Below are 60,948 nucleotides of genomic sequence, written 5' to 3'. Positions count from 1 at the left end.
GTGAGACAGGCCCTCATGGGAGCTGTTGTGTGATTAACCCTCCCATCCCCATGGACAGCTTGTGCCCAGCATGATTTTTAAGCTCTCCCACACCCGAGGCTGCCTTTTGCAGCCCCACAGCAGCTCCCCTCACTCACATTTCCCTACCTGCTCCCAGGCATCATCTGGGTCCCTTCCTCACATGGTTTAGCTCTAGAGCTGGTCCAGCAGATCCAGGGGATTGGCTCCTTTGGGCAGCTGAAAACCTGGTGCCAGGCCAACCATGAAATGTGAAACACTGGCTGTGCATAAGGGGCTTGTAGCACTGCCTGTCTCCTGGGCTGTGTCGTGCCAAATCCTCCTGAAAGGTGGGAACGTTTTGCAAAATTTTGACTAGCAGTGCTAGATGCTGTAGTCCCTTCCAGAAGAGCCTGTGAGATTAAGAAGCCCAAAGTCCACTAAGAATTGTCCATGCCTCTGTTGATTTTGGAAGTGGGGCACAAGGTTCATAACTGCTATTAAACATCACCTGTAATCACCTGTTCAGAGTCCAGAGTTTGCTGGAGAAATAATTGTTTTGGCTTTGTTAACAAATGCTGCCAGCACCATTCCTCTCCCAGGGAGAGTCTCCCTGGGGAAAGTGGTGATTTTTGGATGCTGGGTGCCCATGTGCTGCATGGTGTCCTACTGAAATGAGGAGAGCATGAAAAATCACCCAACAGGCCCAGGGATGCTGCTGGCTGCAGCAAAGGTGGGGCTGTGAAGAGAGCTGAGCTTCTGCTGATCATGTTAGCTGAAAATAGGTGAGATTGCAATAAAGACAAGTTTAATCACATTGAGAAAAGTGGTAATAACCTAGTTTTGGGCTGGCTTTGGGATCCTTTTCTGTTTTTTTCTTGCAGTTACTGCCTTATGAGAAAGAGGATGGGGGAGAGAAAAACAGATGTCCCAGATACAGCAGGCATTTCTGATAACTTGACTCCTAAAATAATCTTGCTTTATAGAAATTGATTTTGTTCTTTTTCTTTTACAAAGAACAACAGAGAGAAGGAATTCATGTTTCCACAAACCTTCTCTAAAGGAACAGTACTACATAAATCAAACTCTGGTTCAGGAGGTTTGGTTTTTTTTTTTTTTAATCTTTAATATTTAATTTAAGCCATCAGTTTGGACTGACATCTATTCATCTTGAAAGGGCATAGGTTTTTTACTTTCTATGAGAGAGTGGTATTTTCCCTTTTAATAGACCCTTTATATCATGCTAGGGAAAGGGGAAGAAGCTACACTATTCCCCCAAGAAGAATCACACTCATGACACCTTGTTTTCTCTGTAATGGATTCAGACTAAAACAAGGTCCTTCGAGTTTTTTTCTACTCCTAAAGCCCTGGCATGTTAGCAGGATTTAGAGTCCACCAGAATAAAAGCAAGGGCTGGGATGTGTGCAGCTGGCTTTGCTGCCATACTTCCCAACTCCTGATGATCACTGCATCAGTTGGAGCCACCACTGACCCCTGCCCCATTTGGGGTTTCTGAGTTGATGTTTGGAAAAGGGAGGAGGGAGGATGTGGGTCCTGAGCTCCTCGGATCCCCTGTGCCCTGTCACGAAGCATCCATCAGTTTCAGAGAGAAAGTTCCTAGACCCAGAAGTGCTTCTGAGCAGATAGTCTATTATTATTGTTTTTCCTGAAGGCTTTCTTTATGTAAAAGAAAACATGCTTTAAGATCCAGCAGTAGGCATTAAAATGAATGTGTTTCTCTTGCAGGAGTTTGTTCAGTGTGCAAATAAAATCAACCTTTGTGCACAAAAAATCTGGAAAGTTTCAATTTAAAATTCATTGGGTTTTCTAGAAAAGAGAGTGGGGGTTTTTCTGCATGTGTAGTAATGTATTGAAAAAGATCCTCATCTGCATAAAACATCAGAGAGCAAATGCCAATTATGGATTCATAGACTAGCAAAAAATGCTATTCTTGATTTATCCTTGTGATAAGATTTATAAAGCGCAGTGATAGTCTATGCTAAAAAGAATGACTCCAGTTGGTATAAATAAAACCAATAAACTTGATGGTACAAGTGATAATATCAGCTCCAAACATGATCTGACCAGTGTGAGGCAGCACACAAACTGCTAGTCGATGTCCAGAGGAAAGGACTGCATTTCCTATTTGCACTTGAGGGATAGATGAGCTCATTTGGGCCTGCAGGAGAGTGTTCGTGTGTGACTCAGAGGAAGAGCAATGAGAATTATTGCCCCACTCACTGAAGTGCCAGTTTATTCTGAAGTCTCCGCTTCTGAATTTGACTTGTTCATTGCAAGATGGGTTGGCACATTCCAGTGTGATATGGAAGGACTCAAAATGTACATCTCAGGAGCTCTCCATCTAACTTTATTGCAAACTGCAACAAAATGTAAAAGCAAAGTCCCACATTAGTCGTGTGCCATCAGAGCAGCTCTGCTGTGATAATGTGAAAACACTCCAGAAGATGATGTGTTTGCCCTGAGAAAAAGCTGCTTGGAGGAGATGCTAAAAATGTATTACCTGGTGGAGGAGGGCCATCCAAGCAGTGTGAATGTGCTGCACTGAAAGCTTCAGCCTGACAAAATGCCTTCCTGGGGTGCTGTGCCTCTGCACAGGGAGGGGGGCCATGGCCAGGGTGTGAGCAAGGTGCTACAGAGCTGGGAAAAGCTACCCCGGTGTCTGTGGAGATCTCCTGCCAGTGGCAGCCATGGTTTTTGCACTTCTTGTAAGGCTAGAGCAGGATAATTTAGCTGGAAATGAATGATCAAAGTATTATTGAGTTGTGACATCGACTTTCTGTGCCTCAGTTTCCCACATACTGTTTAGTGTCATGGTATGTGATGATTAGGGATGGTATTTTGTGAGTCTGTTAGTAATGTTACGGATAAGTATGGATAATGGTTATTTTCTGTGATTTAAAAGCCTGCTTTGCCACCAGCAAAAGGACTGAGTCCAGCATTATGGTTTCTGATCCCCATTAATGTTAAAAATCCCATTTTTCGGAGCTCTCCTGTGTATGAACCCTTCCTGCTGCCTGTCAGCAGAGGCACAGGGCAGCAATCAGGAGGCTGCTCCTGCAGGGGTGGAGGGCCCCAGGTGTTTGTGTGCCCATCAACAGGTTTTGGTTGCATCTGTGCCACTTCCCTGGTAGGGTACAGGGCAGGAGCTCCATGGTCCTCCTGGCCACTGGCCTGTGACCAGGGAATCACAGCTGTGGTAAAAACTCCACCATTTATAAAACTGGAAGTATTAAACTCTTGGAAACTCTGGATGGTATGGGCTGAGTGGGGGCTTGGAGATCTCTGTGGTATCAGAGATACCAGGTCTGGTGTCTGCTCAGTGTGAGAACCTAGATGGCTTGGGAGCAGTGTGCTGTCATCCCACCCAAATGGGCCATACAAACCTACTCAGCAGCAGAGAAAGGGTGTGGGAGAGAGGGAAAGCTTGTTCTCCCTGCCTCTGTGGCTGTTCAAAAAACTCACGTTTCTGAAGAAGTTTTTTTAGTCCATCAATTTACATCTATTTGTTCTTGTGCCAATACTCTTCCTCAGCTGAAATAGCTCTTCCCTCTCTCCTGTGTTTACCCCGTTGATGTATTTATAGAAAATAATCACAGCCCCTCTCAGGCTTCATTTTGCAAAGCTAAATGGAGCAGCTTGTCCACTTTCCTCTTACAGCACTGGCTCATCCCTGCTGCTTTTTGCTCCGAGTTGGGTGTTGCTGAGCACAGAGCACAGTGTGGGGCAGGGTGTTCCCAGCAAGATGCTCGTCCTTCCCAGTGATCTGTGCCCTGTAAATGTGTCAGCATCCTCCCCAGTAGCTGTGAGCAGAGCTACTCATCCCATTCCCTTTGATTTTGTATGGCCACAGCCTGACAAATGCTCATAAGCACCCTGTGCTAGACTAATGCTTTGCTTTTCCTCTTCCTCCCCACTGATAAGCTCCCAGGTGCTCACAGATATTCTTGCTGCTCCTTCAGTACAGAATCATAAATGATTTTTTTATGCTTGACCCATCTCTCAGCCTCTAGTTCTGTGCAATTTCTCTAAGAATGCTTCCCAGCTCTCTGTCTAATGCCACTGGAGGCATTAGTGCCTTTCTGCTCTGTCTACAGATAATTAATGAAAATAGTAATGGAAGTGGGTCCCAGACACAGAGGAATTCCTCTAATAATCTCCCCCAGCCTGCTCCTCCTCCTCTCAAAATGACATGTCAGCATCTCTCCTACTGGCTGGGTGGGGAAGTACTTAGTAGTTGTGAATTAATCCAAATAATTTTCAGTGAACTTAATTTTCCATGTCAGCTGTTTTGCTGAAGTCCTGATAGGTTATATGTGCTGCTTTAAAAAATGAGGATTTTTATCAGAGAAACATAATGGTGTCCCTGGGTGTGATTTATCTTGGTGCATTTTCTCCTGCCACCATTTGCTTCCAGAGCCCTTTTCTTCATCATGTATTAAACAGCCTCGCTTGCTTGTGAAATCAGACTGGAGAACCTGAAGCTGCTCAGATTGCTTGTCTGCACTTCTAAAAAATTGGAATATCATATTTTCTCATTCTATCTGATTGCACAGATTTATTAAATAAATCCTTGCCTTGTAGCTATCTTACATCCAGATTTTCAAACCTGTGCAGGGAGGATGATGGTTCTTTCTTTGATGAAATATATTGAAAACAGACCAGTAAATGAATCCCAGTCACCATGCATTTAATAACAAATGCAGACAAATAAAACATCCTTAGGGACTCTCATTTTTCAAGCTCTGTATAGGTAGCATGGCTTCAGGCTGCAGCACTGTGCCTCAGTGCATTTAAACACCCTGTCATCTGCAAAGAGCAGTAGTTCAGATACACAAAGAATTTGCCAAAGAATGGCTGCAGAAAGGTTTGCAATGAGCTCTGCTATCACTAACAGGTTTGTCATTAAAGTGGAATATCCTGTATGGACACTTCAAATTTTATCATTCCTCAGAAACAGCCAGCTAACATGGTATTAACAGAACTGGTATGATAGATGGCTGTGTTATAATCAAATTAGTTGGGAAGCATTGACCTTTTTGATGTATAATGTCTCTGAATGTGAACAACAAATACAAACTAATGCTTTTATGACTTTGCTGGGTGAGTTTAGTCATCAATTGGCTTGTGATAAATAAGACATTGTACACTCCAGTCAATGGAAAACATGTTTGCAGCTCCCGTGCTTGTGCTTCTGTACTCTGTGAAATCAGCTCTGCCAGCACATGTTACTCAAGTGTGGCTTTTGTATTATGAGCTGGACCCAAATGTGAATTCAAGTCCTCAGAGGACCTTGTACTGCTGGATAATGATAAGCCCAGCAGCTAGTGCTTGGTGTTAATTGTTTTCTCCCTTACTGTGTGGCCAGATTAGCTGACAATGACCTGAGGAGATTTCTGCTGTTTCTGCAGCACCTCTCCTTGTCAAAATAGTTGTAGATCAATAGCTGTTACCTCCACAAGCCATAGCGAAAGTGGAGTTAGATGGGAAATGCAATTAGAAGAGAGGAAGCTGTTTGCAAAGAATTCATGTGGTTTGTTCTTGTTCTGTTTCTACACCTTGGTCCTTCCAGGTTCAGAGCAGAAAATGAAATTTTTCTGCTTTTTATTCAGTTTGGGCTTGACAGAAAAATCACTATTGCTCTAACCTGGGACATTTTATTAGTGTTCATCTGACTGTGATGAATCCACATATTGCTGCTTGCCACTGGAGCCAGAATAAATGATCTCCAGTGGACAGAGTGCGTGGGGTACTGATGGATGTCTGATCTGTCTCTCCCAATGCTGCCTAGGTCAGGAAACCTTGTCTTGAAAACCACTTGTTCACTGTGCCATGCAAAGTGAGCTGATGGTCTCAGCCTACATTTTGACACCTCCAAAATGGCACGACCTTGGTGCAGGAAGATTGCCTCCTACCCCTCTATGTGCCTATGTGTAAGTGTACCTAATTCCTGGTGGCTTTGCTTTTCTTCACCTCACGCCCAGTTTTGTGCAGTTTTCAGGTACTTTCTTGCACACAAGGATTTCCAAACCCCTCTCCAGGTCTGAGATTCAGCCACAGCCTAAGAGCCTGCAGCTATAGCAGGTTTCTCATAGTTACTATTGATTTAGGTAAAAGTATGAATGTAGCATTCTTCCAGTTTGTGTGTCTGTTCTGTCTCTTGCCTCAGGCCCTTTCTTTTCCTCTGTGGGATCAATTACCTTTTTATCCTTGGATGCAGTCTGACATGCCATGCTGGAGCACAGAAGCACTGTTAGGACAGTTTGGATCAGAGGAGCCCCTCCAGTGCAAGACTTTGTCACCAGGAGGGTCAGCAGCAGGCATTTTGGGGAGCACTGCAGAAATGCATAGTCATGGATTAATTTTCACTGAAGAAAACAACATATATTAGTGCCTTCACAGTGAGGTCAGGGTAAGCCATGAAAAAGCAAAATGATACCAACCAGCTACCACAAGAAATTAAATTTGTCTTATGACTGTTTTTGTACATCTGTGCCCCACTCTATTTTTGGACATCCCTCAAAAATCATGTAGGGTTCTGATGCTTATCACTCCAAGTCTAGATAGTATCTTTATCTATAAGAGACTTTAAAAAGCTTTTTTAACTCTTAATATTTGGTAATACTTGGTGGTGGTGAAGTTTTACAGTACTGATACTTAAATATCTCCAACACCACCTTCTCTGGATCTCTGCATCAGTGTTGGATACAATGAAGATATTTTAAAATAATTTTGTCTTGTAAATTCAGGAGCAGGTTCTTGCTGGGCTTGATGCAAATGTTCAGTTGTGGCAAAGGGAGAAACCACCTCAAAAAGCATTTGAAGGGCAGCTCAGGGGTGAAAGTGCAAAGCAGGGTGAGCTCTGTTCCTTCTCTATGCATGGAGGTAGGAGGCAACAGCTGCATTTCCACCCTTCCCAGCTTCAGCTGGGAGCTGAAAACAGGGTGTATGGCATCAGTGCCTGTGAGTGTAGCTCACAGGCCACGTACATCCTTGACCTTGGCACTTACTGCCCAGAAGCTGGCACCAGGGGTCAGGCTGGACTGGTGCTTGGTACCTCCTTGCACTGAGCAAACCTGCTCAGCCCTAGCCCAGCTGTGAATAGATGCAGCTTCTTGGCACGAGGCATTCCCTGGGATGCTGCTGCTCCTTGGACTTGTCTCTGTACCTCCAGGCAAGACTTTCCTGAGTCCTCATGGATTTGATGCATACAAACAGGTCAGGTATGAGACACCTCATGGATCCTCTCTGGTACAGAGCAGAAGAGCAATTCCTTTTAGTATTTTATCTCTCCCATGAGCAAAACAAATTATGCCAAAAGTGCCACGTAAAATGTGGTTTTACATGGTCCCCACTGATAAAGCAATTATGGAAGAGCTGGGCTGCAGCGTGAGTATAATCCCCCAGACATCACAGGGGAAGAGTGAGGACTTAGAATAACTCACACAGGGAGCAAACCTTGCAAATATAATACAATGCAATTCAGACACAGAAGGAAGAGAGATTCTTTTTCTGTACAACCTGCCCATGGTCAATGGGAGAAAAGATTAAATGCTAGAGAGGTTTCAATCTATTTGTTGTGGTTCAAGAGCCTTGTACAGGATGTGTCACAAACAGTTCACTGTCTCCATAATGTAATTTAAGGTACTGTGATCCATATGGGTCATTCATCTGCTGTTTTTCCCAGCATGGAGAAACATAACTTCTTGGCTTATAAAGACATCTTGTTATGATGCATCTTATTATATCATGCAATCCCTCCTGTGAGTGAGCCAGTGACACAGGGGAGGAACACAAGGGAATGGGAATCATGTGGAGACACTGTTCCCTTGCTCTCCAGTGGCAGTCACATGGTGTCACACCACCTGCTCTGGTCTTAGCAGCTATTGGAGAAATCCCAGGGCTGCTGAGATCAATAAGATTTTGCTGACAATTTCAAATGAAGGGAGTGATTTAACCCTACCAAGCCCGGAGACACAACCTGATGTGTGCTGCTGTGTGGGTCTTTGGATTGCAGCCAGTAGATTCTGTACCACATTGAGGTACAAAGTGGCCTGGAGAAGGCAGCAAGGAATGACTTTTCCATAGATACACTCTGAACTATTCTTCACTCTAGGAGCACAAAAACAAACATCGTTTCAAAGAATTTTAAGGCAGACAAACTCAGGTCAGGGGCATGGATACTAGGAACAGGGAACAATTTAGAGATCTGAGCTCAAACATGTGAAAGAGCTCCTTTAGAACTCCTACAGATTCTCTCCCACCGGCCTTCCCCATATCCCCTCCCAGGGAAGCTGACCTTGGCCCCCACACAGCAGCTGTTGTTGTTGTTACAAAAGTTCGCTTTTGACTCTCCACTTTGCATGGGCTCAGCCAGAACATATTGCTCCATCCCTTGGAAGCCTTGGAGCATCTGGTTAATACATGATCCTTATTCCCCCAGTGAAGATCCAGGAAATGGTTATAAATAAAAGCAGGGCCAAAGAAGCCAAGGTTAAGTGGAGGTTCATTCCTGCCCACCATCATACATGAACAAACTGGACCTGTTCCCACAATGTGATATTGTTTCCTAGAGCAAAACTGACAGAGGAGATGGGAAACTGGAGCTTAGAACAAGCAAGACAGAAATACTGAGGGAGAAAAAGGTAAAGCAGTGCAACTTCTGATTCAGCTTGAGAAGGACTCAGAATTAAACCACTCCATCACAGCAATGGTTGCTTTCCTCCAACCCACCTGGAAGAAATGAGAACTTGTCCTTTTCCTCAACAATAATTTGCAAAGATTCTTCCTTCATTTTCCAGACTGCAGACTGGAATTAGGATGAATAGCTCAATCCACTACAACAATTCCAGGCATTTCTTGCAAGACACAGTCTGTCACACTGATGTGGGGGATACTAACCCGTGAGGATGCTGGGCTAGAGATGTTGGTGTTCCCCAGCCAAGTGTCCAGAGGTGTTCAAAGGTGGGGGGATATTCTGTGTTAAATACATTTCACTTTTAAACCCAAGAGGAGATGAAGCACCAGATAAACCACTGAAGGCAATGGTAGTTTCTTAATTTCTTTATTTCTTCAGTGGAGACTGCAGGTTTTTCTGGAAGATGCTTTTTAATCAAATGCTAACTGCTGAGCTAAACACAGTGGTGGTTATTGAGTGAAATGCTATGGGATATGTTATTTTGCAGACTGATGAGCTAATAGTCTCCACTGGCCTTAAAACCTGGATGGACATTTTAAGGAGATTCTATAAAAAGGCCATCCCAATAAATAATTACTCAGGCCAGTAAAAGCTAAGGCATTTGTGAATTCCTTGGTGACCACAAGAAATCTGAAGACTGTTTAGTGTATTACTAAGTGCCAGTGAGCACAATCAGACATCCATCGATACGACTGGAAAGTCTCCTCTGGCTTCAGTGGACATTTGGTCAGGTCACAGCTGTGGAAATTGTGCAAGGGCTGAAGCCAGCAGGGAGGCAGAGCTGTGCCACCCTCCATCACAGAGCATGACAGAGATCTTCCTTCAGGTTTTGACTCTCTTGGGAAGGTTATTTTGATTTTCCTTTAGAAAACCTTGATGGGCTTGGGGATGAGCCAGTAACCAACAGAGAGACAGATTGCAGAGAAAATTCACCTGAACGTGCAAGAAACCTGCACGTAGTTTGCACAGCTTGGGAGTACCTTCGGCTCTCTGGCACTCGCTATGGAAGGTAACACCTTCCCAAGAGCTCACACAGAACAAATATCTCTCCAGCCCTGACCTGAGATCCTACACAGCCTGTTGTGGGGCTGTGCTCCAGGGAGCCCTGCAAAGCAGCAGGTGGTTACCTGTCACACTTGCTGCTGCCCTCACCTGTGAGATCGAGAGGAAGCAGTGCCCAAAGAGCCGGGGTGATGGCTGGGCACGGATGAACGTGAGCCACAGTGACTCCATCTGCCCGGCCTTCAGCACTCGCTCCCTCCTGGCGGCTGCTCTTGAAAAGCAACCCCTTGATTATCTTTTCCTTCACTTTTGACCTAAAATCTGTTGCACCTGTGCTTTTGTGCATGCTCACTTCAGAAGGGAGCATGTCTGTGCCATGACCTGAGAAATGTCTGAATCTGAATCTTACCCTTTTTGCTCATGGTTAGCAATGCATTCACAAAGACCAAAACTGAGAAGTGAAGGCTCATTTAGAAAAGTATTGGTCATGAATATAAATAATAAAATTATTCTGGTTTTGAGTTTAAGTTGGCAAAACAAACCTAAATCTAACACTTCTTCTCTCTGATGGATTAGCCCATGGCCACTTTAATCATCAGTGTTTTTCTACATAGATTTAAAAGTGCACTTTCCAAACTCAAACATGCAGTATGGGAGGGTGTATATTTTTCATAGGTGTTTGTGCCAGCAGAAGCCAGTTGCTGCCACACCCACTGAAAAGAAATTCAATTTAGCAGAGGGCAACTCATTAAAAAACTTAGACCAATATTCACAAAAATATTTTATCTTATCCATCCTACTCTACAGTTACTGTTCTTTTTGTTTGTAAATACATTGGGGGAAAAATGTCACTTCTGCCCAGAACTGCTGTCAAGTTGTACTGCTTTGAGGAATTTGGCATATTCTCCAGTCAGCACATCTGGTATGGGTGGATGCTCTTCAACAGACTGATTTTTTACTTTTTTCCGGTTGTTGTTATATTTCAAGTGATCCTGTGCCAAAGCCCGTTTAGCTGAACAAGAAGTTTGCCCATTATCAATCACTCACTGATAACTGCTGCCAGCTCCAAGATGCATTTTTCCAGGCACAGCCTGTGTGCATGCTGGCTGCAGGAGTCAGCTTCAGCAATATTGAGACCCTGCTGAGATTTCAGAGGAAGTGCAAATACGGAGTACTTGATAAAAATAGCAATCTGCAGGCTCCGTATTGCTAAGTGCTATTTAACGATGCAGAAAGTTTTAGTATTTGTCTTTAAGCTAGGAAAGGATTTAATGTTTCACCCAGACTATGACAGAGAGGAAGAAAGCAGTGCCCTGGGTTGTCTGGCTCTTCCCCCAGAGGTTGCCTTGCTCTCCCAAATCCTGGTTAAAGACTTCAGGGAGCACAGCAGGCTCAGAGAGACTTGTCTGTTTGGAGTGTAGCTAACTGTACTCCCAGCACAGCCTATGCTTTGGGTTTTAGATATTCTATTTCTCTTAAAAGCAAACACAGAAGAGATTAAGGACTTGCTACTGGAACACTGGAAAATATAAACTAGTCTCTGCACTAAAGGTGATATTGGCAAAGCACTGTTTTTTTTTTTTTTTCTATAGTTTAATACCATTAGAATGCTGCTAGCTGTTTAAGAAATGTCTGTGCTGAAGAAGGTGCTAGGTAAAGACATGTCTGATTTAATGAAATTTGTTTTCTTTTACCTCTAAGTGAAAGAGATTCACCAGGAAATGGTTTGGGGGTTCCTGAAAGCAGCTAAAACAACAAGTTGACTGATGAGTTTTTGGTCTTGCTTTTCTAAAGGCACAAATTTGCCCAGAGGTCACAATAAAGAAGGTGACGAAAAGACTTTCTGCATGAAGACTTGTTAGTGCTTTTAGATGAGCCCTTGGGGCAGTCCCTTTGCTGTCAGTGGGACAATCAGTTTGGGTTGAAGTTATAAATACTTCTATGAGTCTCTGCAAGGAGGAGCACATAGCAGATCTGTGGTGCTGCAGCCACTGGCATGAGGAAAGGCAAAGCGAGAGCCCTGAGCCCAGGCTTGCTGATGTTGATGCTGGCTCCTTGGATGCACACTGCTCTAGAGGGGTTGCAACAGAGAGGAAATTTTGCAGGAGACTGTGAATAAGACATGAGTGGAAGAACTCTGCCCCTCCACAGGGAGTTGCTCACATGGAAAGGGAGCCAAAAAGTTTCAGAGAAATATCTAGTGAGTGTTGCAGTGATGAAAGGTAGATTTTCTTTCCTAGACCTTACCCTTAACATCAGTTTCCCCTTCTGCATCCATCAGTTTCAGTGTTTCCAGCCCTGTGGAACTATTCCTGTGCACAAATAAAAAGCACCATTGCTGCTGTGAGAGAGGACAAGTGGCAGTGTGTTCATTTTTGTGTAGCTGGAATTGGAATCACGTATGAATGAGGAATATGCTCTGACCCTGGCAACCTAATTGGGCTGAAATATCTTTATATTAGGGCTGTAATACATAGGGCAGAGATTGTGAGGAACTGGGCAGTATTTCTGCAGCACTGTGATGCCAATCAAACTGGGAAAGGTGGGTGTGCTCAGTCCTGGGCACCCCTGGCTCGAGGAGACATCTACATCAAACTGGGACTGGTGCCAATCAAACTGGGACTGGTGCCAATCAAACTGTGACTGGTGCTCAGTCCTGGGCACCCCTGGCTCGAGGAGACATCTGCATCCTGTGGGTCACCTGTTTAGTTCTGAAGGAGTTGTTGAAGCAGAGGGAAAGGAAGCTGGGAGGCCCGGAGGGAAGGTGGAAGCTATGGGGGAGCCAGACAAGGTAAATGTGCCAGCTGCTGAAGGAAAGAGATGATGAAAGGGAAAAGAAGAGTGAAGAACAAAGCAGAAATGTCAAGGAAAGGTGGTGAGGGGAGACAGGAGTTGATGGTGCTAAAATTAGATGGAGAATGGGGACAGGGAGAGCTGATCTGGTGCTCTCCTTTTGGACGAAATTCCCACTGAAGCTGCTGTCAAATCTGGCCTGGGGAAAGAGGAAAACTGGAATCCAGATTGGAAAGCAAGGGAAAGGGAGGGGGACAGGTGTCCCTGCAGCACACCATGTGCTCAGAGAGGATTTCCCTGGCCCCAAGGGGAGCCAGCCCTGCTTCCCTTGGGACACACCTCCCCGTGTAAAATCAACGTCCTGAGTATATGAGTCTGCACAGTGTTTAACTGTTTCAAACCAATCTTTGCAGGTGATTCCTAATTATATGCTGCTAGTCACAGCCCACAAAAAGATAATTAAGCCCTTGCCATCAATTAAGTGTAATTCCTGCGTGCTGAGGCGCAAGCAAGGAAGGCAAAAGATGAAGTCACCAAATTTTCCTCTGGCTGGCTATGGGAGCCAGCTCTGGAAACCTCTCAGAACCTGGGCAAAAACAAGTAAGATCAGCTAGACCTGAACTAGGGGTAAGAAATGTTTTCTGTTTATTCTCTGGTGTGTGCAGTTCTGAAGAGTACAGAGAGCTCTTCTGACTATTCTGATGACCTGAAGGCATGTGCTCTAGGAAGCGGTGTAGGGCTGAAATCATGCAGCCGTGAATTTTGCAAGAAAATGGATACTTATAGACTAAAAAAAAAATCTGACAAAAGCATGGAAAATGGGGCTCAAGGACACTCCCTCTTTTAGTGCTGTTAGGTAGTGGTAAGAATAATGTAGTATAAACCTGTTTTTTCTTCCATTTTCAAGGATGTATGTTTACCCTCTCCTCTTAGCTGCTGTGTGTGTTAAGTGTCTTTACAGATATTATGTATATACTGAATCACACACAATACTCCTCAAAGTCAGTGGAAGTACTTGAACATCAGTGGGTTTTAAACAAAAACCCCCTCCTGACCTCTTGTTTCCGTCAGGTAAGCAGAGAGCTCTGTTCCCAAGGTTGTCAGAATAAGTAAATCACATAGTTTTAGGCCAGTTTGTCCATAGGGGTCTGATGGCTGTGGTGTGCTTGTGATACAACCCCTGAAATTAGTTCATCTAGGAAAGGAAAGCTGATAGTCCGCTCCCCAAACAGTGCAAGAGAGAGGAGAAGTCGAGCCTTTGACATCTTACTGCTTTATTTCACCCAGCAACACCTCTATTAAAAACTCTCTGCAGTATTTCTGTGTGGCGTGGCGAGCCAGCCAGCAGCAGGGGAAGAGGCAGTGCCGTGACTGAGGTGAGACCTTGCCTGCCCAGACAGAGAGCGAGCGTGTCGTGGGCGCTGCACATGCACCACAGCACACCTGGGGTGGGGACTCCCACACCGTGCAGCCCCTTCCTACACCGCCAGACCCCATCCCTGCAAGGACCACCTGCCTGAGGGCAGCTGTGCAGTACAGGGATGGGCATTGGTGGCCTTGGTGCCCTGGGGGCGATGGGCATGCAGGGTGGGCACTGGGTGTGCGGGGTGGGCGCTGGATGCTGTCACAGAATCGCAGAATTGTTTAGGTTGGGAAAGACCTCTAAGATCATCAAGTCCAAGTGTTAGCTCACTATAGGCAAGTCCACCTTGAAACCGTGGTCCTAAGTGCCACATCTACACGTCTACAAGTACCACCAGGGATGGTGATTCCACCAATTCCCGGGGCAGTCTGTTCCAGCCTTCACTTCTCAGTGAAGAATTTCCTAATATCCAATCACAGCCTCCCCTGGTGCAACTTGGGGCCGCTTCCTCTTGTCGCTTGCTACCTGAGAGAAGAGACCGACCCCTACCTGGCTACCAGCTCCTTTCAGGGAGTTGTAAAGAGCGATAAAGTCACCCTTGCCTCGCCTTTTCCGCAGGCTGAACAGCCCCAGCTCCATCAGCCGCTCCTCCTCAGACTGCTGCTCTCCATGTCCCCGGCTGGGAAGAGTCGGGGGCTCCTTTCCCGCTGGGCACCCCCTTTCCTGCCCGCCTTTGCGCCAGGCGCTGTCCCCTGCCCGGACAGCGGGGCTGGCGGTGCGGGTGGAGCCGAGCGCTCTTCCCCGCCCCGAGGAGCGCCGGGACTCACCCTAATAATAAAAATAATAGGGATATAATGGTTTAGGGAAGCGGAGTCTCGGCCCCTCCGCCTCCCGCCGCGCCCCGTCCCTGCGGAGCCGGGGCCGCCGCTGCCGCAGCGCCCGGGGCCGGCCGGGGCAGCCCGGCCGCGGCTGCGGGACCGGGGGGCGGTGCGGGGAGGCTCGGCCTGTGCAGCCCCCTCCCTCCCGTCTCCCCTCCTTCTCTTTCCTCTCTCCTCCCCTCCCTCCCCTCTCTCCCTCCTCCCATGCCAACCTGCTGCCGCCTTTGTCAGCGCAGCCCGGCGCTATGGCATCCTGCTGGGGCTTCAGGCTCGGGCTCTTCCTCCTCCTCCTCCTCCTCCTCCTCCTGGCCGGGAAGCGGCTGCTGCAGCGGCAGATTCAGCCCTGACGGCCGCGCTCCCCGCGCCAGAGGCAGGCGGAGCCCGCAGGTGAGCCCCAGGTGCGGGAGGGGGCGCGGGGCGGTGGGCTGGGGGAAAGGGGCGCCGAGGACAAGAACCCCCCGCTCATCAGCCCCAGGGATGCGCTGAGCACCCGGGCGTGCCGGGGAGCGGCTTCAGCACCGGCTCCCCCCGCCGGGCTGGGAGGAGTAAGTGCAGGTAAGAGACCCCTGAGCCCCTGTGGTCCCCACCGGTGCCCCGGGGTCCTGCCTCTATGTTAAGCTCTCTAGGAAAGGGGGTACTCCAAAATCGTGAAACTCCGTCTAGGACTTTGGCAGCTCCACTTTAGTCCCGCACATCCGGATCTGCCCGGGAGGAGCAAGTGGGTGACCCTTGGGCTGAGCCCCAGGGAACCCAACCTCCAAACGGAGTCTGAAGGAATGGGGATCAGGGAAACTGGACCCACCAGGGCAAGGGAGCAGGATGGCAGTGAGATTGTTATAGACTTGCTGTGCAAAAATCCAGGTTGTCCACAGATGGGATAAATTGCTCACATTTAAATGAATTAGACTTTTTTTGTGTTTGTCTGTCAGTATTTTTAATGGTGTTTCCTTATACAAAAAATTCCGGTAAAAATGTGGCTTGGATGTGCTCTAATAATGTATTGGGAGGACAGTATTTGTGTGTGTCTGAATGGGCCAAGAGTTGGCAAAGAATAACCAAGAGTATATGATGCAGTAATAATTCAAGTAATTTATTTCACAGTTTTAGAATTATTTCACTTCCCCAGATCGTAGAGGTACCTTAACCTGGATTGCATAACTGAACCATGCAAATAATCAGCCTAATGTTACTGTGCAAGAAAAATCAATGGCAAACCCTGTTCGACTTGAGCTCTTGCACAGCTGTGAGGGTCCACTGCTTTTATCCACAAGTTCCCTATTAATTTAGGCACTCAGGTCCTTTAAAACCCGCTGAATTCTGGGCTGTTGGGGAAGCTGAAGTGTTGTGCAGAGTCCTTTTACAGCAGAGCCTGCCTCTGTTAAGGAGCTGCGTTTGTAAAGCGCGGTTTTCCAGGGCTCATTCACGCAAGGTGAGAGCCAGAAAACAGCAGCTTCTTCCAGTGCTGTGCCCAGCGAGCCCCGGTGACCCTCGGAGGAGGCTGGCAGCGGGATGCCCGGGAGGGTGCGGGGTGTGCATCGTTCCCGTGCACAGCAGCAGCGAGCCGGCACCGTGAGCTCCTGGAATGCAGGTGCTCCTTCCCTTCGGCTCTGAAGGAGTGAATAAAAACCACACCGGCGAGGCAGGGAGCCAGCACCCACCTCCAGCTGCCAGGGACTGAGCCCACCCTGCTCCTGCGCAGCCGAGGAGACGGTCCGGAGGAGACAGCCCGTGTCAGACTGGTCAGGAGGACTTTTCAATGAAAGGGGGAGAGGAGCAGTTGCCATTGCACGGGCAGGGCTCCAAAGTGTGTGTTTTAGTTTTCTTTTTAATGAGCAGCAGAAGGCTGGAGGGAGGAGGAGGAATAAGGTGTGTGGAAATGGGCATTGTTTCCCTGAGTGCCAGCTCCTGTGTCTGTGTGCAGTGGAAGCCAGATGGGGCTCAAGGTCCCCATTCCTTCATCAGAAATTTCTTCATGTTTTGACAGAGAAATGGATTTTTGAGTGTGGGAGAAAACAAGAACTGAATTCCGTCTTGATGGGCTACATTTCATGTGAGGCAACCGTTGCCTGCCTTGTTTTATAGTATCTGGTGTTGGGAAGGAAGGCAGGCTGAATGATTTATGAGCTCAAGTTAATAGTAAAACAGCGTATCACTGGCTCTGTATTAATGTTCTGCTGTGCTGAAGTAGCTGGCTCTTTCTGAGGGGATTTATGCAAGGATCACTCGCTGCCTGCCGTTGCGTTGCCGTAGTGGCATTCTAGGGTGGCCCGTTAGTCACCGTGGGGGGAACTAAACAAGGATGCTGTTTCCCTCTTGGCTGGCAAATCAAAGGGAGAAGGGAATTGATGACTCCAGCAGTCACATCTGTGTGCTAGCTGCACCTGCTGTGGGTATTGGGAAACGGGGAGAGCAAATGTCAGTGGCACAAAGAACAGGGAAGGAAATGAAGGAGGAAATAAGAGAGGAAGATAACGTGGTCTGTATGCCAGTGGCCATGATTCAGACTCGTGCAGGGCACCTTGCCACCCTGCAGCTGCTCAGGGAAGTCGAGTGGTGGGACTGTCTCTTGAATCCTGTGCTGGGGTTTATCTGCTCCAATGTGTGCTGCCCTTAGATCATTTGGCAGGGCAGGATTTGGGCTGAAGGAGTCACAGGAAAGCAGTGCTAATGTCATGAATTCCTTTGGATGGCAAATTTATAGGGCAGTCAGGAGATGAGGGGACCACCCCCACCCCACTGCTGATATAGGAGGTGGTGAGGATGGGAAGTGCATTCTGGTTTTCCTGCAAGGAAGCAAGATGCATGAAAGAGTGTGCAGATTCCCCTGGTCTGGAGAGCCACAGGGGAGAGGTTTCATGGAGGCTTGGTTCCTAAAGACACCAGAAAATAGAACAGTATATTCCCTTTGTGCAGCACAAAGCTCTGCTGGGGATGGAGCCTGCAATTGTAATATTCTTGGACTTCTCCTCCAGAGGCCGAGACAGTGGGTTAGTGGTAAGATGAGAGCTCAGTTCATTGCTCCTGGTGCAGGGCAAGAAGACATCGATTTGTGGTAAGTCTGGAGCTCATCTGCGTGCAAGGAGAGCCAGCCCCCATCGACTGGCTGTGCAATCTGATGCTCTACAAGCCCATGCTGGGATATAATTGTGCTATTAGAGCAGCAAATGTCAAATCTCGGGAAGCTGAGTCAAAGCGACCCTTCCAGTGTTAATATAACAAAATCATTAAGGATGAAATGTTAAGTGGCTCCTTTGGTCAGAGATGGTCTTGGTGAAGATAAATAAGCTAGATCCCATCCTTTTGTCTGGGGAGCTCCATGTGTCTGGAGACCCAAGTCAGTTTGAGGGGGGGTTTGGAGGGTGTGTGTGGCTGCTGGCAGTGAGGGTGAGGCACGAGGACCTTGGTGGAATTGAGGCCATCTGAGGAGACCCTGTGCTGCTGCTCTTGCTGTGGCTGCTTCCATTTGCTGCTTTTGATTGATTCGTGACCTGTACCCTATTTAAAAGGCCTTCCTGTGCGTATTTCAGAGCTCTGCATTTGTGTACAATGTCTAGCTCTATTCTGGTCCTGCTTTGAGAGACACTGAATGAACGTGGACATAATGGCTGAGATGGTGCATGGCCAAGTGCTTGGCACCCGGGATGTGGCAGCTCCTGGGGTGGCCTGCCAAGAAGCACCTGTCTTTGTCGCAGGCTGTTAGGAGGCTTGACAAGAGACAGAGGAGCTTAATGTGCCACTAAAAATTTTGGCACCAGGTTTTTACATCCCTGAACCAGGAAACAAGATTTCAAGGCCCTTATATATTATCCTTACGGGCTAGTACATCCTGTTCTCCACAGCCCAAATCTGTTGATGCTCCACCATCAGCAATGTTTTTGATGCTCTGGTGCAAGGGAGCACCAATTTCCATGGTCAGGCTGAAGCCCAGAGATATCTTTCACACCTGAAATTCTCTCACACCACAGAGCTGTTTATGAACAGCCAAGGGGTGAAGAAGAAATTATTCCAGCTCCTAGGTAGCTTTCTTTTCCTCAAGGCCTATATCTGAGTTTGCAACCTGCCTTTTCAGTTTCCACCTCCCATAGCTGAGTCTCAGTTGAATGAACTGGCTGAATTCCCACCTGAGCAGGTTCAGCTCTCTCCTGCTCAGCCTTGTCTCAGAGCCTCTGTCACCTCCCTGACCTCTCACTGCTTTATAGCTGTCACCTGCCAGGCTTGGGTCTGGGAGCACAGGGGCAGGTCTGAGCTAACCCAGCCTAGCTGAGCTCTCCTGCTTTGGGTCTGTGCTTCAGTGCCTCTGCCTTACTGCTTGTGTATGGATTGGGGTGCCCAAGACAAGGGTCCTTGTTGGTGCTAAGTACAAGCAACATGAGACTGGGGGTATGCAGCAGGGCTTTCACTCAGCTTACTGAACTTGTCATCACTGAGCAGCCTTGCAAATCAGGCTGCATCTGAGTTTTACCAGATTCATAGTGTTTAGAAACCTGAAGTTAAAACCTCTGATGACACAAAGAATGGCTTGGTGCAAAGCAAAGGTTTTCAAGAAGCTGTACCTAGGATATCCTCACTGGGATGAGAAAGTAAAGACAGAAGGGTGGGGAACAAAATGGATTGACAATTTTCAAAAATACAATTGCACAAACTGGCTACTTGGGTGTTTTACAGGAGTATGAGTGGGGAGAAGGCTGGCCAGGCCAGTGCAGGGTGTGCATCAGGCTGTGAAAATGTATATCCAGGTGAGGGGTTGGCAAGAAGCTGTGAATTTACAAATAGGAGGAGATAGTTGCTTTTGCTGGTGTTCATCCTGGAGGTGACAAAAAGACATATTTTCACTCCTGTCCCAAGTGGCAGATTTATAACATGCAGAAAATTGACTTGGAATGCCAGTCCCCTGTCAGTTGGGAATGTCTCTGAGCTCCACAGGTGAAGTTTATTCTGTGAGAACTTGGTAGCCTCGGTGGTAACTAGAAGAGTTTGGACCTAGCATGGAGCATCCTTTATGGTGACATGTCAGAGAAATACAAAGGCAGGCTGTGAAAGAGGCTGTGCCTCCAAGCACACACTGCTGAGAGAAAAAGGATATAAACACCCTGCTCCAGCCTTTTGCATTACTTCTTGGAGCTGAGCACAGAACAGTAAAACATTTTTTTTCTTTTGTCAGCTGGCAGAAGAGTTGTGCTGCTATGCATAATACAGGAGCTTTAAAAGAAAACATGCATGCAGCAGAGGTATTGGAAAATCCCTGTAGCCATTCCTTTCTGAGAGTTGTGTTTACAATCACAGAAATGCATTCACATTGCTGCTGCTCAGCTCCTGATCACACACTGTAGAAAGATGTTATTTAAATAAACAGCTGAGTTCATATGGAGACTTGTTGTGTGTTCTTTTGGGTAGCTATTTGTTATGACAACTGAAGTACTCTGGCTTCTGACACTGATAGCAATCACTGATGTGCAATGTCAGGGCAGGAGATGAAACAGGAGCCCTGGATTCTGGAGTGGTGCTCAGGAGTCCTGAGGTTTTTGACCAGAAGGTGCCTTTTAGAATGAGTAATAATAAACCTTGCAATGTTGACTTCAGTGCTTTGCCATTTGGGTGAATATTCTGCACTTGATGGAGGAGAGGCCAGTTCCAGAGGTCATCTAAGGGTGGGATTGAATGGGGGAAGATAACAGACCTTTTTGGGAAACTGAGAAGATTTTTTTCATTCCTGTCAGTAAGAATAACAAAGACAGAGTGACCAAACATAGCAATTGGCAGACTGCATCAGCCTGTTATCTGTCTTTCCTAGTAGCCAACAACAGAGACACCAACAAGATATTCACAATAGATGGATGAAAATTTTTCAACATCCTTTCCTAATCCATAGTAGCTAAAGGTTGGTCTCAATTCTGAAAGTGCAGGGGTTTTTATTCTCCCCAATATGTTTGCTAGTGTTAGCTGTGCTTGTTCAAGCTGTTCCTGTTATCCACATAAATGTGAAGCTTTTGCTCTTCACCTCTGCCCTGTCATTTCGGGATGGTGAATGGAAATGCACTCCTAGGCTTCACTGGGAGCACATCACTGAAGAGGATGTTCTCTGTCCTTGATATTTCTCTGTCTTCAAATCCATCCTGATTGGCAGCCAGCCCTCTAGCATCTGCTGGATTGGTTTCAAGGTTCAGTAAGGTATTTTTTTTAACTCCTTCTGTTCTTTGCTAAATTCTGGACTTTAGAGTCCAAATGGGGCCCACGCAGACTTTTATGTGGGAACTGGCAAATTTTCCATTCCTGAATCTTATACTTAAGAAAAGGTATTTCTGGAAAAAAAATTGCCACAGCATCCAAAGGAGATAATTCAGAGTAGAGGAAAAAAATAATGGTTTAAAGTAAGCAAGATGGCAATTATGTTCTCAGATAACTTCTAAAAATATGTCAGAAGTTTATTGACAGAAAATCTTCCTCAGAGCCATTTGCATTCAGATATGAAAACATGTCATGGTGCAGTAGATCAGCCCTGGTTAGGCTAGGACTGGAATTATTGCAGACAATTTGATGCTCAAACTGTGCTTTGAACCTCTCATAAATTGGTAAGAAATTCTATGCTGAAATTCTGTGCTGGCTGGGATTGTCCATCTGCCATTAGTTCAGCCTCTCCAAAGCTTCTGCTGTTTATTCACTTGGTTGCTTTAGTAGACATTGGCATAAAGGAGCCTTCTCGGATAAAACCCTGATTCCATTTAAGTATTGATTTATTGGATGCCAGGATTGCAGCCTGAAGTTCAGAACATGAGGATGGGTTATGAAAGCAAGCCCTGGGAGGCATGATTAGGGAGTCAGGCCCCATCTCTGGCTGAGCTGCAAGGCCCTGGGTATTACCTGTGGGTGACTTACAATCTTTTTTGTGTTGCTGTAGAAGTGGAACGCGATTTCCAGGCTAAACAGCAAAATACGCTTAAGCCATGGAGTCCAGCCAGGAATCCTCACTCTTCCTGGTGAAGATATTGGAGGAGCTGGACACGAAGCAGAATACTGTCTCTTACCAGGATCTCTGCAAGTCCCTGTGTGCAAGGTTTGATTTATCCCAGTTGGCCAAGCTCAGAAGCGTGCTGTTTTACACTGCTTGCCTGGATCCTAATTTCCCAGCGACTTTGTTCAAAGACAAAATGAGATGCACTGTAAACAATCAGCAATCAAAGAAAATCATGGTTGCAGCAGATATAGTAACAATATTCAACCTCATACAAATGAACGGGGGAGTGGCCAAGGAGAAGCTTCCAGTTGCAAGGCACAAAGTGAAGAAGAAGGAGTCCTTTGAGTCCTGCAGGTCTGACACAGAGATCTGCAATATGGCAGAGTGTGTGCCTGACTGTGTGCCCAACTGTGAGCTCAACGACCAGGACTTTAACCGGGGCTTTCCAGTCAGAAGGTCTTCGAAATGCAGAAAGATGGACTGCAAAGACTGCCAGCAGTTCGTCCCCTCATCAGAGCCCAACTTCTTGCTCGGTGTTAATAAGGACGTGAAGGGCCGGGCTGCCTCTCTGGACAGGCTGCAGGCACTGGCATCCTACTCCATCGCCACGTCCCCGCCATGTGAGATGCAGAGTACGTACTTCCCCATGAACATTGAAAATGAGTCTATTTCAGACCAGGATTCCTTGCCTATAAGTGCAGGCATAAAAGAAACTTTCATTTCAAATGACGAGCCGTTCATGATGCAGTCGTGTGTCCAGAAAAGAAATATATTCAAAGAAGATTTTCATAATCTGATTACAATATCTCCTAACTTAATACCATCCAGCAAAACACCAGAAGATGGACACAGAGAGCCTCAGAACAGGAAAGAAAGCTCTAAGCAGACTTTCTTCAACCACAGCTTTGAAATGCCATACAGCAGCCAGTACTTGAATCCAATTTATTCTCCTATACCGGACAAAAGGCGAGTGAAGCATGAAAGTTTAGATGATCTTCAAGCTTCAACATATTTTGGCCCTACTACTGTTCTTGGACCACAGGAAACCAAAAAGTGGACTGGAAAGCCAACCAAGCAAACTGCCTGGCCAGCTAAAAGCTGGAGTTTAAATACTGAGGAGGTCCCTGACTTTGAACGCTCATTTTTTAATAGGAAGCAGTCTGAAGAGAAACCACGATACCAGAGTTCAAGCAACCCGTCTCCAAACTTTCCTTCCGTTGACAGGCATCAGTCCTACCTAAATGCAAAGGATCAGCAACCAATTATGCAGGCAAACTATGCTGTGAAACCCAACGGGCATAAACCTAAGGAAATTCCTTCCATTCTAGATGTGGAGAAACATGAGCCAGTCAAAAAGTTTAAGGATAAAAGCATTAACTGTACTTCTGTCCAGATCTTAAGCATTGACAGGACCATGAGTGTTGGGACACAAACGGAGCAGCAGGTTCTGGAGCACAAGAAATGCAAGGATTTGTGTGCAGCAGGCCAAGGCAAGTACGGCGAGCGGCACTCTCTGAAGCAGTCGGATGACGACTCTGAAATCGTGAGTGATGACATCAGTGACATTTTCCGCTTTTTGGATGACATGAGTATCAGCGGGTCCACGGGAGTGATGCAGTCCTCATGCTACAACAGCACTGGTTCCTTGTCTCAGGTGCATAAATCAGACTGTGAGAGCTCACCTGAGCACAATTTGACTAAGATCTCCAATGGGAGTGCCTGTAACAAACTGGAGAAAGTGGTCAGGACAGATGTCAGTAACACAGATGATGAACTGAAAACGAGTGTCTGCAAATTAGTCTTGAGGATTGGTGAAATAGAGAAGAAACTGGAATCTCTCTCAGGTGTCCGAGAGGAAATCTCTCAAGTCCTGGGAAAATTAAGCAAGCTGGATCAAAAAATCCAGCAGCCAGAGAAGGTCAGCGTGCAAATAGATCTCAACTCTTTGACAAGCGATGCCGCGTCAGATGAGAGCAACTCCCCGCAGATATTTCAGTGCCACAATACTCCTCATGGAGGCAAACTGGAGAATAATCCAGAGTGGTGCTGCTCAGATGCCAGTGGAAGTAATAGCGAGAGTCTTCGAGTAAAAGCCTTAAAAAAAAGTTTGTTTACTAGGAGATCATCAAGATCACTAACAGAAGAAAACAGTGCAACCGAATCCAAAATAGCAAGTATTTCAAACTCTCCCCGAGACTGGAGAGCTATTACTTACACCAACCAAGTTGGCATTACAGAGGAGGAGGTGAAAGAGAGAGATGGAGGAGAAAATAAGGACTGGCACAGGAAATCTAAAGAGGTAATTTCAACTTTAACTCATATAATAAATGCTTAAAAATAATATGGTTATGAATGCCTTCCATAGTCATCACAAGCCTCAGGGTATGACAATGCTTTGCCCTGCCATGTTATGCCTGCCTTTATTGTTATCATAATTGAGTGATTTTGTACCTGTAGGTTCTTGCTTGGCAGCTGCAAAATGCCCAACTTGCTTCTCAAAAGCTTTGCTTTTTTGCAAAGAAAAGGTGGGTGACATCTTGGGAAGGTGATGGTATTCTTCATCATCTGCAGCAATATAAGGAGACCTGGCAGTTACTTTGGTGCAAAGGGTGTGGGGAAAATTGAAATTGTCTAGTGATTGTTTTAGAAGGGATATTTTCAAATTGAATTGTGATGGCTTTTATCAGAGAAGTATGTACATATTTAAAAGCCAACAAAAGAGATGGATTCAAATCCCTCAAGGAAAAAAACCCTTGTATGTGTGCTGTGAGATGCTCATTGTAGTTATGTTCTCTCTCTCTGACTTTTATGGTCATTTAAATGAGTCTTAAGCCTCCTGCTGTGGGACTGCAGCCTAGCTGTGCTCTTGGTTTGGCTGGGCAGAAAAACTCTGCCCATCCTCCCAGCAGCTTCCCTGTGCCCCCTTCACTGACCCCATGGATGTCCTGGCTGTCCTTGTGCAGGGCTCTGGGTGCTGCTCTGTGAAACTGCACGGGGTGGGTGCTTGTTTCTGTTTGGGGAGGGGGTCCTGCAGCCCCTTGTCAATTGTGAGCACACAACAGGCATGCTGTGCCTTCATACAACGGGGTGCGAGGGCAGAGAAGGGTTGAGAAAAGAGAGGAAGAGGTTTGATGGAAAGAAGTGTGCTTGGGTGAACAAGAAACCACAACCATGGGTTATTGCAAGACTGCAGAGGGGGAAGAAGGCCATCCTTAGTCAGCCCAAACCTTGGTTTTGTGTACGTGTCTTTGCTTAGGATGACATGCTGATTTTGAGAGTCCCTTCCAGACTCCTTCAGTGGCATAGTACTGATGGTACCATGGATGCTGCAGTGTCAGGCTGGGGGCATCCCTGAAGAATACTTCATGTTAGGATTTAATCTGGAAACAGAAACCTGGAAGCCAGCTTGTGTCTCTCAGCTTTTGCAGATCTGGGCTTCTCTGGATGTCAGGGCCATTCTCAGAATATATTTCTTATCTCTGAACAGCACAAACCCTAAATTTCTTCTGCTGCATCAGCATTGTGTTCCTGTTGGAGTTGTGTCTGTAAAATACCTCAATACCTCTTTGGTTTGTTTGTGAGAAGAAGGTGGGTAAATGGATGAAGGCCATCCAAAACCTTCATCCTAGCTGGTCTATTTTTTACCATATGGTGCTTCTGAAAGGAATATCTCTGTCTTTTGTGTTTAACTCCCTCATAGTCTTGTTTTTTCTCTCAAATTCTTTTAAACCCTATTGCAGGCAGACAGGCAATATGAAATCCCACAGCCACATAGACTCTCTAAACAGCCAAAAGACGCTTTCTTGGTTGAACAAGTCTTTAGTCCTCATCCCTACCCTGCATCACTCAAGTCACACATGAAAAGCAACCCCCTCTACACAGACATGAGGCTGACAGAGCTGGCTGAAGTGAAACGTGCCCAGCCATCATGGACCATAGAGGAATACACGAGGAATTCGGGGGATAAAGGCAAGATTGCAGCCTTGGATCTACAAGTGAGTCTCATTTGTTTAATTTGAATGGCTTGATTGCAAATGGATATTGCCAGAATATGCATTTAAGAAGGGATTTGGATAGCTCAGGAAAGAGCTGTGGATTGTTGAGCCTCTAATCTTGCTGATCCCTATCCATCCTGGCCAGGGACAATGAAGAATGTGAATGTTTCATTGCTGAATTGTGATCCTTGACAGGCTGGTGCTCCCAGCTTATTCTGCAATGGAGAGATGTCTTCTAAGTCATCATGGCTTTAGTAGCTCTAAAGGAGAGTTGGGAATAAGGGAGTGCAGAGGTGAACTGGTCCCTAACTGCAGCAAGGCAGAGTGGTGCAGGAGCTGGGACTGCTGCCTTTTCCTCTGCCTCTGAATTATTCACAGGGAATTGCAGTGTTAGGTTTGGTTTTTTTTCCATTTTACTAGGAACACAAAGCATCAAATACTTGTAGAAGATGTTCAATACCATGACTGGTTTTGAAACACGTCACTGTGGAGGCTTTGAAGTGGCTGTTGGAAACCAGCCAGGCAACTAATGCTGGGTCTAGTTTGCATTTTGGTTCAGCTCATAAGTGTGCAGACTCTTGTGCAACAAGCAGAGGAGACACATTCAAATTTTGCATTAGTGTTTTCCCAATGCAAAATCACAAACCTGACATAAAATGAGCACCCGCATTGGATACCCTGCGTAGTCTGATAAACACAACACATCTTTTAGGAAGGAAGATATCTGAGCAGAGATTTAAAGAGAAGATCTGAAGAATGACATCCAAAATGAGTAAAGACCAAAGAAATGTTGAATTTCTTGGTCTCGAAACCCAAAATGTGTCACACAATGAAAGCCACACTGATGTGCAAATAACTGTGTATCCTTTATATGCACTTTGACAGTAGAATGTAGGACCAGTGGGGAGGTCTGGTGCTGACCTCAGGCATTTTGGGTTCTGTGGGCAGCAGTCTGTGGGGTGCAGCTGTGCTCAGGGAGGGAGTCTGCTTGTCTCCACTGCTGTCTGCCAGGGAAAGCGGCATGGAAGAGTCTGAGACTTTGCTGCTCCATGCCAGCCCTCAATGGCTCAGTGCTGAGGTACCTAAGCCAGCTCCAAAGCCATCAGACTAATCCCTAGGAAAGCATCAGGATGCTGTGCCTCAGGATCCTGAGCTGGCTGATTTGGATTTGAAACCATCACCCACACAGTGCTGTAGTGTAACTCCCATGAGTGTTTGTGCAGGGATTTGTGCACAACAGATTCACCTCCTTGCTTGGCTCATGCAAACTTCCCTGTCCTCACCAGCCCCTGCTCCTTGCTGTGGCTAAAGTGCACTTGGAGACAAAGCAAGCAGCACAGGGAGCAGGCTGCATCTTGCCTCAACTCCCTGCTGCTTTTTAGGTATTAAAAGCTTTAGAGGGCTTACTAAATTCCTAACCCTGGCATTGCAGGCTGTGTGCTAGAGTAGGAATAGGCTGGAAGAAGTTCCTCTGCAGCAGGCAGTCACAAAGCATCATTTACCTGCTGTGTGAGGCAATAAGGGAGGTGATATTTGGAACCAAAGCCCCTCTGGGAGAAGTGTTCTCCATCTGCTCCTTGTTGGACTGTTTTGTTCTCTGTAAGCAGCTCTGCATGGCCGTGAGCAAACCAGAGAAATCGGCTTATTGCCATCATTTATCTTTAGGATAAAGGTGATAGAAGTTTACTGGTCTGATTCTCTCCCTCCAAAAAGATTGTCAGAATTGCATCTACCCCGCAAAGCCCATGTCTAGACTTTATAATGGAGCTTACTGACGAACTTAAAAAATAGACACAGACTGATGAGTGGGTTTTTTTTTCCAGTGATTAAGTTTATTAGAACTGAAAGTAAATACATTATGCCTTAATGAACATTCCTACGTCTGGCAATGAAATGGGAAAGGAAGCTGATTAACAGTAATGGGCCTTTTTAATAATGCATCTTCCTTCTGAAGTAGTTAAAAGGTCAATGCCAAGGCAGACGGGTCCAAAACTGCAATTTCCTTGAAGCATACTATGCCTGTCTTTGGGGTTTTTCTACCTTTGTTTACCTAAAATTTCTCCTGGAGCCCAACAAGTCTGCTGGGTTATCCTCTAAAAAAAGAAATTGAAAGATAAAGCAAGTTAGTCAGGCCCAAAGCTTGTCCCAGGTGTGGGCTCTGTGTGAGATTCATTGCTTTGCTTTGTGTATGATGGTCCACTGGGATGAAACAGTATCAGGCTATTTTCTGATGCCTTTAGAGATGAGATTGCTGCCTTTTTTCCCAAGGCTGAAACAGGTCATTCAAAGCACTAAAGATACAATCACAGATGTGGCTGATGGCCTCTGTTTCAGCATCCTAACACTATCATAGAGGTGTCCATTAAATGATCATAAAACCATTGCTCAATTTTCATTGTTTATTTCTGAGATAGCTATAAAATAACTTCTTTTAGAAGTTCTTTACATAAAACAAATGCTGCTATCAGGAAAAGCAAAGTTTCAGCCAGTAGCTCGTGGCCACAAAATCTGAATTAGTCAATTAAAGGCTAAAGGATTAGTCAAATCCTTCTCAAGTCAGCTGGAGTTTTCTTTGCAGGGTCCAACAAGCTTTGGATCAAGACTGTTACAAGCACAGAAATGGTGCGTGTTAGGGTAGTCTTACCATAATATTTTTATATGGAATATTTTTATATGGAATTTTTTTTTTTTTAAGAAATGGGCTTTTGGAGCCTGAGATAAAGGAGACAGCTTTGGGGAAATGCTGTCATTTTTCAAAATGTTCTTTTTACTCGACTCCTTTCTGCTGATAAGTTCGATATAATGCGTAGTGTTTGGGTTTCCCAGTGTTCCCCTTATTTTCCTCTAACATCGAGGTTAAAGGGGGAAAAAACAAGCAAAGTTGAAATGGAAAGCTTTAAGAGCTCATAAATACTTAGGAACAAAAAGCTGTAAGACATAAAAAATAAGTAATTCAGATGGAAATACTGATGAAGTTCTGCAGGTTGCCTATGTCCCCAGGCAATGCCATTCCAAAGGAGGGGTAATTTGCCCCTGCAGCAGGGCTGGGTGCTGGATGGGTTGGGTGGGATGCCCTGCAAGCAAGTCACGGTGCCAAAATTAGGGTTAGCTTTATAAAATGTAGTGCATGAGGAGCATATATTAAGCATATATTAAGAACCTTTCCCATCAGCTGAGCTTTAATAATTTAAAAATTATTAACAGTAACAGGCCGGCACTTGCTGACACCTCTGCTGTCGAGCAGATTAAAGAGATCTTATTTAAATGCCATCCAGGATGACGAAGTTTCCGGTAAATCAGAGGTACGTGAGGGATTTTGGAGCAGAATCTTACTGTTGCAGGAGTCTATTTTTTGCAGTATTTTTTTACCACTTTCGTCAGCTTTATGGAATTGGGACCAGGAGATGAAGGGGTGTGAGAAGTGGCAATAACCCACTTTATCCTGACAGCAGATCCAGGTGCAGCTGGGAGGCCTCCAGGAACATCTGCTTTGCTTACTTATTTTATTAATGGCAGACCCCAGACAATTAACAACTGTTTCCTTTTCATTTTTAGACTCAAGAATCTTTAAACCCAAACAACTTAGAGTACTGGATGGAAGACATTTATACTCCTGGCTACGATTCCTTGTTGAAACGGAAAGAAGCCGAGTTCAGGAGAGCAAAGGTTTGCAAGATCGCTGCCCTGATCGCAGCGGCCGCTTGCACGGTTATCCTGGTCATTGTGGTTCCCATTTGCACCATGAAATCCTGAGCCTGGCACACACCTGTGACTCCCAGCCACGTGTGTCTCAGATAGCTCACAGTTTGTGTCAAATGGCTGCTGGCAAAACTGTAAGGAGCTCGCTAAGCAACAATGTTCTGAGGAGATCCTGGTGGAGAATGAAGGCAGAACGCAGAACAGCTAGAGATACATTTTTGGCAAAGTCCTATTTTAAATAACAGACTATGTGGTGGAGTTAATGGGAACTCAGTTCGATTTTTATGCATTTTTAAAAGTGCAATATTTTTTTTTTCCTAAAGGAATGATATAATGTTTTACAGAATCAGAGACTGATGAGAATCCAGGCAAAAGAGGAAAGTTGTCTGAGCTATGTTGCATTTAAAGGAGGTGTAGGTACATGGAGGTAGCACTGTATAGAAGGGAATGTTCTATATGCATTACATTGAGGAGCTAGGGAAGTCTTAACAGCTCTCTACAGTGTTGAAAACTCTGAATGTATTGTATTTATTTTATAGTATTTATGTATTTCATGATCATTTGTTCGAAAGCAGACTGTGTAGCTGTGAACAGAGTTCATTCCTACGTTCAGATTAAAAAGGGCTCTTTGCATTTGGTCTTGCCCTAAGACCCACTCTATCATCACTGAGTACTTAGTTAAGTGCAATGTGCTGCAGACCAAAAAGATTATGTTTTAAAGCAATCACAACAGGTTTTAGTTACTTCTGTTGAATAACATTTGCATAGAGCTGGCAAACTTGCCTTGCCAAAAGGGTATTCTTTACCTCTGCAGACAGTGAAATTGTCTCAATTTCACTCCTGCCAGCAAGCAAAGCTGGCAAATCAAAGCAACACTCTGTTAAAGTTCTTGGAAATGTAATCTGAACAGTGTCAGTTTTTTTTTTCCACAAAGTCTTTGTGCCTTTTTTTAGACTCTAGGTTAAATAGAACTGTTTAATTTTTTGCTATTTTAAGCCCATAACATAAATCACAGCATAATGGGTACTAATGGAGGTCCTTTTCCTGCAAGCCTTCTATACAGTTCCAAGTGCTCCTCAAGCAGCTGGTGGTTACTGAGCACTTACATTAAGGGCACAATTTCTCAGCACTGGTAGAAACTTGCTGCTGGTGCAATGCATTCGGCACAGGGAGATCTTTTGCTTCCCTCTTGCTAATGTACTTAAGAATGATGGTTGAATCTACTGGACAGCAAGCAGTCTATATCCCCTGGGAATTGTCCATCTGATGTTTTATCCCAAATGCAAATAGCAGGTTTGATGGAATTCTCAAGCTGGGACAGAAATTGCCTGTCATGGTTAGTGAAAGCAAAAAACCCAGACAGTATTACTCTTCTGTCAAGTATAGAAAAAAAGAAAAAAAAAAAGGATTTTCAGGAAATAATGTGATCTTGCTGGTCCTCCAAGGGAAAGGAGATTTTTTTTTTTTTAGCTCTTTATGTAGGGTAATCTTGGTTTCTTCAGAAGCAGCCTCCCTGCACAATGGCACAGCAGCTAAGAAAGCACTGGATGCTCCTTCCTCTGGCTCTCTGGGATGTGCTGCACTCACTGTTTGTTTCTGACTGGTTTAAAAAAAGTATTGAGGGAAGAGTGTGTGGGAGGTGGAGGCTTTGTAGTGACTTTAGATGTGTGTCAGTTCTTTCCTGCAGTTGGAGAGCTGTTTATGTGCTGCTCACGTGCTGTGCTTTATTTAGGGATAGGTGATTCCTGAGACTGTTGATCTATCAGAAAAACAAGTGTAAGCACAGGGTTGGATGTCCCATCAGCAAATAGAGAACAAGAACAGGCCCAGAGACAAAACCTGTGCCTGCCTGGCCTGAATCCTAACCCAAATTCTATGACTTTGGCCCATTCATAATACTAAGATAATTTCTCTTTCCTCCCAGATGCTGCAGGATGGAGTCACAGCAGGGAGGGAGAAATTCACACTGTCTATTTTAGGCTGCCTTTGGTTATGGTGTGATTCAGAGCAACTGAGCACAGGAGCTCAGTATCTGTGTGTAGTAAATATAGGCAGGTAGAGAAATCTCTGGGGACAATTCAGAGCTGCCAGCAAGATATCTAATATTAGACATGTGAAAAAGGCTCTGGAGGACACTGCTCTGCAGTTTACCTCATGCACAATTTAGGTTGATTGTCTACGTAGAAAAACCCATTCCTGGTTGCAGGTAATGTCGGGAAGCCCTCTGACACCCCTCCTTGGCTGTTGGAGGGAGAGGGACAGTGTCAATCCCCCATCTGCCCACACCAGCAGTGACAAGACCCTTGGAGGGGCAGGAGTGGGGACAGACCCCCTGCCTTCTCCAGCCCCTCTTGCACTACCATGAGTGGTCTGGCCCTGCTGCCCCCAGCCCCAAATCAGCAGCACTTTCACCAGGGCATGTTAGTAATCTGATTTTAGAAAATATCAACCTAAGGGGAGGTAGGAGATGGGTGTGGGAGGTGTTACTGATCACAGGGTTTATCTGTGCAACTCATCCAGCTGGCACCAGATGAGTCTTGCATTAGAGATGCCCAAAATCCTGGGAAGGCTTTGCAGGTTATGGACCTGTGGGTGATGTGAAGCTGGCCCAACCCAAGCACTCAACGTCCCAAACATCCACGCTGCTTCCTAATTTACTGAGGTGCTTTTGGCCCTCCTTACTTTGCACAAGCAGCCAGTGGCACCCACTCCATTGGTCAGTGGTTTCCTTACACACCAGACTGTGGTTTGTCATGGGGCTCCATTCAGCTCCTGCAGTCTCTGGAAGCATTTCCACTGTGCCAGGAGCCTGAGGGGAGCTGGGAGAGCAGAGCCTGGCTCCCTGCTCCACAAACACCTCTGTGAGCCACTGCCCTGCTGTCTCCTCCACTCCCTGGCTGCCTCTGGCAGCTCCTTGGCACCACTGGCATGTGCATCCCAAGCCATTCCCAGTGGGATTTGCATCTGGCACAGAGCCCTTCTTAAAATGGGCAAGGAGGTGGAGCAAGGGGATGCTGCTGCTGGAGGAGAGCAGCCAGGGAAGGAGGAAGCCTGCACAGAGTGTACAAACTAGGTGAAATCCTGACATATTAACCTGCAAGAATATTGTGATCCACCTTGTGAAACAGTTACCAACTAGAATACACTGTATACCATATGATAGACTTTTGTATAAAAAAAAAAAAAAAAAAGAAATTAAAGCTATAGGTACATTGTAATCCTCGGTGTGATTGAAAAAGTGTCCTAGATTGTATTACTTAATTAAAATTATGATGAGCATATTGAACTGTTTTTCGTATTTATGCCTTATAAACTTGATATATTACACATGATAAAATGGAACTGCAAAAACTATAAGAAAAGATACTCAATTTTGGGGGCAAATTCCATTTTGCTTTTCCTAAAAAAAAAAAAAAAAAAGAGTGCTGCTTTAAATGAGCTTAATAAATCATGTGTGCAGAAGAGCAAGAGTAGGATATGTCCCCAAATGACTTTTTAGGATTTTTTTTTTTTTAATGGGGCTTTGGTTAATGTACTATGTAATAATTTTATTTTATAATGTTACTGTACAATGTTGCCTTTTGGTTCATTTAAATATAACACCAAATAAACTTGAAAATTACAGTGTCCTAAGTTTTAATGAAACCGTTATAATAATTGATTACTCCATTGCTTTTCCTGGTTTTTTTTTTTTTTCCCCAGGGACATCAAGATAGCCATGGGATGTGAGTGTGTCAGTGTTAGATAACTAAGCAGCCTATCTAGTTCTTGGCAGAATTGCTAATGGATATCTAACTTGTGCAATAATAAGATGGCAGAAGATAATGAAAAATGAGTTTGTTTGGTTTCTTTTAAAAGCTCCTTTGCATCACATTGTTTGGGCTTCTGGAAGATTAGCTCTTGACACTAATCACATTTCATTTTATAGGTTATTTCATGACTGAGTTTTGCCATATCAACTGTTTTAACAAGGTCATGACTAATATTTGGTACCTGTTTAACTTATATGTTTATGCAACTGCTGTCCCTTTTATGTCAGTACTATAGATAAGTGTTTATAATCACCTGGGAACAGGCAGTCAGTTGATTTAGGGTCCCTGGATGAATTTAATTTGCTGCTTGTGAGTTGTTAATTGTAAAATCAGGTTGTCTTAAAATTCCAGGTGTTGAAACACAGGTAGAGCTGAACCTACCACTGTCAGAGGTTACAGAGGGCAGCTGTGGAAGAGGACACATAAACAATGTGCAATGACATGAAAACACAGTAATGTGAGATCCTGATTTCCTCCTCTCTGCTGCACAAACACCCTCAGTACGTTGCTTTAGTAGTTTTGGTCAGGATGGGGAATGCTGAGTGCTCTCTGCAGGGCCAGACCACAGCTCCAACCTTGGGTGCTCACATGTTGTGAGTCAGCTGCAACCACCACGGGTCCCCATGGAGGGATTGTCAGTCACAATTTGGTGTTGGTTTCAGTTTTGGAGATAGTTTTGCATTAATTTGCACCAATGGTTTGTCGTGGGTTTGCATCAATTTCAGGTTTTTCTCTTGTAGCCATCAAGTCCAGAAGCTTACAAGTAGGAGTGCCCTTTCGATTTTTACATTACAGCATGAATCCAGGAGCAGGAGCATTCATAAAAATGCTAAGTGGGACCAGGCTCGTGCCAAAAAATCCTAAGCACTCTGGCACAGCATTGCTCAGCCATGAAGCTGCGTATATTGGATATATAGATCTCATCTGGGTCATCGCTGTGCTGGAAGATGGAGCAGCTGCCAGGTTTCTGTTTGCTGGATGGAGTCACTGAGTCTCAAGGTAGAAGAAAACTCCTACACAATGTTGTATTGGCAACCAAGACCCAGCCCCAGGAGCTCAGTGCTGCTTTGAATGTATCACAGCAATCGATTGTCCTGGTTGAATAAATCCTTGATTTCAGATCGAGCTCTGGTGAATGGCTCTGGCTATTGCACAAACAAATCACAAGCAGAATATTGGATCTCAGGGCCATACACTTCCTTTTGAGGAGCTCCTGTGTCTCCATTTAACTGCATTTGCAAACAGAAGAAGGGAAAGCAGGCAGTGCCCTGTCCGTAGCAGTGCACTCCTATTGAAAGGAAAGGTCAGTTGTGCTGCTGTGCACTTTGGGAAAAGTCAAGCACCTGGGGAAGTAATTGTGGAGATGAGGTAATTTTTTTAAATTTCATTTTTTCCTTGCTATCTTTTCAGGAAATAACACTATCTTGTAGAGTGCTGTTCTGCTAGTGGTTCTCCAGCAAACTTGGCTACTTTGGGCGACTTCCGAGACACTGGATAACTTGGTATCTTGCAGGCTGTTACCCAAATCTACAAAGTTCACTTAGATACTCGAACAAAATCTTCAAACAAGGAAGAAGTGGGCTGTCAGCAGCCAATCTCCTCCCATGAGTAAGTTCCCTATGGTTTTATATATGCTCTTCAATACAGTCTAAACTATGTGCAGGAGGGCCGTGAAGCTCTCCCAGAAGCAGCAGTACATCCACACCTTCCCAACAGCAGCAGCCTGAGATTTCCAAGGGAGACCAGATCATGGCCTTGGATGAGCCCAGCACAAGAAAGCAGCTGTGCTTGGACTGTGCATGGCACCACAAGGCACTGCTGGTCCTGGTGGGGCAGCAGAGGATGGTGGGGAGATGTGCAAAGCACTTTCTGGATCAGGGAAGTTTTCTACAAGGCATAGCACAGTACAGGGTTGAGGAAATGGTGGTGGGTGTCTGGAGGCTGGGGGCTTTTAGAAATTAAGAGCATTGTGGCAGCAATTACCCATCCTCAGCCTGCTCCTCCCTGCCCTCCTGCAACCTGGACCTGTGGAATTTGGGATATTCCTCTGAGGCACTAAGTAAGTTTCTGGACATACATTGAAGGCTCAGATCTTGCCTTTTCTCATAGTTAACCAGATTTCCTCAGTAAAAAGAGGGATTTTTCTACCAGACATTGATGCTTGGGCCTCAGCTAAAGAAAAAATCCCGGGGTCTGTGATCTCTTTGTCACACTGGAGAGGCTGACAGCACTAAGGGAATGTTACCTGGCCCCTCTTCTCATCACCCCCAAAACATCATGAGACAGCCCTGGAAATGGCAGGGCTGCAAAACAGGTCCCATTTGCTTTCACGCTGGGCTTTGTGGGAGCCACATTTCCTGCCAGTCTCTGCAACCAGAGGGCTAAAAACTGATTTCATTTATTAAAGATGGAAATATATGGGTGAACTCCTCGGGTAGGAACACGCAGTTCTGATTGCTGGTTCTTCAAAAAAAATGGAAAATCCTGCTATTCACAGAGCAGAATTGCTCTGTTTTCCCTGCTCATTTTGAGCCTGTATGCAGTGTGCTGTCTGTATGCTGTTCCCCAGTACGTGGTGGGGCTCCAGCCTGTGCCCACAACAGCAGGTGCCCCCTGGAAGAAGGGGAAAAGAGGGAATTACATACAAGTAAAAACGAGGAACTAGAGAAATGCTAATTATTTTGTCTGTCCCTGGAAATTATGTGGAATCTGCTCCTTTTGGAACAGCTTTGCTGTAAACTCTGCTTTAGTGACAGACATATCTCTGCATTGAAAATTCCTCCTGATCTGCTGTCCTGCCAGACTGCCACACTTCCAACAATAACAGAGATTCATGTTGTGCAGCATGTTTTTCCTCGTGTAGTGTTGGAAGGAGAGGAGAGAACCAAGGAAGCTGAGTCATTTATCTTCTTCGCTTGTCTTGGTAATGAAATATTGCTGTTGAACTTTACCCTGCTTTTCCTGTTACTAATTTTTTTTTTTTTTTTTGCAATGGTTACCATTTAAGAGGCTCACAAAATTTCATTAGTAAAATTTATGACTGTGTAGCAAATATGTGCATACGCATTAATTCTGTTCGAGGCCAATATCTTGTAGCTGCAAAATTAATGTTATGGTGCAGTTTCTAAGTATGGCTAATGGCTGTTCAATAAAGCAGGGCTCATGTTTTGCTCACCTTACAGTTCTTAGTTCCTTTAAACAGCGCTGCCTTGAAGAGTTTGCCAGGTAAAAGTTAAAAAATGGTACATGCACAACACACAAATATGTATTTTTTATACATTTTTGTTTATGCAATTAAGCCTTGAAAATTTTGGCCCAGTGAGTTGGTTCAGTTGGGTTTCTGGGTTTCAGTTGGGTTGCATGGCTTTTAGTTCCAGCTTTCAAAAGCAGATGTCTATGAATGCAGTATATTAAAAATGGGCCTCTAAACCATGATTCTGCTCGGGAGAGAATGAACTGGATGTTAGTGTTGCCCTGAGGGCTACACCTCATGCTGTTTTGGAGTCAGTGAACAATAACTGTTCAGTAAATGATAAATTAATGGACATTACTTACATTTAAACTTCCGTTTCCTTCCTATGTAAAAAAGTCACTTTCTGCTAGAAGGACAAACCATTGTTTGTAGCCTTTTTACCAGTTTAAACATAGTTGCTAATCTGGTATTCAAGGTTGGAGATATAAGACAAATGTCCGATGATGAAGGCTTGCTCATGTTGGAGAAAGGAGGTTGGAAAAATATTTTCAGGATGCTGAGGCAGGAATTTAGATAGTATCTGACAGCACTTGTTTACTTCTTCAAAGCTTTGTCTGACAGCCAGAAGAAAGCTCGGTGCTCGTGATCTTGATCCTGATGTTTGGGAGGTGGTATGTGCAAGATCACTGCTGTTGGAGGTAAAAAGCTGGTCCCTTGGGCTTCAGAAGCATGAAGTGTTGAGGAGCTGAGATGTACTGGAGCTCTAGGGCAGGCAAAGGTCTGGGTATGTCCAAGTCACACCATGCATGAGCCCACTGGCCCCAAAGGTGGCTCTAACCACAGCAGACAAAATGATCCATGGCAGCAGCCTGCAAAGATCTGATGGAGGACAAAAATACACATTTACATTGTTGTAGCCTCTAGGAACAAGAGCCATTGTGGGGGGCGAGGGACAGCGACACTTATTTTTTTCTCTGCTGGAAGAGCGAAGCTGCCAAAAGTAAGGCACCTGTGGGATGGAAAAAGCAGTGCAGTGGGAAAGATAATCTCGTGTGAAAGCTCTCAAGGCAGTACCGTATGCCTTCCATGTTTTGGGACTAGTTGCTTGATCTCTGTGGGCTTTCAATTTGTGCCAGTTACTCACTGTGTCTCTCTTCAGGCATTTGCTTGGAATAGAGCTGGTCCCTTGCTGTGGGGTCGTGAGATGCCCAATAAAAGAGGGGCCAAATGGGGGCTGAGAAATCTTACAAGCACCACCTTGATGCTTTTGATGGCATTGCCAGTATCATAAATAGTTACAGCCAGATCAGTCATCAGATTTGTAACTCTGGTGGTAATCAGTGATATGACACCAGGAGGTGTTTGGCTCAGTTTGTCAAAGTGTTCTTGTATTGTGAGAATGATGAATGTCCCAGGGAAAGCTTTTGGGGGAAGATAACATGAAAGAGAAAAGCAGGGAAGTGTGATGACCTGCTGGGAGCACTGGGAGTGTGGGGAGAGTGGGATTAGTGCTGCAGATGACAGGCAGACAGTGAGCATCTGCTCTGGGCCACCAGGATCAGAGCACAGCAGGACTGAGAAATTCTTGGACCAGTTATCAAGGAATTGGGAAACTCCAGGATACTCTCCTCATGGGGGATTTTAACTACCCAGACATCTGCTGGTTAAGAAATGCAGCTAATCACAGTGATAATGTACAACCCTAATTCACTATAATTTCTCTCCCATATGTTTAGAATTGTATTTACAGTAGGAAGTGAGGGATAGTTTCTCGTGAATCAAGGTGAAGTGAATTGCTGGTGCAGAGTCAGCCATGTATTGTGGAAAATAATATGTGACAGACTTGAATAGAATCCTTCTGAAAGCATGGCTGTATTTCAGGTGTTTTAAGGAAAAAAAAAAATTCCTGTAATTACTACTTGCTTTTAAATGTGCCAATTGAACCACTCATTCTCCATAACCTTTACTGACCTTGAGGCGCAAGTTCACAAGCGGAGTTGATGAAGAATTATCCTCCAGATGAAATACACCTCCTCAGATCCAATTCTGCTGATGAGGAGGTGGAAAATGGTTAATAAAAAAAAGTAAGAAAGGAACCATGATACTGGCTGCTTAGCTCACCGGCAGCACATGAAAGGATGCTGTTTTATTGATATACTTCTATGGCCTTTCTCCTGTTGCAGGCAATAATTTTGCCCTCTAACTCACCGTGGACCCAGAAGAGCACTGTGAGCTCAAATATATCTAATATAGAGGGGGGAAGGAGGCGGCTCAGGTGCCGGAGTTCAGGGCTGATCTCGCTTAGTTCCCGATGAGTTACGGTGCCTTTTCCTGCCGTTCAGCAATCCCCGCTCCCTGGCTGTGCCTCTGCGCCGCCGGGTTTATTTTGGTAAGGATGTGTAAACTGAGCTCTGGCTTCGGCCACTCAGAGCTCGGGGATTTGCATAATGGAATTACTGCTTATTCCTCAATTACGGCGTTTGAATATGCAAATCTGTTGATGCTGGTTGCTGTAATCCGCCTGCCCTGGCAGGTCCCAGCTGGGGAAGTTTTTGAGCCATTTATTGGCGATGAGGGTTCTCCTCGTGGCTTTCTTATTTCCAGCTGTGGGTAAAGGGGAAAACTCCTCAATCAGCTACCTGAAATAGAGGAGAGCAAAATTCAGAAAATGGGAAGAACATTTTTAAAAAAGACCTTGAATGGTTTTCCCCTGTCATTTTCCTCGCAGGAGCTCGTGTTCACGCTGGTGAGTTGGGATGGGTCACTTGCTCTGTGCTGCACACTGCAGTAGGGTTTGTCCTTGCAGCAACTGTCCCCTGTTCCTCTCTTCCCTGGCTGCTGCCCACCTGAAATCTGGGGTTCAAAGCAAAAGAGCTGAGAGAACAAGCAGGGGTTTTGAAGGCTGTCTGTCCACTTGCTGCCCTTGGTGGCCTCCTGGCTCTGGAGGGGCTGGGTCAGTGTAAAGCATGAGAGGAGTTCAGCGGAGGACCTGCAGGCTTGGATGGAGAGATGGGAAACCTCAACTCATAGCACCTGGGCTCCTGTCCCAGCTTAGACAAAAGAAGGTTTGGTGAATTGCAGTGTTTTGCCATCTGCTGAGCTGCATGTGCATGTCTAGAGCTGGAGCTCTTCTTATCAAAGCATGACTTGAGTTACCTTTCCCATTCCTACTCCCAGTATTTTTCCAGTAGGATTTTCAGTAGTACTTATTTTTTTCCCTGCATCTTTTCAAATAAGGGGGGAGACTTTTTAAAAAAATTATTTTCAAATAAGAGCGAGTCCAAACTGCCTTATTTTCTGGAAGAAATAGATTGTAACAGGAAAATCAATGACTTTTCAATGGCAAGGGTGAGATGCTGGAGTCCTACTTCCCAGGTTTTTCTGAAGAGGCAGCATCTCACCCAGCAGGCCCTGCAGTTTAACCTCACTCAGTGCCGTGGGTGCCAGCACTCCCTGAGCAAAGACTGTCTCTTCAGATCCAGCTGCTGGGCATCATCCTTTTCTTACATCTTCATCCCCTCTGCTTAACACCCTGTTGCTCCCAGGGCACCCGTGGTGGCTCATGTTCTTCTTCCCTCAGCCATGGACTTGCCAACTCCATCTGCAGAGGCAGCATTTGTTGAGGAAAATCAGTTATTTTGCATCTGTGTAGATGACTGTGCTGTGAGAATGTCGCTGTCACACAACTCAAAATGTCCCAGGAGTTGGGGTACCTAGACAGATTTGAGAGAAACACTTCTGCCTGTGCATGGGAATATGTCCCATGCCATTATGTGTTAATGGATATGATTTAGTTCAGAAAAAAAACCCAACAAAAAACTAGAACAAAACCCAGGCAAATGTAGAATAAATGATTTATGGGAAACAAAACTGTTTGGAATATAAATACAGACAAGCAGCATATTTGTTGCTGATGGTGCTATGTTCCCTGGGAGAATAAAGCCATTTTGCAATTATTTGTCTGTGTCTTGAGCTTGCCAACATTTTGTCTCAAAGTTTTACATTTCTAATAATTTAACAATTTCATTTCCTATTATAATCTTTTTCTCAGATCAACAAAAATGGTTTGACACCCACTTGAAAAAGGCTTCATTGTAAAGTATTATTACATTCTATTCCCAAACCAGTTTCTTCTGTTCTCAGGAGTTCCCCAGTAATGCTTTATCAGCCAGATGGGAGAAGATACCTGAAAATAAAGGTATATGTTGTACCAGGGCCTGCTACTGAAAATATCCTGAGCATTCCTGAGTTCTGCTTTGATGCCATACTTAGTAAAAGCTTGTCATGCTCATTTCCTGCAAGATTAGTATGAACTGAAACACTTGGAAAGAAATTGTTCTTTGCATGTTTTTGACCCCTTAAGGGAGTAATACTTTTGGAGCTTTTCATCTTACTTTCACTGCAGGCATTTCTGCTGTTCAATAAAAGTAACAGAAAAAAAATAGCCAGAGAATGGGATTTTAATCTTATTCTATGATAAACTAGTACACAAGAATTATTTTTCACTATGTACCAATGAACTGTATCTTTTTTAGGTAAACTAGATTCCTGGAAGGGGAAGAACCTCTTGGGAACTGAAGAGCTATATTCAGGTCAAGTAAAGGACAGCATTGCATTTATGGTTTTATCATGATGTACCTCTAATCTGGAAGAATTCCTCTACAAACCTTTAGGAAGAAGAGGATAATCTAGTGCTTGGGTTTTTTCAGTATAGCTTGTCTGATCAATGGGAAGAGATCTGTTCACTGTGTTGATGTTTGCAGGAAGCTGAGGTGATATTGCTAAAACTCTTCAAAGATGTAAAATGCCAAGGTTACAGGAACTCTTTATGTTTCAGAAAAGGTGCAGAAAAAATATAACCATTCAGAAACACTGCAAAGATGGAACATGCAACCATTTTTGTGTTGTGGAACAATATGGCAATGTAGAACAAGAAGCAGTCCAGCAAAGGACAGGACATGAGGGATGTCACTTGATGCCCAAACTGTCCCACCTCTCTTCTTGTCCTGACCCAGCTTTCTTGTAGTAAAAAAATAGAAGCCACTGTGAGACCTGAAATGCATTAACCAAGACAGACTTCCCCACACATTGTCAGCCTATGAAAGCTGTCCAGCCTTTCCTTCTGAATTTTGTTTTATTCAAGTCTCCCCCAATAACAGTGGATTATCTTTCCTACTCCTATCAGTTTTCCATACATTGTAACTGGTAGAAGAGAATAAAATTCTTCCAGTCAAAGTTCTGCTGCAGTGATCTGATTTACTTAAATATGTGATCAAACGAAAATGCAGCTTCTGAAGAACACTTTAGAACAAGAGCAAAATCTGGCATCTTGTTAGATGCCCTCCATGACTGTAGTCTCACCGGAGGCTTTGATCACAGCTTCCTTCATCTCTTTTCATGCTGCTTACAAAGTTACTCTGTGTAAAAATGTAATGTGTGATTTACTTCAACCAAGGAAAGACAAATTCATTCTGAAGGCGGAAGATGGTCAGTCTCTGAGCTTGAGTTCGTGTGTAGGTCTTGAATGACTTTGGAGCAGTTTCTCTGGAGAGGATGTCCCAAGTGAGTGACAGCAGGGCCACACCATTGACTACAATGAAGTGGAAAGGTGACCTTCTGCAGTCAGGTTTCATTATGGCAGAGCTGGAGATGTTTCTTTCCCAAGACTGTCTGGTATAGGGAGTGTCTCTGTGCTAATCCTTCTACCAGCCCTATCTGTGCCGATTTTGAGCCATCTGGAAGCTCTCATGGGCCAGGAGTCATACCTTGAAACACAAAAATCTTCTCCAGGGGAGCTGTAGTGGTTACTGAAGGAATTCAGCCTTTATTTAATCCATGAGATTTGTTCCCACCACTGCTGAACTGCAGGTACTGCTCAGTTGCCACTCTGTGACTGCTGTGCTACACTGCAGTATTTCAGGAGGAAAAGTGGAGGATGACGTTTCCATGTGAAGCCATATGAGGGGATTCAGGCAGACAGCATGTAATTACCCTAGCTGGAGCTGGGCCAAGGCAGAGGGTCTGTGGCTCCCCATCTGCAGGCTTATTTTCAGCACTTCAAATGAGGGATTTTGACAGAACATGTTGAAATTAATGAAACAATGTTAGTTTCTCTCTGGCTATCTCCTCCATCATACCCACATCAGACACAACTCACCTGCCCTGGACTGCCCTTCAAAGGCTCATCTTACAAGCCCAAATGAAAGAGCAGCTGGAGGCAAGGAGCCTTTCCTGTTCATTCAGGTGTGTTGTGAAGTGGGTAATGAGAACACTATTGTTTTCCAACATGGCCAGAATAGGTTATTCAGGAAAATGAATTCTGCCTGTGACTTTTCCTCTTGCAATACAAACCGTGGCCATAATCCAGTAAAGCACTTTAGTAAGTGCTTAACTGGAAATTTGTGTGCGGCCCCGCTGATTGCAAGGGCTCAGCTCTCATGCCTGAAGTTAAATGTGAGGAGTGGGAGCTGGCAGGTGGGTGGCTGAGCAGGGCCATTGCCCAGGGGTCCTGCCTTATTATCCGTGATTATGAGGGCTCAGTGTTTGGCTGGATCCTGGCCCGTTGGAACAAAGAGTGGGATTAGCAGGCGTGCAAAGAGGGAGCAAAGCCAGAGGGTTCCAGCAGTGTTGAAACACAACTTTGTTAGTCTGACAGAATGTATAAAAGTGAATGAAAAGGCTGTATGATTGCTGCTGCCATCCTGTTAATTAGGCTGAACTCATGCTTCATTAGTGCTACAATATGCTTCCATCTTAACAAAGCCCTGTTGGGTGTATGGAGCCACTTTACTATTAGTAAAATGAAGCCTTATCAGAGCGCCCTGTAATTCATTTTGTAAGACAAGTCATGACATATATTGTGTTGAAATTGCACTGAAGAGACAGATTACTTGCTTAACACTTGCTTTTCCTAATGAACAGCAAAAGATGTTTCCAAAACTAAGTTATTTATTGTATTGGGAGCTCTTCTGACCTGGTGCCTAATTACATCACATAGTCCTTTAGCAGTGTTTCAAGTAGTTCCTAAATAACTCAAACTGAACTGAGCTGCTTTTGCTCTCACACATTCTTTCAGTGACACTGTGAAAATACCATCAAACATTAAATTCCTTGTTTCTCGCCATCATTGTGGTGAAGACTTCAGCGTATAAACAGCACAATTTCCCTGCAGCAGGAATGCAGCAAAAGCACTAGCACAACCCACATTCCCTGCTTGCAGCAGTACTGATTAAGCAGCACAGTGAAAACCTGACACAAGAGCAAGAAACAACAAACACTGGCTTGTTCACTGCCCCCAAGAAACCACTGCTCTCCCCAACACTGCTGTACCACAGGCAGAGCACGTGCTTGTAGTAGAGCTATGATGGATACTGATCTGGTGGTGATTTTTCTATGGATTCCCTGTGCTGGGAAGGAAGTTTGGATGCAACCAGGGCACAGATCCACATTAGCCTCAACTGGATAGCTGACTGAAGTCAGTTTTGCCCTACCAGTCATTTCCAGAGTGGGTCACACATGGTGTAGTTGGAGTCAACTCTACCCTAGCTCCCAGATCTTCCTGCCTAAATGAGCTTAATTTGTGACTACTGCTCACGGAAGGGTGATGTGTAGCAAAATCTTTTTCTTTTCATGTTTCTTCCTTGTACCATTCTCTAGCCTTACTGTAAACATCCATGCTTATTCATGTTTTTCTACAGTAGACCTAAAAATATCCCCCTCTCTCCATTCTAATGCCATGTCCTGCAGACCTGAGATGACCCTAAATGAGAGAGTCATAACAGCACAGTCTAATGGAGGTGAAAAATAGCAATGAGGTAATGTAGCAAAAACAACTGTCTGAAAGAGCATCTCTGAGCTGCTCACCAATTCTGGTTGCTCTTACAGCTCAGGCTACTTGTATTGTCATTGAACTCCAGGGCTAAGGGCATTTCTTGGTGTGACCCCGTGGTGAAATCCATGGATTTTATCCCAGGGTGGCTGCAGTCATTCAAGTGGATATCATTGAAGATGGGCAGAGCCTCACATTTGCTGCACAATTGTGCATCTCCAATGAAATCAGCACCAGCCCTGAGGGTCCAGGGGGGTTGCACGTGGTCACACTATATCAGATCTGCCCCAGAGCTCTGAAATCAGCATGGTGGTGCAAAATTTGGAACAATGACAATTGGGAACCAGAACTGGTTTTGCAGAAGGATTGGTATTTCACTGCTTAAATAGAAATATCTTATTCTTACAGGCATGGAAAATGCTGTACTACAATATACTTGGAAACCTGTAAGATTTTGTTCCAGGATGGAATAATGCCTTTCTTAATGCCTTAGGGCCACCATAAGACACAGTTGCTGGTTTTCATCAGGGTAATTTGAATCTGGCTCAGATCCCTTCTCTGTTTTGCCATGCAGCTGTAGAGATGTTTGACTGAAATGTAGGGATGGGACAGGATGAAGCAAGGCAGGACAGGAACAGCTGTTTTGGTGGCAGAGCCAGCTTACAGTGATTTAAAGGGATCACAGAGCTCTCCTATGAAAAAGGTGATGGCTCATGTTCTCAGCTGCTTGTGGTCAAGGACACACCATTCTCTGGTTGCTTAACCAAGTAATTTCCTCAGCTTATTTTGTGTAGGCTACATACATAACCAAAAGTTAATAAAGAAAACTAATGGCAAAAACCAGGAAATCGTAAGGTTTAGTATATAGAGGCTGTAAGAACATCTAATTTCCTGTTCTTCTCACTGTGTTTGTAAATGTGAATATGAAGTAAGTGACACATTGTCAATGCTCTCCCACAGAATGAGTTCAACAACAGTACAAGATGCAATCCACTTGCAAATGTCCAACCAGGTTATTCTGTGGGGGTTATTTAGACAGCCTTCCTGGGACAAATTACAGTCTTTTAGAAAGTGGATGGTTGAAATTCAACATATTGAGGAGCACAGGCACCCCTTCCTCTTCCCAGTGCTTGTGACCTGAGTTTGCAGTGATAGCTGGTATAATTTGGTACTGGGTATATTTTACTTAACCTGTCATATGCCTTAACTCATCACAGTGTTTTGCAGCTGGGCTGGCTGTATTTTTATCAAGCATTAACATGCATAAGGGTTTGCCAGTACTTAATAAAATGCTGCTGAAAACTGCATTCTTTCACCTGTTTACTGAAGCAGATTATATTGTGTTTGAACTGTGTTTGAACTGAAGGCACACTCATGTGAAAACTGTTATATTCATAACCCACACCCAAGCAATAAGGAGGAGCTCAGTTAATGAAAATCATTCAAAGGAAATCACTGCTCACCCTTTCCAAGATCAATTAGAAAGATTATTCCAGCATCCCTAATGCTGCCAGGCTGCTGCTGTACTGTTAAGCTCCTCTTCCCTTTGGAAGACTAAGGTAAGGAATTGGACAATAATGTGTAATAAAGCATTTATGATGCTATTACCACCGTGAGTTTCTACACCAAAGAACAACACTTGGACAGTGTAAATATATAAGGTCTCTGTGAGCCTCCCATTCAAATGAGCACAAGAACAGAAGATTTGGGACCAACCAAAACTGGATTGGAGAGTTCAAGCCACTTTTTCGGATAAAAGCTGGCAAAGCACTTTCCCAAGGGGTCTTTCTCTTTGGAGGACACCTCAGTGTGGCTTCCTAATGCTCAGCAGAGCAAGAATCATCTGGAAGATGGCTATTTCTTCAAAGAGAGAAGAAAACATCCTTTCTGGCAGTACCCCAGCAAATTCAGATGCTGCAGCAGCACAACAGATGGAGTCTCTGCCAGAGCAGAAATACTGTTGCTGAGTTGCATGAGCATGGCAGTGTGGGCAAAGCCTTGGCTGCTGGGACACAGTGATGTTCCACTGCCTTTGGAGACATACAGCAAATTATAACTGTTAGGAGCCTGGCTTTGCTGTGGGTATTTCAGTTTTTAAGTGTGTTTGTTCTCCTTTCCTTTTTCCTCTCCTCTGATGTCTCTGCTGACAGCTACAGGTTTCTCTCAGAATTTATTTTTTTCCCACTGCATGAAGTAGTAGGCCTGAGCTTAAATGTGCAGAGCTGTCTGCTTGAGTTTCTTATTAAGTGGCAAAGGACTTAAAAGCTGAGACTCTAATATTTATTGATAATGAGAAACCTTCAGAACTGCTTTGAATATTTGTTTGATAGCAAATGTCCTGCCAAAAATAGCCAATTCTTTAACTATATGAAAAAAGAATATTGCCAAAGCCTTGCTTCTCATTACAAAAAATACTCCAATCCTTCAAACAGCATTAGAGATATAATTCATTGACTTATGCAAATGAAAAATGTTCATAATCATTTTGGTAAATATTTCATCTAGTGTAAATACAGATCCATTTTAAACTGCAAACATATGCAAAAGCAGGTAAGGTTTATTTCAATCAGCTCACCACACAAAGAGCTGCAGCCTTTTTCAAGTGAATTTTCCTTCTACCCACATCTGGAGAGCGAACTTTTTTCTCCAATGGTCGTGACTAAATCACTGAATAACTACTTTTTTTGCTCCTTACAGGAGTTGTTTTTTAATTCAGAGTGATTCATGTGCTGCACTATGAGGAAGAAAGTGCCCCAGTCCAAAGAGCTAAAAAACAGAAGTGCTAATCCTCACTACTTCTGTGTTTAAATAAGAGGATTTATGGAGCACAGTAGGAAAAAGTGAGACATTGGTTCCCTTTAAAGTAAACCCCCAGTTTTTGCTCTCCAGCCATAAATACAATTTGTTCATTCTGATGCATTAGTTTGGCCATGTTAATTCCTTTGAAATATGTTTCATCCCACTGTACCTTCAAAATCACAGAACAGTTGATTTAGCTTTACATGCTCACGTGTTATTGGAAAGAGAGGACACTTCCCACTTGGCTTTGTAGCATTCACTAACCACATACTTCAGATTGCTTGTCTGAGCCTTTAATAAAAGCTCATGAACCTCTGACTCATGTGATTACAGTCAGGAAATGTCTTTTTTAAACACAGACATTGTTTGCTTTTGTCAAGCCAGAAAACAGAGAAACTCCTTCTAATTCCCTCCACTGATCATTTTTCTCTCTGTCATCCCTGAATGCTGCTGAGTGGTCTGTGCTGACAGTGGCTGCTGGAAACATCTCTGAGCAGCTTCATCCCTGCTCTTCTAAGAGGTTATCTGAAGTCCTGCACAAAGCCAGGAAGAAGCCAGGATCCCCTCTGGTTCCCCCTTGCAGAGCAGTGTGAAAAGAAGCTGATACAGGGTATGGATTTTCCCGTGGCCAGAAGTTGCTGTGCAGCACAGCAGCAGGACCAACAGCCTGGCTTGTTAGCATGAAACTCCCAGGAAAGCTTGGGAAGTGAAATCCTGGTCACCAAGGACATTTCACCAATAACTTCAGCAGACTCAGGCTGTCACCCCCCACCCTCTCCAGCAGTGAGAGATGGGGTCCTGCTGGCCTGGTGCTTTGCTCAGCACCTTCAGGCTTGTAATCAATCATGTGTCTTTAGATTCAGCTTTTGTCTGTCCTTAAGATTTTCTGGAAAACCTTAGACAAGCAGATACTGTCCATGTGATTTGTAACACAGAGGAGGAATGGGCACATCTCTCCCTTGGGAGTGGGAGAACATCGCTGCTGCAGAGGTTCCTCCTTCCATCTCCCTGTGGCTGTGAGAACCCGGGGAGCAGGGGCACCCTCAGTTTGCAAAATAGAAATAATATCCAGACTGCAGGCCCTTGTTTGGATCTGCTGCCTGCCCCTGGTGAGGCACTGCAGGCTCTGCAGAGCTGGTGCTGTGCTCACAACTCCCAGCTCCAGCCTGACGCTTTTTCCTTCGGTGCCTTACACCATTCCATACATTACAGCTGCACTCCAGATGTGCCATACTCCAAGATCTTGCTCCAAGTATTCCCTGAAGATGTACACAACTTTTGCAATTTTTAAATACTAATAGAAGGATTAGCATCATTATTTGTTGGTTGATATTCTCTCCCTGATGCACACATGTCTGAACAGACACACATAGATGGGCCAGGATTTTTTTCTCCTCTATGTGAGGCAGCCCCTAATATTCTCACACCCAGCTCCCATGAGGGATTTAAGCAAGAAATCACTTATTTAATTGCAGTTTTATTTAAGATATAAACTTCAAAGTTCTTTTTACTACCTTAATGTGGTCAGCTGAGTTTTTCTGGTGATTGGACCAGGAGGAGGGAGACCAAGGGCTGGGTAAGTCCCTGCTCTAGCCAGGCTTTAAATGTTTTTCTTTTCTTGTACAGAAGGATAAAGATATGAGCAGATCCCTCATTCCTGTTTATGTAGACCCATCCAATTTGCTGCCTCTCCAGGAATGAGACTATTTTCTGGTCAGGGAACTGAGTTTGGCTGATTATAAAACCAGAGCCTCAGTGATCATCAGCGATGGTGCAGTCTTTACAATGAGGCAAAGAATTTCTGCATTTCCCACCTTGGTGAATGCTGAGGAACTGTCTCTGCAGATCAGAAAAAAGCTGACAAGAGCATGAATCTCTCTGTTGTTCTTCCTCATAGTTAAAAGGAGAGGTAGCTTGTACCTCAGTTGTTCCTCTGATGGTACCAAATCAGCCAACTACTGCAATAACATGAAAATGTCATTTCTTGCATGATAAATAGAGATGTTTCATCCTAGAAAGGATACCCCAGTGAAAACTTGCAAGTGAGGTGACCCAGGCTCGCTACCTATCAAAGTCAAGCTCACTGGCAGGCTGCTCGTGGATTTCAGAAATAATGTAAAAGCAGAGCAAAAGCTCAGCCTGTACCTGAGATTGTCAAACCTGATGCGAACAGCAAAGCTGACAACTCACTTATCTTAGAAAATCACTTGTGAGGGTTTTGCATTTTGTTGGAGTCTCCTCAGCGGTTTGGAAAAATAAATATAGATGTACTGAAGAGAAGAGGTTTGCTTAGGCAGCATCCTATGCTGCTTGGAGCCTCTGCACAAGATTCTTTTGGAGGTTTGTGGACTTCTCCTGTGCACATAATGATGGCTGCAGTGAAAGGAGAGGACTGGGAAGAGGCCAGTAATAACCCAGTGCATGGCCAAGGTGCTCCAATAAGTAAGGTTAATCTCACAGACTGAGTCTTGGCAAAACCACAGTGTTATATTTCAGATGAGGAGGGGCGTGAGGAGGAATAAATTGAGAGGGAAAATAATAAGCACCTGCAGTAGAAGGAAAATGTTTCAGTCTGTAAAGGCGTGCTCACCTGTAAATGGATAACTCTCCTTTCTCTGATTAATCTTGGCTCTGTAAATGTCATGGTCTGTGGTTCATTCTCAATCACCACACAAAGAGGATTCCAGCCAAGAATGACAAGGCAGCAGTGCTGGTGATAACTGGCACTGAAGCTGGCAGACTTCTCCAGGTGTCAGGCTGGGTTCACATAAACCCAGCTGGACCCAGACTCCAGAGAAGTCCATAAGCATCTCCTCAAAAACTAGCTGGACAATGGCAGGTGCCAAAAAGATGCTGAAGTACTCAGGGATGTCTAGACATTTGAAATAATATTAAAATATTTGTTTAAAAAGTTGTCGATCTATACAAATAGCTCAAAACCTATCTCTGCAGTGTCAGAAGCCTGAAAATGCAGGAAATTACCTCAGGTTTGCTCCTATAAATTTTGATCTTTGACTCAGCTGCCCAGACACTGCTTGGATTTTACATTGGTTTACCTCATAATTGGATGAAGCTCAGCAGTTTCAGCTGAGTTTATGGGTTCAATCAAATCATCATCTATATGAACTCAGAAACTTACCATGAAAAACCTATTGGGAATTCACATGGCAGCCCAAAACCCAACAAAATAATTCTCAGAAGCATTGAGGTGATATCTTGCACAGGTGCCCAGAGGAAAGTGTTGAATAACTGTGGTGCTTCTGCCATGACCCAGCTCTTGCATCCCCTGTCCCTGTCCCTGCCTCTGGCTTCCAGCAGTCCACATGGCAGCAGTAATTGCTTCCTGCTCCAAACTGCTCCGTGGAGTTCCTTAGCTTGCACTAAGCTTGATCTATTTTTTCCCAAGCAGAGCAATAATTTAGTCTCCTGGGGAAAGGCTGCATGAGTAGTCTTGTGTTCAGGTAAGAAACTCAACTTTTCCTTGGAAACTTGTTTCTCTGCTCTGATGTGTGCAAGTAACACAGCAGGATGTTTATTCCCCAGAAGCCTCCTGCCTGCAGTTTTCCATAGCAAAAAAAGTGCCCCAGTTCTCCCCTGTCCTTGATTTCTGCCTGGCTTACTTATGGGTGCAGGACATCTGAAGAGTCACAATAAAGAGAATTAGGTTTTTAAATACTGTGTCTCATTGGAAGTATTAAGCAGTTTGCTTTTTAAATTGTACTGTTTGTTATTTGGATGTACCTACAGAAGACTTTGGTCACCTAGGTTTTTTTTGTGTTTTTTTTTTTTTTTTTTTTTTTTTAATAAATAATTTGAAAAATAGCTCTCTGTCAAATATTGCTTTTGCATTTCTATTCTGTATGGTGATAAAGCATTTCAGTATTTGCATTGCTTGCTTGCAGCTAATGCTATGCCCCTGGAGGGTCTCTTAGCAGAAAAAGCATTTTCTGTAGAGGAGACATATGTGTAGAAGAGATAAGATTTACAATTGCATATTTTAAAAAAAATACATAGGTCAAATGAACAGCTGGTTTAACTCCTGTTCTCAGTGAGCTTCTCTGTGGCCAGGCTCAGCTCAGAGCATTTATGGAAACATGGCACTCATTACAGCACTGGTGGCTGAGCTGTTATGAAGCAATTAGTAGGAAATATCCCAGGTGAGAGACATGGATCACAGGAAAAGCCTTGCAAGCTTATTTAGTACAATGAGTTTTTCTGAGATAACCTTTTCAGTGGGTTACTGGGCCTGAAGGAACAGACTTTGCAGCTGGTGCAAGTTTCTCTGGTGGTTTTGAATGAGCTGGTGGGTTTTACATTGGAAAAGTGCATTAAAAAGTTGCTGTTGCTCTGTTCTCATCCTTATTTTTCATGCTTGGGGCCAGGCAGTTTAGGAGGTGAGTGATGGTTCCTATCTGTGCTGGCACCTCACGGGAGAATGGAAGTGCTGTGTGCCACCTTGGGGGTGGGATGTGGGCTGGGGGGCCCTCAGACATCAGCTCAGAGCCGTGCCCTGGGGTCTGCAGCACCTCCCACCTGAGCACAGGAGATGTCACAGGGCTGTGACCTCGGAAGGCTGAGGAGAGATCCACTGGTGGCTCAGATCTGCTGAAACTGTGTCTGCTGTTTGGATTGCTCAGTCCTAAAATTAATGTTCCAAGTGTCATTGGTCAGAGGGGTTAATAGAGAGATTTTCTGTGTGGTGGCTTACTGGTTTTTGAATCACCTGAGCATCTCTGAGCTGAGCTCCAGGGCCAGAGATCACCCATGGACACACCAGTTTGCACAGGGATTCACACTGCAGAGGTCCTACAAGTATTTGAGACCATATGTGGTGATACAAGCTCAGCTGAAGTTTTCAGTGCACTTCAGGAATTTGAATTACTCATGAAAAAGAATTGGAAACAAGAGGTCCAGCCCTCTGAGAAGATGTCTGGAAATTGTGGCATCAAGGTTGCTGCAGGACAGATTTATGTGTTTTCATCACATGCCCCATTCCTCCTGTGCTGTTCCTTGGCCAGCTCATTTGCTGAGACCCTTCTGATTTAGGATATAGATTGTGCATTCTCCTCCCAGCCACTCCCCTGCTGACAGTGACATGTTTTTTTGAGAGAATACCTGGGAACACAAATCCATCAGGAATTTCAATGAGAGTGGCTTGTTTGGAAAGGAGTAGCTCTAAGTTTTGTACATCTGTCTCCTTACAAATGCACTTTCTTATGTGTGTGAAAAGGCAGTGCTTCCCTGGAGAGGTGTTTGTGTATCCTCTGTCTGAACTCCATGCTCTGAAAGGGGCAGGATGGAATCCAGGTCCCTTTCAAGTGTTGAGAATCTTGCTGATAAGTATTTCTACTTTATTTCCACTGTCTTTTCTCTGTTTTGATGGTAACAATATTATGTTTATGGCACCTTCTCTATGATCTGTTCCTCTGCTCTTTTCCATCTCAGTACACTAAATGCAGGGATGATGCCACTCATTTTCTCAGATGAGAAGTGATAGCTGTATATTGATTTATTTATTGTTTTTATAAACTCAGGAAATGAGTGGTACAAGTTAATTGAGCTATGCCGTGATCAGGGAATGTTAAATACCCCAAGAATTGTGTACAAGTGGTTTCTTGGTAAAGGGCTGGTCAAATTTAATTGCTGGGTTAATAAGGCTGTTGTCAACAAGCTGGGATCCTTGGTGCTCTGTGAAGCTCCTGTTATCCCTGAATGAGGATGGATGAGGAGGGATTCCCTTGAGGGTTGTCTGCAGCCTGCCAGAGACTTGTCTGGGAGATCCAATAGGAAATGCTGGAGAGAGATGTTTCTGCACCCTCTTTGCTTGCTGGTGCCTTAAGATCCTAGTCTAGTGTGCTTATCTTGCTCTGTTTGGGTTCTCCTTCCAGTCCCAGATCCTGGAGGATGGACCTGGCTGGTGCTGGGGGAGGAGGCAGAGGTGCTCCTCTTGGTTTTGGTCACTGCTGTGATCTGAGCCTCAGCTGGGGATGGCAAAGACCAGGGGACAAGTCCCTGTGTGCCTGAGGGGATCAAACCCCCCTGTCCCAGAACCTTTTTGGGTGACACAGAGATCTCAGGTGTGCATTTCCAGTAACTGTGGTGCATCCAGTTGAAGGTGTCTTGGGATTGCTGGTGTTCACCTCCATGGCACAGGGCTGGGGGGACACTGCCCAGGAGGAGCCTCCCAGACGGGAGGAAGGCTCTGAGACTCCTGCCAGGATTCCAGCAGCCTGCAACAAAAGCAGGGGCAGAACATGGGACAAAAAACAACTTGGTGTGTTTATTGAGGGCAGCTTTGAGAACAGCACTTTGGATTCAAGCACCCAAACTGCCCTCACTCACTGCTGTGGGCTGTCGATCCCTTTTGTTGGTCTAACAAGGGAAGAGGTATGTGCTGAGACAACTGCCAGGCACCCTGCTCATCCCTCATGCTGATTTGAGAGGAAAAAAAAAGTGTATATTATAGAGTGCTTCTCCCCTAATTAATTTTCAGTTAATGGGTAAAAATAGCTGGCACAGCTTGAAAAGTGCAGCACGTGTAGTTCAGGAAAGTCTCAAGTCACAGTGGGAAGAGTTAAGCTGCACTTAGTTAGTCTTGTTTATCTGATTTATTGTAAGCAAAGGCACTCTAAGCAAAACAACAATCCCTTAGATTTTTGTAGATCTAACAACTGTTTTTCAGAGGCATATGATAACATTTAAGAATACTAAAAAAGCATCTATAATTGCCTCCTAGGAGAGGCATTGCGCAGTGGAAGTCAAGAGAGTAGAAAATGGCAGATTTGAGGACTAACAGTAAAGAAAACCTGAACTCTCAAAAAAAGTACTATGAAAGTGTGATGTCTAAAGACTATTTTCATACTAGCAAAATGTTACACAAATATTCAAGGAGTAAATCACTTGTTTTCAAACTCAGAGACAGAATTTATTCTGAGAAGACACAGACTTCCCACTGTCTTGAGTAGAAAATATTGGACAGTATCTCTGTACTTTAGAATTCAATGGGCAGGTAAGTAGATTAGATCTAAATATAGGGGAGAAGCTTTGGCCAGTGGAATTTTATTTTATTTTTAGAAGTCCACTTGATCCTGAACTTTGTCAGAAATTTGACATTGATCTGAACATTAAAAATTATCTGAAAAAAATGAAAAATTAAAATTTAAAAATTAAAAATGTTCAGATCAGGGTACAAAAGCAGCAAATGGATTTTTCTTGGAAGGGCAATACATAGAAAATTAGTCTGGGATGGGAAGAAACATGGGCTTACTGGGTGTCTATCTGTGGGATGCAGTTGCTGGGCTCTACAGCCTCATTCTGGGGCTGTGCTTTTGGCCTGATGGCAGCAGGAATCCTTGGGACACTGCTGCAGGGGAGCTCAGCTAATAAGGGAATTTAGAAGATCCCTCACACATAAAATGGGAGATGCCTGAGGTCCTTTCTTCTAGCTGTTTGCCCAAAGAGAGGATCGGTGGAAAAATTTCCTTCACCTGACATCAAATCAATTTTCCGAGCACTTAATATATGCAGTTTGTCACCCATTAACTTTCAGAGAGTCTGTTTAGCACTGTGGGTCTGGCACACGTTAATTCTTCAAAGGCCTTGGAACTAAATAGGCTACTCTGTCAGTGACATGTGAAACTGTTGGAAAGATGGATGTGGTAAAGCCCTACAGCATCCAGACACTGTAGCTCTTGCTGTCGAGCAGCTCTTTGAGCAGGCAGCAAGGCTGTGGGGGTGGAAAACCCTTTTCTCTGGGAGCAAAGTGCCCTGTTGGGGTCCTGCAGATTTTCAGGGGCTGTCAGCCTGATGCTGGAGCAGGATTTGTCCTAGAGCTCTGAGCTGTGAGAGTTTCAGGCTGGCAGGATGAGGGCTGGGAGCTGCCCAGCCCAACCCAGGAGCCCCTTCCACCGTGCACCGTGGGGACCTCAGAATCCCTGTCCAGCTCCAACTCTTTCCCATGCAGGGAAGTGACCAGTCCCAGGGGGATGATTTTCATTTTCACCTTGAGAAAGCTGTTACTTAGGGTTGAGGTGGTTGTGTGTAGGTTTTTATTTGTTCAAAATACAAGGTTCTCTTCCTTCCCTTCTCAGATTAACTCCACGGCATTTTTCTGTGGCTGGGGGAGCTGAAACTTGCAGGGACCAGATGCACTTTGAATATCTTGAGGTTGAGAAACATATAAAATGAGGATATATGAATTACTTTAAAGACCTATAAGGGAAAAAAAAAAAGGTGGAAAAGGGAAATTTTTAGATGGAATTCTACGACTTGATAACACCTTCAACCTCCGTGAGCTCTCTCATGGGTTAATATTTTTATACAAGTTAAAACTGTGCAGTTCAGACAGTATAATCCAAAAGTCATTATAGAAGAGGATAAATCTAACTTCCAACCTTTAATTTAAAATAAAAAAAAAATGTCCTAGGGGGAGTTTAATCGTACTGTGCTAATCACTTTCATTATCACTGATACAAGCACAAGACTTTGCAAAGTTCTCTGAAGAGCAACTTAGGGATGTGCCATCAGCTTTTACAATTTTGGGTTGCTTGTTGTAGCCCCTGTGAATATGCTACTGTGTGTATCTTGGCTCTTTGGGGATGCAACTTGTACTTTATTTCTTCCTCCCTCTAACACAGAGCGCTCTTCCAGGAATTGCCTTAATGACAAAACCTCGGAGGATCCACCAGAGTGGGAACTTTGAGGATTCTATAAAAATTTAACAGGTTTCCACAGAAATGGCTTGAGAAACCCCAGATAATTGGACTCTGTCTGTGGGGGGTTTAACCATCTAAAATAGGTCTCTTGTGGGAATGTAAGTCTCAAACTCCACCAGGAATATTTTCCTGTAAATTGTAGCTTCTCCTGTTGAGATCCTGAAATTCTGCCCTGTTCCACATAAAAGGAAACACAACTATTTTATTCATAATCTCCTTGGCCCTTTCAGAGTCAGGGTGTTCTGAACTGGACTCTGCAGCAGAAGGCTCTTTTCAGGGTGGATTTTTTTCCCTGAATGAGACAACTCCAAGAGCTGCTGTACCAGAAACACTGTGCAGAGCCCCAGAGCAATACATGACATGCTGCAGATGAGGCTGCCTTGCAACACCCAGTACTCTGTATCCACATTTCAAGTGGCATTTGAATTCTTTTTCCTGCTAAAGCCTGGAGAATTAAGACTTTCAGAAATGGTTAATGTCGTGTAGGTGGAGATGCACCTTCCCTTAGATTTCTAAGGCAGGACACAGTGATGTTCAGCTCTGCAGGACTCAGATGTTTAGGCTGTACCCTCACCAGCTGCAAGCAAGGTTAGCCCTGCCACATAGGGATGATGGCTAAAATCAGATATCTGCAAATTTTAGCACTATATAGAGCACCACTCAGAGGAGCAACACTAGAAATGTTTAAATGTTCTGCAAAAGCTGAATTTTAGTACTGCGCTATTGTACTTTTCAGTGGATTTTTTTTTTCTTAAACCCCATTTGGGGCCACTCTCCTCACTGGTGTGCATCGCTCTGGCTTTGTGAGGCTGTGCTGATTGAAAGCAGCAGAGGATGGGTCTCTCTTGTGTTATGTTTAAAATATTCACACAATTAAACAGCACTTTGAAGTGCTCCGGAGCTAGATGCTCTCTGCTTTACTTTGGGTGGCCAGGAGATGAAAATGGAAATGTTTTAATTGGATTTGGTCCTAAGAAACTGTGCCATGTCCTTGTTGGAATTTCCTTGCTAAGCAATACTACACCTTCTCCTTGCAGCTCGGAGCAGTCTGCCCTGTGCAGAGGGGACCAAGATAAATGGTTCATTTTAATCATCTCCACTTTGGAGTGAATTAGGAAGGAGGGGCAGGTTTTATTCACTGAGCTCTATTACTCCACAGAGAAGGATTTGTACTGAGGAAAGGACCCAAATGCATCTTGGCTGTAGGACAGGTTTGGATTTGTTTGTTTTGTGGGTTTTATTTTTGTTTTTTTTTCTTTTTTCAGTGGAAAAAGCCCATTTACTCCAACTTCTTGCAGCTGCGTAATGAGGTGCCATTTTCTGATGTGCAATTTCTAAAGGTCAGAGAAAGCCTTGCTGCTATAAAGCAATGGCTTATGCTCTTACAGAGTGTGTGAGCACAAGAATTTACTCTCTTTACCCCAAGCTCCAGCCCAGGTGCAGGCAGGAGCTGTGTGCAGGGAACTGGAGCTTTGGAACGTTCCCCCCATGGCTATGCCTCTCAAGAAACTGCCATCACTGGTGACATAGCATTGAATTTTAAAATTTGTTGTGCTTTCGGATGGGTTATGTTTGACATACTTGTCTCATTTCAGATTAATTTACAAATCGTTCAGTCTGTTTTTGCAGAGCTTTCACTCAGTTGTCACATTCCCAGGCTTTGTTGGGTAACATTTTGTTGGTGATATACCTCTGGCATGGCTGGGAAATAACAGCAGATGAAATGCATGTAGCTTTCCCTCTTTGACAACAGCAAACATTGATACTTTTCACAAAAAGGTTGTTTTTTTCCTTCTGGAAAAAAAGTCCTAAAAAATGACACATGTGTGTGTGTGTATACATATTAAAATAGTGTGTGTATGCATACCTCAGTAAAATTACCTATTTTGTGTGTATATGTACATTAACCACTTGGTGATGTTTCTGGAAGGTTAGATGACATTGTAACCACTCAGAAGTTTACTTCCTTGAAAGTTTAAGCTGTAAATCTGCAGGTAACATTAAATCTCTCTGACTTTAGTAATCAAATGAACTTGCCCCTCAAATGTCTATTTCTGTGACGCTCTCCTTTCACTGCAGGTCTGTTTTCCGATTTTATTTTCCTCTTTCATCTTTCAGCTCCTTATCTGTCCTTCCAGATTCATTACCTCTCCTTTCCTTTCTCCTTCTTTTCTTCTCCTGCCGTGTTCCCATTTTTAATGATTTATTTTACACTTTATTTTATAATGTTTATATCTGCAGAATGAACTGGTTTTATAACCCCCCAAAATGAATACTATAATTTATTTTCCTCGCAGAGTTAAGGCTCACTGCTGCTGAAGAGACTCTTGCTGGTAGCGATGCACACCCTGGCTCTGATGCCAGGTGACTCCACTGCAGTTCCAGCACCAGGTCTGGGCAGTGTCACACTCAGGACTGGATGGTGCTTGTGGGGAGGTAACCAGGCTAGGGGAGGAACTCAAACAGTACCCATTCTGAATCAGGACAGTCATCCTTCCATCTCCAGCTCATGCCTTAAACAAGGTGCTTCAACAAGAGTATGAGCTGGGGAACATGCAGAGCAGCATTTCCCTAAGCATCCAGCTCCTCTGCCTCCTCTTGCAACCAGAGTTTGGTGATTTTGTAAGCAGTGATTTCATCTCGATCATCTCATTTAATAGCCATTACTTGGTCCTGTCTTCTATACATTTGTCCAATCTGTCGATGAATTTATTTATCTTTTAGTCTCCATAATTCTATGGCAGAGAGTCATTCAATATGCATGGTGGGGGAAAATATTTCCTCCTGACTGTTGTAAACCTGTGGCCTGATCATTTTGCTGGGTACTTCCGAGTTCTTGAAGTGTGGAAGAAGGCAGGAATATGCAGTGCTGGGTATATAGTGGGTTATGAGCTTCAGTTCAATGTCAGGAACCTTTTTTCCTGCTCCTCAAGGCAGAAACACCTCACTGCCAGCTGAAAACTGAAGTTCATAAATGCATAAGCATTAGTGAGGGGGTGCATGAGGGCTGCAGAAGGTGCATAAATCATTCTGGGTATTTTTAAATAATAGCATGTCTCACTACATTCATCTCCCCTGAGTTTATTCCTCAACCCCTAAGTACATTTTGACATTCAGAGTTAATCATACCTTCCAGTCAAAATATGCAGCACAGAACTGTCTTGGAAGAGAGCTGCAGCTCCCCCAAGCCCAGGCTGGGGATCGATAGGGGCCAGGCAGAGCCAAGGCTGGGCTGATGTTGCAGATTATGGCACTTAAATGGTACCAACTTCACAGCATCCCTGGGAAACCCTGGTGCAAGCACAGCTGCTCCCCTGGTTATCCCTGTGCCTGGTGGGAGCAGCCTGGTGCTGGACTCTGTTTCTGCTTTCCTCTCCCTTTCTTTTAGCACAGTTACTCTGGTCACTGAGCAGAGGATGGGAATAAGTGGCTGTGCATGATGGTCCAGTGGACTGGAGTCCACCCCATGGGGTCCTAGCTCTTGTCCTGCATCCCTGAGCTCTGGGCATGAATTTTGGGATTGTTTTCTTACCTGGCCTGGTGTGCAATGAGAACTGTTTAATCTAAATGAAAATGCAGAAACATTTACAAGCCAGAAGGAAGCGAAGCTGCCTTGAGGAACAAGATGTGATTCCTGGTGGTCTTGGTCTTGTCCCAGAGGACAGGTTTGCCCTGTTTGACCACCCAGGTCCCAGCCACTGTGACATGGTTTGATGGCAGAGGTGAAATGCACATCTCTCACTTGGCCTTCCATCAACACTGAGCTTTGCTGCCAGTGGCATGAAAGACAGTGGGAAGAGCAGCAGGAGGCAAGCAGAGCACTCACTTTCCATTTAGCTGTGCAGGAGGAACAGAAAGAGAGGGATGATGAGGTGGCCTGCAGTGCTTTGTGGAAGGGAACATCTTTTTCAATTATCCATGTCTGCTTTGTGCAAAGTATCAGGAGTCCCAGTACACACTCCCCAATATCCCACTTATGTCAACATAGATCAGCTTAATGCACAGGAATGTTACGTGATAGGAACAGCTTATTCAACACAGCAGATAATTGCTGGGTGCTGCATCCAACCCACGAACCAAACTCTGGGAGGCCTCAGTACTTCAGCTGTGGCCCTTGGGAGTGATTTTGAAACACAGAATCTGCTTTATCTCTTCCTGCAATTAGGAATAAGAATTATTTTCAAGAGTCATTCAGGCTAAAGATCCAGTCCGTGACTTTGCAAGGAAAACACCGAAGGGGGGTGACCACCTCAGAAATATGGGATGACAAAAGGAAAAGCTGTTGTGTGTGACAGCACATAAAAATATTTCAATCAGAACTGCTCTCTGCTCTCTGTAGTCCTGGTCTGGCACACACTTGCAGCTCTCAGGCTAAGACAGACAGAAATTCCCTTCTTGCAAAGCCCTGCAGAGAAGAGCATCCTCTAAGCTTCATAATATGGCAGTGTCTGGCAGAGACAAACTCTCTTTCCCCAGTGTTGGCGCTTGATTATATTGGTATATATACTCCAAAATGAGATAAAAAGTCCTCTTAGCATCAAGGACACTATTTCCCTGGCAATTCAGTACTTACCAGTCTGGGAAGCAAGACCAGATGTGCTTTGTTGCTCTTGAAGTAGCAAAAAAAGCTCTGGCTGCAGGGTTATTAACTTAGGAAAGTTGTCCATCCACTGAGAACCATAAATAACCCACGACAGCCTCTCTGCCTGACTCCACATCCCATCTCCCCTGCTTATGTTGATTTGCAGCCAGATAAGATTCTCCTCCTCACAGCTGTCCAGCAGATTATTTTGGGGAAAGATGTGATGAAGTCAGCTGGAGGCACCTGCTGCCTCTTTGGTTCCTGTTATCCCCACAGAGCTCTTGGAACTAGACTGGGCAGCTGCTCCTGGGAGCAGGGAAGGCTGGACAGACCTGATTATAGTCAGAGACTACTGCCATGTTCCTCAGGATGGCAGCCAGGACCATGCACTTTGGTACTCTGAAAGGGGTTCTTGCCAGCTGTGACTTAGATTTTGGGTGATTTGTCACTGCCTGGAGATGGGCATCTCCCACCTGCTGCAGGAATATTGGTGCCACTCAATGCTGCATCTCCAGCTCTGGTGTTTCAGTGCTGGTAGCACCTTACAGAATTCTGATCTCAAAGAGATGAATGATGGAGAAGGGGAAAAAAATGAAACACCATGGTTTGGTAAGATGCTGTACCC

The 60,948-nt window shown here is 44.7% G+C and overlaps 1 protein-coding gene across 1 annotated transcript; it reads left to right on the top strand.

Moving 5' to 3' along the window:
* The first annotated feature begins 21,690 nt into the window (after window positions 1–21,690).
* MINAR1 (membrane integral NOTCH2 associated receptor 1) lies at window positions 21,691–29,449 on the top strand. Its single transcript, XM_053955194.1, has 3 exons — window positions 21,691–24,000; window positions 25,442–25,696; window positions 29,252–29,449. Exons 1-3 carry the CDS (start codon window positions 21,691–21,693, stop codon window positions 29,447–29,449), a joined length of 2,763 nt encoding a protein of 920 aa, XP_053811169.1.
* The last annotated feature ends 31,499 nt before the right edge of the window (window positions 29,450–60,948 follow it).

The sequence above is a fragment of the Vidua chalybeata genome, chromosome 13, assembly GCF_026979565.1.
Source record: "Vidua chalybeata isolate OUT-0048 chromosome 13, bVidCha1 merged haplotype, whole genome shotgun sequence".
NCBI classification, from domain to species: Eukaryota; Metazoa; Chordata; class Aves; order Passeriformes; family Viduidae; genus Vidua; species Vidua chalybeata.
This window is presented reverse-complemented; position numbering and strand designations above follow the sequence as displayed.

Coding starts and splice junctions, on each gene's coding strand:
- MINAR1 (XM_053955194.1), top strand. CDS start 21,691: ATGGAGTCCAGCCAGGAATCCTCACTCTTCCTGGTGAAGATATTGGAG. Junction 24,001..25,441: donor GGCACAGGAAATCTAAAGAG/GTAATTTCAACT, acceptor ACCCTATTGCAG/GCAGACAGGCAATATGAAAT. Junction 25,697..29,251: donor TTGCAGCCTTGGATCTACAA/GTGAGTCTCATT, acceptor TTTCATTTTTAG/ACTCAAGAATCTTTAAACCC.